Raw genomic sequence first — 72,089 nt, forward strand, 5'->3', positions numbered from 1 at the left:
CCGAGGAGGTGGTGTGGCGGAGACGCCATGAGGGCGGACTCGGCCGAGGGGAGGAGATTGATCGGTGGAACTTGTCGCCGAAGGTGTTCGATCTTAGGGTTTGATACCCGATTCTTACGTTCGAGACTACTTTGCGGGGAAGACCCCGCGCCGTGACGATTGATGGGAGGGAGACGGCTCCTCCTCCCCCGTATAGGCGAGCGGAGGGCTCGTCGTGGCTCTGTGGTTTCGTCTTCGATTTACCTCGGAGACAAGGGCGAGAGGTCACGACGAAGCTTCTTCCCTTCCTTTCTGACCTGAGTTCCCTGGGACATTGGGACTGGGTCACTGCTGGTTTTGCGGTCCTCATCCGTTTCATGAGGGCCATGGTTCGTCCGGAGTTGATGGAGAAGGGGACTTCTCCTGGTGCTGTCGGACCTGGACTACTGTTGGAGGTATGAACCTTCTTTTAGACCAAAGTAAATTCTTTTCTTTATCAAATCACGAAAGATCGTCATTGATTATTTTGTTTTTTGCAAGCGTGGGTGTATTCCTACTTCCCGAGTCTCGCGCCCAAGAGGACGGAGCCGCTGGAGAGGGCCTATCCCGTGGTGAGGGATTGGGTGATGTGCCGGACGAAGAGCAAGCGTTCTTCTCACAACGTCTACCGGCGGGACGTGAACGCTCTTCAGCTGAGTAGCGTGAGTATCCCACTTATATTTGCTTTTGCTTCTTATATTTGCTTTTAATTGATCGTAGAAATGATCCTTTTTATCTTGTCTCGGTGGGTGCCCCGACCTTGGGCGGAGTACGCTAGAGCGCCTCCTTTTGTGGCTGAGGTCCTTCGGCCTAGGAGCTCGGGCCGACTGCTGTTGAGGACGTCGATGGGTCCTGTGTGGTACTTGGGCGAGCGCTTGGCTCGTCAGTGCTCGCGGGGCATGTTGACGGTTCCCGTCAATCCTCCCAGGACGATGTTTAGGGAGCCTTCTGAGGCTGAGAGGGAGGCGGACTTGGCTGGTGCCAGTGGTGACGACCTTCTTCTTCCTAGCGAGGATTACTCGGCGTTCCTTTACGGGAGACTGGCGTACTGGCCAGTGGTGGTGAGTATCTTTTATTTTCCCTTTTGATTTGATTTTTGAGAATCATGATGAAAGATCATCGATTGATGAGAACCATTTGTCTTTGTAGGAGGTCGAGGCGGCGGGCATCGAGCCCCCAGAGTACCCCGAGACCCTCGAGTACACTGACGCGATCGGGAGGACGACGATCTCCGAGCTGCGTGACTTTGACGTAGCCGTGACGGATCTTGGCTCGGACGATTGGCGATCGATTCGGAGGGTGAGCCTCTAATCTGTATATCCTTTGTGTAAGAACACATTTGATTGAATTTGTTCAATTGTTGAGAATTTCTTTTTGAAAATGCAGGTTGCGCCGTCTCGGTTTGTGGCGTTGTGGAGGGTGGCCAACCGGCTGCGAGCTACTGCCGTCGAGGCACTTGTCGGTGGTCGAGGTCGTCAGGTATGAACCTTACACCTATTTCCTTTTTTATTTTTCTTTTTGTTTGATTTTCTGATTTTGCTTGAATTGATTGACATGAGCCAATTTTCTTGTTTACAGGGTGACCGCGAGTTGGATCGAGAGTTGACCCAGTCTCGGGAGGAGACAACTCGCGTGTTGAGGGAGCTCGAGGTTCGGGATGCCGAGATCGCCGCTCTCTTGGCGAGAGTTGCAGAGTTGGAGGGCGCCCAGCAGTAGTTTTGTGTAGCTTTTTTGTTTGTTGGCTGTGTCTTGTACATTTGTACATTGGGACTATCATTTTGAACATTTTTGGACTTTGTTTGGGGCTCGAGCCCCCAGTTTGTACATTTCCTCCGTTTGGTATATATACGATGGCCTGAGTGCCTTTGCTGCTGGGTTGTGTTGCTTGTGTCTGCAGGTTAGTTTCGAACAGGTTTGGTAGATGACGGTTTACGCCGTCATGCTGCCGAAATTTACATAGAAAAAAACACGCAAAGCATACATTTTTATATACATATGGCCTTAATTAGCGCAAAATGAGAGACTCAAAAGAACGGGAAAAATGAAAAAATGCAAAAATTTTGCCGGAAATGACCGGTCGGTAGGGAGGGTTACCCCCTAAAAAAAGAAAAAATAGAAATCTATAAGTTTAGAAATGAAATTAAAGAATAGAAATTAATATTTACAAGTTGAAATTAAAATGAAAATTATTTCCTAAAATGAAAATGAAATTTATTTCCTAAAATGAAAATATACAAGCGTAATATAATGGCAGAAATGTCGATGTCGCCTCGAAATACGTGCCCGCGAATTTAGGAAACCTGAAACATGGTAATTTCCCGTATTTACCAAAATAATAACCTGTAGGAATAGGAAATTATTAGTTATGGAATTAGGAAAGATCCACCGCGGAAAATCACAGAAGTGAAGCTCGGGAAGAGGCGCAGCATGAGCTGCGTCCCTTTGAAGAGGCGCAGCAGGTGCTGCGCCTGTTCCCAGGTTGTTCCGTTCTGACGGATTTTTGGAAACAGCAATTAGTATAAATAGAAACGTCGATGGAGCTTTTATTCACACAAATTTTCCGTCTCGTCTTCGTCTAAATACACAAAATTCTTCAAAATAAATTTTCTCATCATGAATGCTTTAGAGATCCGCTTGAAGGAATGGACCAATAAATTTTCAAATATGGAGAAGCATGACATGGGCTCTTATAATTTTGGATCGTTGTTGAGTTTGAAACTCATCAAGGTTGTGAAACCGTTCTTGGATGCTTGCCTTGACTATTGGGACCCAAATTACCATGTTTTTGCGTTCCCTGGAGGTGATATTTGCCCCTTTCCTGAAGAGATTGCTGCTATTGGTGGGTGGGACCCCGAACATTTGCCTGCCATTCCTTCCACTTCTCAAGGGTACAAAAGCAAATTTAGAGATTTGCTCGGATTGACTAGACTTGAGGTGGACCGACTAGTTACCTCAAAAGGTGTGAGAATGTTGGACTTCATAGATCGATTTATCAACAGGGCCGACCCCACCGTTTCTCATGTTGCTAGGCGGAGGGCATTTGGCTTTTGTTTGTTGCATGTGTACGTCTTCCAAGGGCATGTTGATGAAGACTTGAGAGGTGATCCCCGTCTTTTGGGCCTTGTTGAGCGGATGGAGCTGCGCGCAGAGCCCACTTGCTTATGCTTAGGAGAGATCATATTGGGCTTGGATAATAGGAAATCCAACCGTGATCTGCCGTTCTTGGGGAGTCCCGTCATCTTACAGGTAAAAGACACCTCTTTTTTTTTTTTTTTTTTTTTTTTTTTTTTTTTTTGATGTCTAATACCTGCTTTTGGTAGGTTTGGCTTATGGAACGGCTCCGATTGATCGAGCCCCCAGTTCATGCACTTTCCTATCATGCCCGCTCGATCGCGATGAGGACAAGGTTGTATATGGTGGACTTCACCCGGGTCTGTGACTATTGGAAGAACAAGCTGAGGAGTGATGATGGCCCGTTGATCAGGTGGGTCGTTCCATGGTGGCACCTCAAGTCCGTCACTGGAGTGTCTTCTTTGGATTCCACTAGGTCGGTGCGCATTCCTGGATTGGAGTTTATGGTGTGCATCTTCCCGGAAAGGCTGATGAGGCAAGTTGGGTTGAAACAGACGATCCCGAGGCTTGATACCGTCCCGCAGATTGCTATGGCGCTTACTACAGAGAGCCGAAGAGAGTGGGCTATCAAATGGGCCCAAAGAAACATGTGGTTCTTGAATTTCTCCGCCAATGCTTTATGGGTGTCGGATTCTTATCTGAGGTGGAGAAAGGCTACAACTCCGGAAGAGCGCGAGAAGCTGAGGAAGCGCGAGCCCATCGACTACAAGGTGCGCGTGGGAGAGAAAGAGAAGGAGAAGCATCTGACAGAGGGAGAAGAAGAAGCCGGGTTTCAAGTTGTTCATCCTTCGAAGAAACCGAGGACTACTCCTGTTGCAGAGATGGTGATTGGCAAGAATGGAAAAGCTAGGCCTCGAGAAAGACCATTGGTGATCAGGTCTGAAGTGGCGCAAGAGCGTCCGGCTCGAGGTCGTGACAAGAAATATGACAAGAATGACAAGGGCAAGGGGAAGATGGAGGAATAGCCCAAGTCTCTTTATTTATTATTTGATTATTATTATTATTATTATTATTATTATTGTAATAAAAAAGAGGGGTTTTTAGAATCCTAGCCTATTCTATTTTTATTATTTAGCGTATTATTATTATTAGAAAATGAATGAATGAAATAAAAAGGTTAAGTGGTTATGAAACCTTTGTGATTTTCTATTTATTATTCTTGTCGAATTTCAAATGTGATGCAAATGTCCTTCTATTTACATTTTAGATATAATGGGTTGAATCCCGTGAAGGATTGCCTACGTATTCACTTAAAAAAGCGAAATCAAACCCTTGCGCTTAGTTCAAGTAAATGTAAAAGAATAATTGTTCGAAGCAAGAGCTTGTAATGAACGTAGAAAATAAGCATGAGCTTTTGCTTACTCTGAAGGTGCGAATTTAGTTTATTTAATGATATGAGTATGACAAATTTGTCAAAATGCAAGAGCACAGTGACATTCAGCTTGGCCAGGGGCCGTTTATTTAGTGCCACAAGAGCGACACGTGGGTTTACGCGAGGCGCGTTTTCATTCCTATTCTAGGCATAGTATCGTTTCAGTTGGTCAAGGTTTGTTGGGTTTGAAAACTCATTCCCATCTAGGTCTGTGATCCTAACCGCACCCCCTGGGAGTATGGATTTGACTAGAAATGGTCCAGCCCAATTAGGTTTGAATTTTCCTCGTGGGTCGACAGGTAAAAGAGCTCTAACCGATTTGAGCACTAAGTCTCCTTCTTTGATGTTTCTTGGCCTAACCCTTTTGTTGAAAGCTCGTTTGATACGTGCTTGGTATGTTTGGACATTATGTAAGGCGCGTAGCCTACGTTCATCCAGGAGGATGAGTTCTTCATATCTATCCCTCTTCCAATCGGCTTCCGGGATTTGACTTTCTAGTAAAATACGCAGGGATGGTATTTCTAGCTCGACTGGTTGTACAGCTTTCATGCCGTAGGTCAAATAGAAAGGAGTAGCCCCAGTGGGCGTCCTGACAGATGTACGATACCCCCATGAAGGAAAGGGTATCTTGCTTGGCCAATCTCTATAGTTGTCAATCATTTTCTTGAGGATTGTGACAACATTCTTGTTTGCCGCCTCTACCGCGCCGTTAGTCTGTGGTCTATAGGGCGAAGAGTGGTGATGCTTAATCTTGTATTTGGCTAGCAATTGCTCGGTTTCAGCTTGGAAATGTGATCCGTTATCGCTAATGATCTCATGTGGGCAACCATATCGACAGATGATGTTGTTTTGTATGAATTTTGCCACATTTTTAGCCGTAAGACCAGTGTAGGAAGCCGCTTCTACCCATTTGGTGAAATAGTCAATCGCTACTAGAATGAAACAAAGACCTCCTGTTCCTACCGGGGTTATCTTCCGATTATGTCAATTCCCCATGCGAAAAATGGCCAAGGGGATGTCATTGTATAGAGCAATGAAGGAGGGACGTGTTGTACATTCCCGAAGATTTGGCAGTTGTGGCAATGTCTTACGTATTTAATGCAATCGGATTCCATTGTGGTCCAATAATATCCCAAACGTGTGATTTTCTTTGCCATCATGGGCCCACTCATGTGAGGACCGCAAGCTAGTAGGCGTATAGCACGTTGTCCCCTCTTATCCATATCTGGTGGATATGTGCCATTAAGTTTAAAATTCAGGATTACTTGGAACCAAGGTTCCTGCGCGATTTCCTCTTCATCGGTGATTTGGTGGACGTAAGCCGGCTCTGACCGTCGTTCGATGCACAAAGGCATTTCCACCATGTGATCTGGCATATTAATCAATGATGTAAGTTTTGCAAGAGCGTCTGCAAATTGATTTTCCTCCCGAGGTAGGTGTAGGTAGGTTACGTGATCAAAGAATTGAGCGACTTGGTCTATCCTAGCCTGATAAGGTGCGAGGCTTTCGCTTCGGATTTTCCAAGATCCTGTAACTTGGTTAATGATTAGTGATGAATCTCCATGTACTCGGAGGTTTTTAATGCCTAAGCTTACTGCCGCTTGTAGTCCAATGAGACAAGCTTCGTGATTCTGCAAAGATTGTTTGTCACCTCGAAGTTGAGTTTGACATAAATTGGTGTATGCTCGCCTTCAGGAGAAATGAGCAACACTCCTATTCCGAATCCTCTTAAGTTTGATGCTCCATCAAAGTACAGGTCCCAGGAGTCTACATCAGTTTGGAGTATATCCTCGTCTGGAAATGACCAAGTATCTATTGTTTGTGCGTCATCGATAGGATTTTCTGCGAAGAATTCGGCGACGGCGCGACCTTTTATAACTTTCAGTGGCACGTATTTGAGGTCGAATTCTGAGAGCATCAAGGTCCATCTTGCTAGACGTCCGTTGAGGACAGGTTTCTCGAAGAGGTATTTGACTAGATCCATTTTGGAATATATTTTGACGGAGTAGCTAAGCATGTAATGGCGTAGCTTCTTCGTTGCCCACACAAGAGCGAGGCATGTCTTTTCGAGTTATGAGTATTTGCACTCGTATTCCAAGAACTTTTTACTAAGGTAGTAGATAGCTCTTTCTTCACTTCCTACAGTTTGAGCTAGCATGGCACCCATGGCCGTTTCGGTTACTGTGAGATATAAACCAAGAGGTTGATCTCGTTATGGTGGCATGAGCACTGGTGGTTTAGCCAATATCTCCTTGATCCGGTCGAATGCCTTTTGACAATCGTCATCCCACATGGTGTGGTCTGTTTTCTTGAGTTTCTTGAAGATAGGCTCACAAATCATCGTAAGTTTCGATATGAATCGACTTATGTCTTCGTACCTTTCCCAGAATCCTCGACTTCTTTTTCTGTTTGAGGTTGTGGCATTTCAATCAGAGCTTTGATTTTGGAAGGATTTATTTCTATACCTCGTTGGCTAACAACGTATCCCAGGAGTTTGCCAGATGTTACCCCGAATGTGCATTTCTGAGGATTGAGCCTCATGTTGTACTTTCGTAGTCTTGCGAAGAACTTGCGAAGGTTCGCGATATGTCCCTCTCTTTCCTTAGATTTGACAATCATGTCGTCTAATACCTCAACCTCTTTGTGCATCATGTCATGTAGGAGTGTAGTTGCGGTGCGTTGATATGTAGCTCCGGCGTTGATTAATCCAAACGGCATTACCGTATAGCAATAGGTTCCCCATTGGGTGACAAACGCGGTCTTATGCATATCTTCCATGGCCATCTTGATTTGGTTATAACCCGCATATCCATCCATGAAGGATAGTAATGCGTGGTCAGCAGTATTGTCTACCAATATGTCGATGTGAGGTAGAGGGAAGTCATCTTTTGGACTTGCTTTGTTTAAGTCCCTAAAATCAACACAAACACGGATTCTCCCATCCTTTTTGGGTACGGGTACTATGTTAGCTACCCAGTCAGAATACTCGGAAACTTTGATGAACCCGGCTTTGAATTGCTTGTCAACTTCTTCCTTAATCTTTAGAGCCCATTCTGTTCTCATTCGTCGAAGCTTCTGTTTCACAGGTTTGAAACCTGGCTTAATCGGAATCCTATGTTCAGCGATATCCCTGTCGATCCCTGGCATGTCTTTGTAGAACCAAGCGAAAACGTCTTTGAATTCATTTAGGAGATCTATGAAACGGCCCTTTCGGTAGAGCTCAAGGTAGTCCCTATCCTAAGTTCTTGGGGTTCTAGTTCGGTTCCTACGTTGATGGGTTCGGTGTCCTCTATTACTGGTCCCCCTTCCCTTTCCTGTAGTATTTCTTTGGCTACGTAGGGAGGTATTTCGATTGAGTCTGGGTCTTGGTCATCCTCAGTATCATCATAAACAGAATTGCACTCAAGATAACACAAAGAGTAAGCAGAACCTGATTTATTCATATTAAAATTTGAGTAAAGTTGAAACAAAGAAGCCAACTGATCCATGGTCAGTGGCGGCAAAGGGACAGTGGTTGGGGCATTTCCCGAACTACTGTGACTACTCGAGACTAAGCTAGGAGAAACGAAGGGAGTGGGGATGACGACAGGAGTAGACTCTCTAATGACTTCTCTAGACTCCGACTCTGACTCCGACTCCGACTCGAACTCATCGTCTTCTGGTTCTCCTTTGAACATCTCTCCTTCTCCAGTGGTGAGCTTGAAGAGTCTTCCTTGATTGTTGGTCTATTTGATAGATTTTCTCCACCCTTTATGCTGTCTTGCGTCAGTTTATGTGATCAACGCGGTGGGGTTGAAGCGATCGTCTTGAAGTATCATAGTAATGATCTCATCCTGCGCGGCCCTAACGAATCGATCTTCTCCAAACAAAGAGGCTAACACTTGTTCGTCTAAGCAAGGTGCTTGACGGGTTTTGACGGTAGGAACCGTTTCTGTAGGGATGAAGTAGCAATCGTGAAAGATCTCGATTCCGGCTAACTTCCTCTCGAGATAATGCCAAGGTTTAGGAAATCCGTGAAAGAGTTCTAGATTTCCTTCTTGAACAAAGTATCCATTTAAAGTAGGGAGATATGGCCTCATTTGGACTCCTACGTGCTTGCGGTTTTGGACTTGGGCAAGCATTTCGAGAACCTCCTCTTTTGTGGGTTTGTACCCTAGTCCCAGTGGTATCCTCGTTGAGTTGCCTTCCTTGTATGGTGCGAAGGTATTCTTCCGAATAGGGTTCAAAGGCATTCCAGGGAAGTATCCCTGGGATTTGAGTATGTGGTTGACCACCAAGTTAGAGTAGGGATTATAGTATAAGGGTGCCAACTCACTTTCTATGACGCTTACACTTTGGAAGCCCCCAAGTTCGTATACGGGATCCGCAAGGACTTGATTGTTCGACTGTTTTTCGATTATTGCCTTGATGGGTGACAAAGTGATCGTCACTACTTTGCCGTTTAGTGGGATCTTGATCTTTTGATGAAGGGTGGATGTTACCGCTTCGGAAGCATGAATCCAAGGCCTTCCCAGAAGTATGTTGAATGAAGCTTCAATGTCCACTATTTGGAAGCTAACCTTTCGTTCGATTGGTCCCGTGGCTATGGTTAAGTTAGCAAGTCCTACTACCTTTCGTCGTGTACCATCATATGCACGCACACCTTGATTGGTAGGGGTCCAATCCGACTCTTTCATGCCCAGTTTGTATGCCGTTTTGAGGGGTATGACGTTGACCGCGGAGCCATCATCCACCAAGGTCATTGGCACATTCTTCTTTAGACAAATGACAGTGATGTATAGAGCAAGGTTGTGACTAGCGCCAAAAGGTGGCAAGTCTTTGTCTGAGAAAGTAATAGGATTACTTAGCTTAGGTGATTCTTGGAAGACCAAGTTGACTACATCTTCAGGAGTGGAGTTATGTGCTACATTTAGCTTGGCCAAAGCTTGCAGTAAAGCTTGGCGATGTGGGAATGAGCTTGCTACTAGTTGCCGACCGAAAGATCGCCTTTGTTTTCTGTAATTGCTTGAGCAAATGATCAGTGGGGTCATCTTCGTTGTCATTTGGTGTGATGACGTTGGTTGGACCGTTTTGAGTAGTGCTTTGATATGGGCGACCCGAATGAGTTAGGTGGTCCACATCTTGGTCTTCACCATATTGGACTATTTCCTTGACTAAAGAGTTTTCAATGAGATATTCGTCCTCATCATCATCGGCCCAAACCCCATTGACTGCAGCTAGTTCCCTCATTCTCACGATATCATCTTCTAGTCGTATGATTTGATCGACTAGTTTATCAACCACGGTGATTATTTCTTGCATAGTGGCATTTTGAGAGAAGATTAGTGGCACACGCTCTTCGGGTATTGCGTTGGGATTGCGTAAGGTTGTTACCATGTTTTCTGGTTCCCAAACTTGTCTATCTACACTCCTTGCCCATGTGATGAAGTCGGAAATGGTAGGGGGGATGGTAGAGTAGAGCCCTTCATTCTCGATTGCATGAATTTCATTTTCGATGGGAGAAATGAGGTGTGAGCAATCTAAGGTAGATTCATCACTTGTGATCACTAGAACTCCAAGAGGATTCTGAGTGTTGTTGGGCTTACCTCCCGGTGGTATTGGGAGTCGACCATCTTCAATCATGTCTTGAAGCACGTTTTTCAACTTGTAGCATTTTTCTGTGTCGTGCCCCTTACCCCTATGGTATTCACAGTATGAGTTCTCGTCCCAAAACTTGGACTTCCTTTCGGGTTCGGGAGTAGGTCCAATGGGTTGGAGCTTACCTTGCTTCATTAACCTCTTTAGAGCGTTGGAGTAAGTGTCCCCAAGGTTTGTGAATTTCCTTGGTGGGGTAGTTTTCTTGGATGGCTCGAGAAGGTTAACTTCATCGGTCTTACTAGTAGAGCCGTATGAACGACTTATGGACCCTTGGTATCCTCGACCTACCGTTTTGGACAAGAGTCCTTTACGGATGTCATCTTCAATTCTTGTCCCTAGTACGGTTAAGTCTTTGAAAGTCTTGATGTTTTGGTATCTCAAATGATTGGCATAGATGGGCTTGAGATTATCCACAAACTTCTCCACAAGAGTGGCCTCGTCCGGGCGTTCTACTAGTTGAGTGCTAGTCTTCCTCCACCTACTTAGGAAGTCGGTGAATCCTTCTTTGTCATTTTGGGTAAGAACCTCTAGAGTACGCATGTTGACTTGGATCTCGGCATTATCCGCATATTGCTTGGAGAACTCGATTGCGGCATTTTCCCAAGTAGCGACCTTCTTGTGATCTAAAGAGTAGAACCATTGCCTTGGGATGGTATCGAGAGATGAAGGAAAGATCCTTAAGAACATCTCGGGTTTGATGTCTTTGATAGACATGTAATCCTTGAAGGCACGGATGTGGTTCAAAGGGTTCTCGTGTCCCTTGAACTTAGGGATGTCCGTCATACTAAAGTTAGTTGGAAATTTGGAATTGACGGCCTCATACTTGCGATTGTTTTCCCTATAAATGTCATCACCCTTAAGGTACATCAATTGCTCCTCTAGGTATTGGAGCCTTTTCTCAGCTACAGTCATCCCCATGAGAGGATTTTCATCCCTGGATTCGTTGTCGGAGTCGCGTAGTACTTCACTTTCATGAGGAGGCAACCTTCCCTCTACGACAAAGATACGGCCTTCGATGAGCTCAAGGCGGTCATAGGTTTGTTCTTGAGTAGATTGCATTTGGGCTAGCGCGGCTAGGATTCGATCATTACTATTCTGAAGTTGGTTGAAGTTTGCTTCATCACTTGATCCGGGCATCTTGGAAACTGGATAAGAGATCGGCGACGAATCAAAACACGATCGACCATTCTAACACACTTGCTAAAAGAGGAAAAGTTTTGACTCGTGAAGTGTGTGTGTGTGCCACTTGTGTTGAGTGAGTTTTGAAGAAAGACAAGGTCTTTGAAAATGGGTGTCCTAGTCAACTGTAGTGTAGTTGTAGGAGTGGACTCGAAGTGGGGTTTTGAAATGGGTTTGTGGCCCGAATTTTGACACGACAAACGGACAGAGTTTTGACCGGATTTTGCGCTAATTGAAAGCCTATTTCGAAATTTTGCTTGAAAATGGGTTTTGATTTTTGAAAAATCGTCATGGTTTTGTTTAGAAATAGTGATCATGTAAGGTATACACATTTATACAAGCATTATAACGGGATGCTGAGTGCATTTAAGAGAGTTTTTGGTTTAAAGGGTGGGTTGCCATACCGAACCATCAAACCCGAAGTCTGTGGAGAGGCCCGTGCCAAACAAGAGTAAGGCCGATTCCTAGTCCATTTCCTCAAGTAGTGAAGGCCATTAATACAAACAAGAGTAAGCATCATGGTATGGATGACGTCAATCGCTATCCATCCTTAGGCCCAAATAAGAATTAGGACCGTTTAGACGGGACGATTGGTCGAATGGGTTGGGTTGGGCCTAGGAAGGCCGAGTAAAACGGTCTAGAAAGACCGAGTTATGAAAACCGACAATTGTCTTGTACAAACTATTCCCTAACCTTGTTCAAGTTTCACCCTTTTGGCTACACGTAAGTGTATTATCCCCAGCGGAGTCGCCAAACTGTGGACAGCGGGGGCCACGGGGGCGCTTGGGAAACAAGCGTTTGCATTTTTGTATGGAGTCGCCACCAATTTTTATGGGAGATTGGAACCGTTCGAGTAACTCGCGTCATGTCAAGACACAAAGTAGAGACATGAACACTAAGCAATCGTTACCCTTAGCATTCTATGTCTAGAATGACTCTCGTGGATGCCAATGAACACGGGTGCTCACGGAGATCGGAGTAAGGGGTGAGGGTACGTATTAGGAAGCTCTTTTGATCGAACACCTAATCCCGCCCGCCTCGATAGCGGCCTCTACTAATGATTAGGGAAGTTATTTATACTTGATATATCGTCGATTATATGCATGCAATGCAACATCCAAGTTTTAATCCTAGCATGTGAGAATTAATACTAAGTCGGTTGACAATTAGTTATCATACAATTGGGTCGAAGTAGGATTTAATGCTCATTTACATGTGAAAACATACAAGCAATAAAAGAAATACAATAATTATAAATTACAATAATGAAAATTACATTAATTACAATGGAATAGGCGATTTATGTCGAAAATACCTTTAAAACGGATAATTTGAGAAAAAGAATAAAAGAAAGAAAGAATTAAATAAATTAACGAACAAGGATTAGCGTGATATTACGGTTAATAGTCGATTAATACGTAAACTAAATAAACTATGTCAGGCAGAAACGGAGCTCAGGGACAGAACTCAGCCAGGAACAGGCGCAGCAGAGCTGCGTACTTTGGAATAGGCGCAGCAGACGCTGCGTTTGTTCCTTGGCTCAGTTCTGGTTGTGAAGCCGTAATTGCAAGCCGTTAATGTTGATTGGTGATTTTAAGGATCGATTGGTATTATTTACTCGGACGAAAGTGATTAGCATGTTATTTAACATATGAATGGGTCATGAAAACAGCAAAACATGAATGAGACGGATGCAAACGAATTAATACATGATGGAATAATGACAGAAGTGAAAAATATTAATGAGTCAAACAAATTAATTGAATTAATTAGGTTAGATACGATGGATTGATGACGAATACGCGATGAACATGACAAATAACAGATGAAAACTATATCAAAGACGAATTCCAGAAACTCAATATTGATGAATTGAATCTCTATAACCCGGAATTGAATTTAATGACGAAAACCCGCAAATATTGGATTATTAGGGATTTAAGTCGGATTTGTGATGATTAAAACATGTATTAAAGTTGATGATTATAATATACATGTGAATTATATGCTACGATGAAGAATTAACGAACAAACGAAACAAATAAAAGGATTTTGGGACGAATAACAGAGGACGAACGAAGAAGAAAGGAAGCGAGAATCTCTGCGCAACCTCACGAAGAGGCGCACTGAACTAACGCTCCTTCGAAGAGGCGCAACAGTTGCTGCGTTCTTTCTCGACGGTTATCTACTGGAAATCCGTAAAAATAGGTTTTAAACGAGGTTTTAGAAATCGGTTTTAATGGTATTTTCGACATAAACCTTACAATGGATGATACAATAAATAAAATACAATAAATAAATAAAAGAGAGATTTACACCCTCTGACTTACATGTTGACGAAACGAGAAGGACTAAGATATCGATTAGTGATGCTCGACGCGAATGCAAAGAAAGTGCCCTCGTAAGAGGAAAACGATTAAATTAATTAAGTTGATTATTGTGTAGTTGGTCAAATTGGTCGGTCATGCAAACGGGGAGGCTGGTACTCAGAAGGATCCGAGCTTACGTGGTCGAAAGTTCAAGCACGTAGACGCCAAAAAGTAAGAACAAAGTCTAGAATGCAAAGGGAGAAGAGAAGGGCGGACACTCGCGTGAGAAATATGAGGAACGAAGGCTCCAATTTATACTAATCATGTGAAGGATTTAGGGTTTCGGAGACTCTTTGGAAGTGAATCTCGAAAAGATATGAAAAAGATACGAGAAACATGCGGAAAAGGACCTGGGAAGAGGCGCAGCAGCCACTGCGTCTCTTGGAAGTGGCGCAGCACCTGCTGCGTCTGTTCCCAAGTGGTTTCCTCCTGTTGAAGAAAGATTTCCGTGTTTGAGTTATGGTAGGACGGAAATAATCCGGTTTTCCTTAATATCTTATGTGAATATTACGGGAAATTGCTTACTAAAAGATAAAATTTATGAAATATGGAATAGAAATATCCGGAACATTCCAGAACATTCTGACTCGGGTTTTAACGGTTATCAGAAAATGGAGACGGTTTTAGGCCCGGACTCCGAATGTACTCTAATTACTGTCAAAACGACCGTATCGGCACGTAGATGACAACTAAGAGGTAGACATTAATATTTGAGCAATCACTTGACGATAATCTTACGAATTGTCACAAATCGTTCCGCGTATCAAACAGGCGGCCCAATCATCACTGGGTGGTTTGCGGGAGGTGCAGAAATGAGGTATCTACAACCACAAAACAAATCCCTCCTTTACGCTACGCTAATACTCTACTTCCAATTATATTACAACATGCACAACCATGAAACTCTCTTTTATCGCATCCTACTCTTCTTAAGACAAATGTTACGTCCTCGTAACTCACTAATACTAAATCCTTAGCTATATCATCTCATTATCTTCATCACCACCACATGTCAAAGATAACCGCCTATACCCTCACACTTATAACCATTCCTATTTCCAAGGCTCTCTTACTTAAACAGTTCTCATACCTCAACTCATTCTGTATGCCATCTAACCAATCCCACAAAATCCTGATCATAAGAGATACTCTAACTCTTCCACATTACCGCAACACGACATACCTCTCTATATAAACTATATAAAACTCCTATCACCAAAAGCATAACTCACGATCCACATTCGTTACGTACACGCACACTAGATCCTCAAGTTCTTGCTTCCATTACCGCAAAACTCATACATAACTCAACATGGCACTAATTCCCCAACACTCTACACTCACTATCTCAACAAAGGATTATGAACCACCTGCATCTTTCGGGTCATTACTACACATGTTCTACGACTCACTTGCCATTACCATGTCTACTGACGCCTTATCTAGAACAAGATCAAAATTACTGTAACAACCTCTCACAACTGTGTCCCATCAACAGGAAAATCATTATACCATGACAACAACGAAAACATATACAACTCTATTTCATATCATACTCTACCCTCATTCTCAAACTGAAACTGGTAAGAAACCTCAGCAAACAAAACAATAGCCTACCTGTTCAACCAAAACTTACAAGGAACAGCAGCAAACAAAACAACAATCTATGTGTCCAAACTGAAACTCAAAGGGAACAACAACAAACAAAACAACAACTATGTATAACTGATATGTACTTTTGAGAACTCGTATCATAATCATCTCGCCTACTCCACCACAACCGGTGACGGCATCACAACACCGCCACCAACAACCACACCGCAGTGTGAAAATGCCCGCATCACAACACTAAGTACCGTGCCCGGATCACCACCCGAGGCACAACAACCACATCGATAGACATCACAACTACATACAATTCCCAGAAACACTGACTCGGTATAACTTTCCGGACAGGAAAATTTACTCAAAACGGCTTTACTAGATCATAACGCAACATATTATATGAATTAAACAGATAATAACCTCATGAATATCATCCCCTTACCATATCACGGAATAACATATAACATGAATGCATACAAGTATAACCAGTCACGCCAGATCACTCAAATTATTACCTTTTTGAATATCATTCAATTAGATTAGCGTACTCAACATGCATTACAGAACATTCAAATAACAACTTTATAATAATCACACCATACCACTTCTTGTGAGGTCAAAACCTCACACAAACATTTATATATATCACAGACCCGTAATCACATCCAACCAGTCAATCCTGATCACGTAAGTTACCACCTGATAAAAGTTACCTTTCACCCGAGCTTAACTCGTATACACCTCATAACATATTCTCCCATTCGCATATCCATCACCCTCTGCCAAATGTAGCCACACCATTAATACTCAACTACTAACAACCGCCTCATATAACCACATCTTATACTCTTTCATAACCATACTTATCAATCTGGTCCCTACAAAATCAACCTCTTTAGAATTGCTACCTTTCTAATATTCCATCACTCTTAACCACTAGTCACAAACCATAACACTACCACTGTCCGGACATCAAACCCCTTACACTCATCTCTAAACATCACGTTTTCTTTCCTATCTTTAGTTAACATCCCAAATAACGAACATCAAATCCATCAACAAAATTACCTCAACATTCTTCCTAATACTATCCCGAACTGTATCGTCATCTAACTCTCCACCAAAATCTCATAGAGTGCAGATACTAAATCAACCTCTTACTCCCTTAATTCCTCGAAACTCATGATTAATCATGTTGTCCTGAAACTTCTGTATAACCATTAACTCACTTACTCTTGGTAGTATCATACATCCCGATGATTCCTTACTTTTATATCACATAACTCCGGTGAACATTTTTCTCAGCTTACTTTTATCTTTCTTTTCTCTTTATACTTAACAATTCCATTTAATATCTCAACTCCTTATTACTTCTACCTAACCCTTTAGTGCTCCAATTACCTTCTCATCGCTCCAAAACTCAAATCTCATTATTTTATATCGATATCACCTTACTCTTTCTTACCATGGGTCTTCTCTTATTATGCTATTACTCACACTTGCCACTAATCTATCCATAAAATCAACGTTCACTGTATACCACTCTTCTCAACCCCTTTAAAACGAACTTTCACTACATATATCCTTAACCCACACGACTCCTAACCATATCCCTCCATAATTCTTTATACATCTCAAGCTGCCACTATCCACATCCTTACTTTGAATCTTTTTATTCTCACGTTCCTTAGACTCACATCATCCCTTGCCCATATTCACTTGCTTTTACGTTACTCAACGCACAATCATATCACTCATCTCATCTCAGAAAACATGCTCTATGTCTCAATTAAGCCATAACGATCTTCCTTTTCTTTTTCCACTATCTATCACAACCACATATAACTCATGTCCTCCCACCGAACTCATACTCACCTCAAAGCCACTCCTTACATCATAAGATTGGGTAACTTACGCATCAGGATCAACATACATATAAATCAATGCATAAAGAAGCAAGATAACACCTTTGAATTAAACATGATATGCAACGAAGTCAAAAGATAAGCATATGACCCAAAACAGGGGTCACTAGATCGAGTACAGGCCACTCGATCGAGTAAGGGACTTACTCGATCGAGTAGGTGAAGGTCAGAATAACGTAAAAAAAATCACCAGGGCTACTCGATCGAGTAACTAACGTACTCGATCGAGTGCCGCCTACTCGATCGAGTACCAAGGCTACTCGATCGAGTACCCTACGCAATTCTCAGCATTGTCCAGTTTTCGTAAAACAGTCATAACTCACTCATTTATTGGTCGTTTTGGGCGTGTGACCTATCGTTAGAATCGTAAAAGAACAAGCTATCACCTCCAATTGGAATCACATTAAAATAATTTATGCATCTCAAGTTATAACAGTTTAAAGACAACTTTGCTTTAATCAGACGACATAGCTATTTAATTTTCTCTTTCAAACAACTTAAACATCAACGAGGTGAACAAAAGCGACTCGATATTTATAAAACCACCATCCATAACCACATGCTACTACCTACCAAAACTAAACAATAATATCTATCATGCTCATATAACATTCAACTTATCAAACATATACTACCCGCATGCTTTAACTTTATAACTTTCATAACACAAATCATACCCATACATTACAAATCCTATTTCCATGTTACTAACACAACAATATTACAAATCCACTTCATCACATAAACATGTTCATAATCAAGGAATTCATATTCTCATGTAATTGCCACTTCATCTTTTCCAATCAATTCATCTAGTTCAATCACATTCTTTATCTAACAAGCGCATATGATACAACAGTAGACAAGTATAAGAAATCATTATATAAAATTACACAAACAAAATTATGTATAATCATATCACATATGAACTACTTCCTTTTTCCACCACATTACTCATCATTCTCATATACTTTTCCAACGATTCCAAATGTAAACCAACTATCATGCAACATGCTTTCAACCAACAACATAACAAAAATCACATCATCACCATCTTTCTTACATATTCCCCATTCTCCACACACATACATCCACCGATTTATACCACACTTTGCTACAAAGATACACAATTCATAAGATAAACACATAGCGATCCCAACTCATATCCCATGGTGACCGGTTCAAAATTATAGGGCGAGTTCGCGACTTTAGGACGTCTCCCAAGTCTTTGCATTAGCTCCTACAACTTCTACCCCGGGTTTATTTTATTTTGACTCCCTATGTTCATTAGGTTCATTGGTTACAGGTTTCAGGATCGTCGCTCTGATACCATTTTGTAACACCCCCGTACTCCAAGTGCCTTACCAGGACCACTTAAGGCATGGAAGTGCTACCATCTCAGTTACCCGGGGCAATGATAATCAAATGACAATGAAGAAACATAATTTAAATAACAAAATAGTTTAAAGTGATTACATGATCAAAACCAAAACCAAAACCAAAATCGAAATATAAGATTCTCGGACGGTCTCTTTGCTAAAACTATCAAAGCTATAAAACATCGTCGACACAAAGAAGACTTCTAACGCCACGTGATGACTCATCCCGCTATCCCATACGCGTTATATCATACCTGCTCAATAATCGCTCACCACCCCGAATGGATCACCACGTTTTAAAACATTAAACGGGTCGATACTAATCACACAATTTATATAATCAACGAAGACGATAAACAACACAAACTCAAACAAATCACACACAATCACCCACTCCAATCAATCTCCGACACCGATCGTCCGGTGGACCGACCACTGCCATGGGGGACCGCGAGCGTACCCACCAAATCCCCGCTCATCATACCGAGCGATAACCCTGTCCCATTAATGTGCACATCCCCTTCCGTGGCGGGTTCCACGAAGGGCGAAACTAGGGCGTGAAGCCACTCCCGCAGGTGACTCCACTCAGCCGAGAACGCATCTCGAGAACCAGAGACAAACAATCAGCAATCACAATACAACATCAACAACCGTCTGAATCAATCAACAATCACTAACTACAGCACAATCACCACACATTATGTAATTAATACTGAGTAGGGAAACCCTACCTGGAAAGCACAACACAATCAGACGATCTCACAGCTGATATCAAAACGCTTCCTCTACGAATCCTCCTCCTAACATACAAGCATATAATCACTACCAATCATACAAAACAACAAAACCCCCAAATCCCAAATTAGGGTTTAACTAACTTTAAGGAAACATTATAAAAACGGTACGTAAGTCTTACCCTCGACGCAAGGATCACAAAGGTATCAAGAAAGATAAAATCCGACCTTCCAAGCTCCGGTATTTGCCAACAATGAGATTAAAGCGAATGACGTAGTTTTATTTCTCTTCTCACAGTGACTAGGTTTTAAAAAGTGTTTAAAGAACAATGACGGAAGTATTATATACTCTAATCGCATTATTAACAAAACTCGAGAAATCATCCCCCGTAAACCGGCTACTCGATCGAGTAGCTAAGGTACTCGATCGAGTGCCCCCTTACTCGATCGAGTATCTACGTTACTCGATCGAGTACCCAACAGGTCAGAAACTATTTTAAATTGCAAAACACCCCTACTCGACAGAGTAAGGCCACTCGATAGAGTAACCAGAGACTCATAAAACCGTAGTATTACACCCACACCCTTGTATCTCGTCCATCACCTATCCTCCGTCTCAGGCCTCGCTCCAACACCGCGCGGGCACCAAGAATGCTTCTCCACGTGTAGCTCGGTCTATATCCCACCTCCGCAGACATGAAATCACTCGTTCTGTAGTAACGAGCCTTCATGACCTGAGCCCATAAACACTCAGGTTTAGTCACGACGCGCCAAGCCTGTTTACCTAGAAGTGCATCATTAAAGAGCTCGAAGTCTCGGAAGCCTGTAACACTTACATGTTAGAAACCTTCTTACTGAATTTTTTTCCGTCATAGAAGTTCTCAAGGCGGCAGGGATGCCACAACGACATTTGTGAAGCGGAGTTGATGAAGATATTGAACTGTCACGGGACATTGTGAAGAGAGAGAGAGAGAGAGAGAGAGAGAGAGAGAGAGAGGGGGGGCAAAGAAGTAGGGAAGGGGATGCTAATGAGATGAAGAGGGAAAGGGGTTTTTGTTGGGGGAATTAAATATAAAGGGTTTGTTGGATAAATAGAGGGAAAATTAAGAAAGAGGGGGTGAATTGGACAGTTAATGTATTATACAACATGTTTTATATACAAATTATTCAGTGTTGTCGAACTTTGTTACAAAGTTGTCGAGCTCTATTAACAAAATTATCGAGTTATGATACAAAGTTGTTGAGCTTAACAGAATAACTATTAAGCTCAATAACTTCGTAAAATAACTCAATAACTTGAAAAATAACTCAACAACTTTTGTGTGAAAGCTTGATAACTTTGACACGGTTGTACATAGCTCTTATACAACCAGTTATAAGATAGTAATGAGGGAGAACAAAAAAAAAGTCAAACATACTTGGCACGTGCAAACTATCATGACACCGGAAATGAATTAAGCTAACGGAGTCCGGCAAAAAAGTAGTGTTTTCCAACTTTTTGGTTTTTAAAGGTCGTGTTTTCCAAATAATTTTTTTAAAGGTAGTGTTCCGCAAAAAAAAAAAAATTTAAGGTTGTGTTTGACAAAAAAATCCTTGAATTAATTTTGATTGTTGGATTTTGATTTTCCAAATATAATTTTAACTGGGATTGTATTTTTGGGTTTGAGAAGTTTGATTTTGTTTGTCTTTTAATTAAATGGTAATGAGTGTTTGGAGTGAATACAATTAAGGGCATTATGGTCACTACTCACTCCATAGTTTATATTCACTTAACAAGTCGGAAATTATGCTAAATGATGATCGAGAATGAGATACGGTGGGAGAGCGGATATATTTAGTGTAATGTAGGTGGTTATTTGTAATAAACGAAATACAAGGTGATAATTTGTAAAATACGGTAAATACTAAGTGCTAAGTAACAATTTTCACTCAAATCTGTTTTTGAGTTTGGGGATAAAGATAGCCTTACGTCACATAAAAGTCCCTCGGAACAATGTACCACCTAAGAGCTCCACTGCCTACACATATTGAAACCCTCAACACTTTCAACATGTAATTTACATAATGAATACAGTACATTGACTAAACTATACAGAGGAACTAACACCTTAATAACAAAACAATAGAAAAACAGTATACATCAAAATTATGATACACCCTCTCACCAAAGGTCCAGAAGAGCAATAAGCTATAAGCAGAACAAAAGACCCCCATGAGCTAAAACAAAAACAAAAACAAAAACAAAAACAAAAAAAGCTACTACTAATCAAGAGGCTCCTGAAAGACCAGCAACAGTATCTCTTAAGCCCTGAAGGCACAAATGCAAAGCTCTTTGAACATTATCAGCAACTAATTTTAACCTGCCTTGAGAAATATCGGCGGGTGGACATCCATGTACTTCGACCGAACGAGCCACCCTTTGTTTGCATTTTTCCCAATCGTCAACTCTCAACCAACAAGCTCGGCCGCCATGGCTTCCTTCCATTCCCAAAAAGGAAACATTTGAGTTTTCCCCAAATGAGTATCTTAACCTAACCGACACGCAATATGGTAACCAAGCAGCACCACCAGCTGTATTAATGTGAGGGATGTGGGCCGGATCAAGAACAACAGTAAGTGCAAAATCGACCAAGTTGTGAGGCCGATCATAATGGATATTGCTTTTGGTGCCCGACAAATTTCCCGAGTTTCCATCCACTAAACCAGCATGATTTTCAAGGCATAATTCTATACGCGGTTTCTGGGCAGGTGCTACATCTCCACCTTGTGCTTGGGACATGACTTTTTTCCAGGCTATTAGTTTCAAAAATTCTCTTAAAACTGAGATTGGCAAAGTGAGAAGAGTGATAAATGATGCCACACGTGAAGCGTCGTATGGCTCAGATGCAACACGTCTGCTGAAGTAATCACATATCTCGCTTATTTCAGATTGGGTTAGTTCTTCAGGGGCATTAGAGGCATTTTGCTGCTGCTGCTGCTGTTGATGATGGAAACGTTTCACACTTAAAACTTGCAAGATAAGCTGAACTCTATGGACACTTACTGCAAACACGTAGCCCCTGTCACAGCGGCAGAACTCAAATTAATATCCTCAAAATTTGCTTTTTTTCTTACATCTAAAATGCAGTATCACAAAAAACAAATGCCAATAAACAAGTCTATATATGATTTCTGGAACAGCTTGATAATAATAATAATAATAATAATAATAATAAAAAAAAAACATTAGTCTAACAAATAATAAAATTTAAGTAGAATTCGTTAAAAGACAAAGAATGCAAAGCCTTTGAAAAAGAAACTCAAAGATCTTACCCCACAAAAAAGCGCAAAGCTGGCTGTTCCTGATCTAAATTCAACAATGCACCCTCATTTTCTTTAAGAATAGAACCAAGGATCTCCTTCAAAAGATCAGGTAGCTGTGCAAAAAGCCACAAAACTCCTAGATATTTCAAGATACCTCGTAGCACCTTTTTAAGCGCAACAAGTGGGACCCATCCTCCACCATACCCACCATCATCGCCTAGGCCAATTATAGCTGTATTTAGTTCTCCTCTTACATGAGCCGGGACACCTCCAACTGGAGATCTCCTTAAAGCTAACCCTGGGCCAGCAGCCATGTTAGGTGGGGAAGAAAGGGAATTTCCAGCACGGTTCAAGCCAGAAACCTGGCTTCCTGGCCTAGACATTGCAGAACTGCTTGAGATATTAACTCTGCTTCCATTCGGACCAGAACTGGAAGCCGGAGTGTTTGAAATTGGCCCTCCGACAGTTTGCTGCCCGCCAACAAAATTAGGCTCTAAACCATTCAGTTCCTGAGCAACATGCTCCATGATGAAAGGTCTGAACTGTGGACAGGGTAATGACCCTCCAACTGAAGGACCGCCTTTTGGTGGTGTGGCCGGCTGAAGCCATACTTGATCTCCTGCAAAACACCGCATATCCACTGCAAAATGCTTACGGTAAATAACTCTTATCCAATAAGGGCCTCTTAGCACGACAGAAACATCAATTGGCAATAACGAACTGGGTACTATGCCCGAACTCCCGCGTCCTGCAGCTGCTAGCATAGCACCAGCATGATTACCAAGAGTAGCTGGTGCTGCAGCTGACGTGGATGGTGCAGTGACGGGACCCATATTTGGTGCAATACCATTGGGAAGAACTCCATGGCCTGAAACATGGGTTCCTTGTCTAGACAAAGCTGGCAATGTAGACCCGACACCTGGAACAATTGCAGTCTGACCGGCCCGAGCTGGTCTGGTAGCTGCAGCTAGAGCATGTAGAGGTCCGGCTGTAAGGCGGATGCAGTCCAATAGAGATTCCACTTCACCTCCATTTATGAAGTCCTCAAGAAACTGCAAAATGAAATAGTACCTGTCATTTTAGGAGCTCAAGGGAAATTTCAGAAAGCAAGAACACTATACATAGTACTCCGTATATAATTGCGATTTTTAATTATATGCACAAGAGATATATGGCGTCCACCGTTAAGTAAATACAGAAACCACATACATCCCCTCTGTGCCACAACCCCAACAGCTTCAGACTCCACTCAAATTGACAACTGTTCGAATGGTTGATTACACCTATAATTGTTATCTATTTGTAAAAAAAATGTTTCTTCAACGACTTACAAAACTAAGACCTTAAATATGTTTAAGCAATGCTATCTTTTTCCTTCTTCCGGATAAATACCAAATAGATATAGCTAACATCAAAAATTTATGTTACATTAACTAGTTTCATCAGATCAACAAACAGGGCGCAAACCCACAACAGTGTATACATGGTACACAATAACCTCCTCGGTTCAATAGCTAGAAACTAAATATAGGCTTCGTCAATATTATCAGAAATAAAATATCATAATCACTACACACTGATTTCATGTCATCAGCGCATCCTAAAATTGTGATTACGAACCCCCTCTTTGTATAATCCTATCTCCCACTAAGGTTCACACCCCTGTTGGCACAAGAATTAGAGAGAGAAAAAAGGGTACACAAGTGGGGACAAGTTAGAGGGGAGAGAGGAGCAAAATGAATTGCATTTCATGTAACATAACAACAAGGGTATACAAGTGGGCACAAACGAGTTTTTTTTCCTTGTAAATATCACGTTTTCGAAAGGATGAAACTGTCCAAAGGTTGCCAGAAAAGGAACAAAGCAAAGAACAAACCTTATTGTGAGACGGCCTAAATATAAAATGTGAACCTTATTAAGAAAGAGTACATAAGAAGAAAAGAACTAAACAGTCACGATGACTTGAGCTACAGTTTTCTAAAGCTATCATAAATACATCCTTGTAAGATCCCCCAAAACATGAAAAGATGCATTCTCTCAAGCTAGACGGAGAAAAAGTAATGAACCACCACAATATGATCACTTAACATCCAATGCCATATAAATTTAACAACCTACCTTAGTATGAGGCCAAAGCTGATCGGGTGTAACATGCATGGTGCATCCATCTCTATCAAATTCCCACTCAACAACAAAACGAGCTAGAACACCAGAACCAAAGCTAAACCATACGCTCGTGAGTCCAACAGCTTCAATTCGAAATGCCTTCCTCATTTGCTCTGATAATCTGTGAGGTCCATCAACAGGTTTACCCTCAGAATTTACACTTTCTTCAATTTTATCTTTGGTCTTAACACCTAGAAGTTTCCGCATTCCAAGAGCAAACATTCTAGCGTTATAAAGTCTATGAATGTCTGCCACAAGCTTCTTGATACTATCAGCTTCAACTGACTGATAACTTAAGGTAACGCCTTCACAATCATAGCGGATGTGAGAATCTACGTCAGAAGTGTTAGCAATGCGAACACCACTTCCCCATGACGTATCGCTCTCTCCCTTCTGCAGATCCCACAAATCTCTAAAATGTTTGTCAGTAATCTTCACATCCCAACACAACTTTCCTGGTTTACCTAGACGCAAGCAAATGTACGGCCAAGAATCTCCTTGAATAGAAGGGATTTTGACCCAAATGTGTAAAAATGAAGCTCTAGGACCTGTTTCTTCAAAATAGGGAATGTCCATGGCATCCATCTGAGTAGTTAGCCTAGCATGTTTGATACAAAGCGAACAATGCCTGATAACATGAAGTAGTGCTGATATATATACACCTGAAGGTGCATTTCCCCTGTTTGCTTCAGCCAAAAGATCACCATAGCTGAGTCTTTCCGCATTACGCATACTATTAGATGAAGCAGCTGAAAGTGCTAACGGTTGGCCAACTAATAACTTTCTTTTTTTAGAAACCTCTACATCCGCTAACAGACCTCGAAGTGATGGTAATGAATTCAGCATATCTGAAACTTTCCGCTTTCTAGGATTCCTATCATCATCAGACATAGTTACTGGACCTGCAGCAATACAAAATACGGGAAGCGTTTATAGCCGTCGCCTTAACAACAAAACAAATCTTTCACCAAAAATAAGGAATTAAGAGCAACAAGGATGATATTCTTACATGGAGTGGCAGACAATGAATCAGATCTATTAACGCCAGTAGCTCCAACACGGCCATTAGAGAAATTTCTAGATGCACTAATGTTACCACCTGACATCAATGAATGAGGACCAGTAGAACGAGTGGGAGATAGAAACTGGGACGATCTACCAGGTAAACCTAGATTAGATTCATTCATAAACCTCAAATGATCTTCATCCATTGACTTAAAAGGAGTAACTTCGACTGATTGTGGTGACCTGAGTGAGGCAAGGTCCTGCTCGGACTTAGAAACAGACATTTTATGGGCACCACTATTCGTTTGCACAGCAGAAAGAGAACTCACAGACGTTGACTGACTTAACCCTTTAATGATGGTAGCGGAATATAAAGAATCATTATAATGAGTAGGCAATTTGAGGGCTTGGTTGAAATGTGGCATCTGGAAACTTCCCTCATGCTTTGGTGTCAGACTTCCTTTCTCAACCTCAAATACTTCATCAATAAGAGAGGAAAAACATGACGGAGGAACAGTAACAGATACCAACCCCTTTTGAGTAAGCTCAGAAAGCAAGCTTGAGGCCTGATTAGGACTCCTAACTATAGGTAAAAAGGCAGCCATCTTCCGCAAATCAAGGATACTCAGATTCATTTCATCTTCAAGCATTAGCATGTTGTCAACGTCAATTTTCTTGCAGCGCACAATGTCAAAGGTCTTAGACGTTTCTGATTGCTCAGGCTGAGTCTCGAGTAATTGGAAGACAAATTTAAAGCTCTTGTCTAATTGCATAAGCAAAAAGTAGGAGCTGCCACAGTCTGGGAATCCCATTAACAAAAAGTTTGATCCAGTTAAGATGTTTTTGGGCAATTTGACTGAAGAGAAGCCATTCTCATAAACCTGTAGCACAAACCACAAAAAATTTGAGAATTCTTATATTCTACGATACACCAGACCAAAAATGTAGGACTTACAGAAAATAACAAATCGGCAGAACTAATTGTTAAATTCAAAACCACGGCAGAAGAGGACAGGAGAACATCATCCAGACCTAGACAAGTAGGAAGCAATTGTACTCATGTACACTAGCTCATTCCCGACACTCATATGGAAAGCCACATAAATCAAGACCAGGCCTTGGGAAAAAAAGTTTCCAAATAGTTATTAAAAAAACAATATATGACTACCCAGAGTCCCAGATACACCTAAATGACCTAATAGTACTTCAGGTACACTTATAAATACTCCAGATGCACATATCGATATGTATATCTGAAGTACTCATAAGTGTATCAAGAGATATTATATGTATCCACCCTCCAACCTGAACTACATCTGCTCACCCCCACCCTCACCAAGAATCCACTGCTTTCATACCCACCACATCAACCCAACCCCTACATCGTAGGGGTACTTGTGGGGTCGCTGTGTGACAGCGGCAGTGGGAACGGTGACAGGCAAAGACTCAAGCATGGGAGTTATGTAGTGGCAGAAGCCACCGCCGCTTGTTGACCGGAGAAATCGTTGGCGTGAGGTGGCAGTGATATGGGGTAGTGGTGGCGGGAAGTCGGAGTTTGTGTTTGGGTGGTGGATCCATAAAAACATAAAATATGACTCTAGATACACATATTAGGAGTCCAGAAACACAATTTGATTTGTGTATATCGGGTAGCCATACGTGTCTCTGAGGTAGTAATATGTGTATTTGTATATTTTGTACGGTTCGTACCATAAGTTAGTTCGATCTGAGTATATACGCCTATACGGTACCCATATGAGTCTCTCGTCTCTGAGGTACCCATATACATATTGACTATAGAAAGCAGAAGCAGCAGACCATCTTTACAAAGATTAGAAGTAGAACTTAAAATCTAACCGTACAAAATCAACTAGGATTACCTGAAGGCCCAAAAAGGTGCCGATAGATGCAAACAAGTGCAAAATAGATTTGATTCTCAAATTAGCAAAAACTTCGGATGCAGATAGAGTTCCCTGATTAAGAGCATCTTCAGATTCTGACATTGCTGCCAGAGGAATAATAGTTCTGGATGACTGTAGTTGATAATGTCCATTCCTGTGAGGGAAAAATAACTCAAAAAATTTTAATTGCTAAACAGAAAGTAGTCAAATTTTCGAAACATGTATATCTACTGCTTCGGAATTACTTACCATACGAGATTAAAGGAATCATACTGACAGCACCCAACTCAGTGAAATAACAAAGTTTATGAAAAAAAAATGACAAGGATAACCCCAAATATGCTTGCTCATTCAAGAAAGAGAACACACTTCAGAGAAAAACAAAAGGGAAAGTATAAACAGTCTACTTTCCCCTACTTTCAAAGAAAAGGATTTTATTATTTAACTAAACCACTGAGGTCAACCAAATTTGAACACATAACCAAAACATCACCCCACTGCTTGAAAGGCGCCAACATATGAAAGGGTAAGGGGAAATGGTCATTTTACCCTCATGTCTAAAACACATATTCTATTTCCACATGACCCAAAGTAAAATTGTGCCCAAAAGTTGTATCAAATTCAAACACATTGGTGTACAAAGTCCAGCAAATTTTGAACATTAGTTATATGCTTCAAATCAAGAGCAGAAATGTAGTGTCATTAACTAGTATAAAAAAAAAGTGAGTGGGTAGTCAGCTCCTGGTCAAAGATGCCAAAAATTTTAACCTCTTAGTCTCGCACAACCTAGAGCATTCTAGTACAACCTAGACTGGCACCCCACGCAAATTTCATCGCCTTGAACAAATGGCTATTCATACAAAACTAGACTACTATCGAGAACTCTCAAAGCAAGTGACATATCCATTTCAAGACACAGTAAGTAATGTTGACCAGGATGAAGATTCTCAGTGATATTACAACAACAACAACAACATCAAAACCTTAATCCCAAAATGATTTGGGGTCGGCTGACATGAATCATCCTTTAGAACCGTCCATGGGTGAACGCACACCTCAAAATGCGAATAGAAAAGGGAAAATGAAAAACAAAAGGGAGAGCGAAAATGTAATGGAAAGTCAAGGTAAACTTGAGGTTTTAAAATCGAATTCCGGATTTCTTTTATAAAAACTTAAAATTTAAATCGAGAGAAAAGATTAAAACGATTTTGAAAACCGAAATAGAATTAAGGATCCCGAATGCCTTAAAAGTAAACCAAGTATTTTGCCAAAAATATACATAGGCAGGGTAAGTCTTAACACTATCATTCTTCAACAATTCTCATCAAGGCTAATGTCTTAACAGCCAAGAAAACAGGCCAACCTCTATTCCTAACAAATCTTCCATACCTTCCGCACAACTCTCAAATATAGGCTGCACTAGAGACTAGCAAGTTTTTAAAACGATTCATAGATAACTGAAATTCAAACAGCCATAAACAATGCATTGTAATTCAGGAAGCATCTAGAACAAATTCCAAAAGGCTCAAGCTATAAAAAGTAGTCGAGATCCCACTCTTAATGACAACAGCATAATTCAATGCATCCACCATTTGCATAGAGAAAATCAGAAAGAAACCTTATATTTATTCCAAGAATAAAGAATGCCGAACCGTATGCTCGCACATAAAGTACTTCTTGTCCATCAGATTTTCTTGAAACCTCCCTGGCGTCTTTCTGTAGAAAAAGAAAGTCCATAAATAGATGTTACAGTGTATTCAATACCTGCATTTCTGGACCACCCCACAGCAGATAAATAAACACAAAAAGAACTTAGGATAACATTGGAAAGTATGCAATGATGTATCAGTGAAGCATTCAATCATAAAAATGGCTTCCCCCAGAAGACAGCATTAATTGAAGGTTAGGATTCAAAGAGACAGGCCTCTAAAGAATGCTGAGTATGTACTAAGAATACACACACGCATACACAACAATGAACAAACAGAGCCACAATCAAGACTCAAGAGCGATGGACAATACCACAAGCATGTTTAGTAATATACACGGCTAAAAAAAGGTTCAACAACTATATAAAATCAGTCGTTCCTATGTACAGGGCCCTATTCAATAAGAATTCCTGGACTTTTATGCTTTGAGATGCAAATAAATCTAAGGCCAGGTCTGAGAGATGGAGTTTTAAAATAACAGTCACCATCGCCAGTGAAGCTCATAATTACCCAAATCGTCAACAAGATGCCATGGAAGTATGAAACGTACAAACCAGAAAAATGGAGGTGAACTAAGAGGAAAAATATAAATCATACATCTTATGTTCGTCGGCTAAAAAACGAATTTGCAGTCACATATAGAAACCCCAAAGCTCTGGTTACATTCTACAAAGTCTATAATGACAGAATACTTGTATAGACGAGCAATAAATCCCACAAAGACAGAAGAGATATAACACAGTGCACTAACCTTTTTAAACTCCATAACAGTTTCATACATGTCACAGCTAAGGTGAACATCACCAGCATCTGGAGAGAACTGCCCATTTTCAGTAAGTTCTTTATTAATTTCCAGTAAACGAGTGTATCTAATGCAACGTATGGCTTTCAAAAGCAACTTCTCTACATCAATAGAACTCTGATCCAGGTCAAACTCTGCTTCTTTCCCTGTTGATGGGTCGATCACAAAGGTGCTATGAACACACTTGATTTGCAGGTTAGCCCCAGGTTCAATCTTGATGAATGGACATGATCCTGCTTCAGATCCACCTGGGTTCTTATCATTGTCCAACCAGTAAACAATTTTCACTCCTGGCGTACGGTGACCAGATGTTTCATATTCTCCATCTTGGTTTATTTGCATGGAAGAAGCACTTCCTCCTTGTGCTCCATCAGAAATCAGTTCAAATTTAATGGCGTCTTTCCATCTTCCTAGCCGAAGTTCATGAACCTGTCTAATAACAGTATCCATGATAAGCGCAACACACAACTCATGTAAAACTGAGTACAAAGTCAAAAATGGATTATTTTGTTGTTCAACTGCCGCAGCCATCCTACGCTCCAAGTCATCTCCCAAGGCAAATCGTCTTGACTCTTCGAGCTTAACGGCCCCACTTCTCTCACCAACAAGAAGCTCCATGTGCAATATTCTCCATAAGTGGAGGTGACCTCTATAACCAAGGGTAACCAGCACCTGAAACTCCCCATCCACACGTAGAAGAGCTGTGCCATCTGAAACTTTAACTTCAGATATCTCCTTTGGTAGAAAAATCTCAAGTAATTTTGATCTTACAAGAATTTCTAACTTTCTCAAAGCAGGCTTCTGTTTATTTTCATTCAAGGAACTCTGCATGCCCACATTTTCTACACATTTGGGTAAACGCTCATAAGATCCTGTTAGAAGGACTTCAATTGCAGATGGCACATCATAAATAGGTGCACGTGCTTGCTGCAAACCCTCATGCATAAAAAACAGTGAATCTGCTGTCTGTGTGAAGCATGTATCATGACTTGATAGAGTGGATGTAAGCTGTTGACAATATTGTATCAATGGAACCTACACAACCAAAGCACACAAAAGTAGATCCGATAAGAAGCAATAAATTTAAAAAAAAAAAAAAAAAAAAAAAAACACATTGGACTGTGACCATCTCATCTCCTATATACAATCCGTCACAAAAGACAAAAACGCAAAATGTTATTAGATTTTATTGCATTAAAAGACACCTCAGATCATAGCTTAAATGTTTTTGCTGTGAATCAAAAGACAAGGACATAAGCTTTTGTTTGACTTAAGCTTGAGAATTTAAGCAATTGACGGATCAATTAATTTGACAAACACATTGTATCTATCAGGGTTTGGCAAAAAGAACCTACACGGTTACACTCTGAGACCAAAGAGTACGTACAGCCAGAAAACAAAGAATTAGAAGAGTCGGGCTCGCTCTTATCAGAACTAAGATTTCCAAGAATTCATAGTTGAAACATTTACCAATTCAAAAATATATAGTTTTCTGTATTCTGTATTAGGTTTTATCGCTTTTTAACCGGTTTTCTTACAAATATATGTCATGTTCGATATACATGACTTCGCGGTTGGGAAGAAACAACTAATTCAACTAGATTACACCCAACCAAATTCGAAAAATCCGCGATAAACCACAAGGGCTCCTTTCTCGCTAATACATCTGCCCTAAGTCACTTCCAAGTTCCAACTAGTAAGTCAACAAAACTTTGCCCCGTTTATAAAGAATCTCTAAAACTAACCCAACCATATGCTGGCTAAAACTACAGTTCCAGCTGAACATACCCACCACATCATCATCAATTGAATGCATAAATTCCGTCAAAATAAAAGTTACTAAAATTAAACCGTTGAACCTAATGTCCACACTAACTATAATAACCTTAGCATTGAATTGAATATAATTGATCGAAACAGAAGTCGAACCGAATTGAATTGAATTGAATTGGATGCAAAAGAGTAAGAACCTGTTTACACCACTTAGCGAGGACATTAAGGCGAAGCATACGCTGCTGAGTCTTAACAATATACTTAAGAAGATGAATCTTCTTCTCAGAATCAGACAAATCCGACGACTTTGATTTATCAACCAATTCTTTAAGAGATAGAAAGGATTCCTCCGCCGTACGGCTCACCAGCGTCGATAAAGCCACCGTCTGCTGCCCTAATTCCGCCTCCATTTTCTCCGGAATTCAAAGATAGACGCGATTTCAGTTCCAATTACCTGAGATGCATTTGAAATTAGGGTTTGCGAAACATTCCGGCGGAAACAAGGAGGGGGGGTCGGGGTTGTGATATACAGTAATTACGTGGAATTCAGGTTTCGGTTAATGGATGCGAGCGACAGAGAGACAGACAGGCTGAGGAAGAGGGATTTTCGGTCTGATTTCCGGTGTTCAACACACACGGCTTTGATTTCACACTTATGCTATTATCATCTTTTGCTCTACTAGTTTTTTAAGGCCCGGCATCCGGACATAGTTTTTACAAATTAATTCTACCGAATTACTTTTACACTAGCTAGTATTTCGCGCGGCCTGATTAAAACTTTTATTATTATAATTAAAAAAAATAATAGTCCCTCATATTTTCTATGTTCTTCAACATTTGTTAATTTAGTGGTATGATGATATGTGGATGTAAATGAAAGTAAGAGAGAGAATGTGGGGCTGATAAGTTGTTATAACCATAAATAATAGACAAATAAGGAAAGTGGAAGATCTTTGTGAATTTGCCGTTTTAGGAAATGTGAAAGATCTTAGAAAATAGGAGGGAGTATAATTTATATATGACATTTAATATTTTTGTTTATAAATAAAATAAATTAATCTTTCTTAAATCTTATTTTTTTTATGTATTAAAATAAATACATACAATTTTAATTAGGAAAAATTACAAATAATCATCATGTATTTGCGTTTTTTTACAAATTACCATCACGTATTTGCATTTTTACAAATAACCCCCGAACTTCAACGTATACTCCCCAATCACCACCGTATTTTAACCCCGAGCATTATTTTTCTTAATTTCCGACTTGTTAAGTGACGATTTACACAAAATACCAAAATAACTTGTGGATTCATTCAATTACAACAATGAACAACCTAATCCTAAATCCCAAATTTGTTCTCTCTTTTCCTCAATCCAATTCATTCATTCTATTTCCAAATTCTCCCTCAGAAGCTCATCCATTCTCATCCTCCATTCACATCCTCCAACCACCATTAATACAAGCTTCACACCGAATTCGAGTTCGGGACTCCAATCTCAAGCTCACCTTGTACCACAATTGCATCTCATCTATTTACCCATCGTTTTACATCACCATTCACGCCACCATGCGGCCCGAAACTGAGCACATGAATATTAATTAAGAGCAAGAACTTAAGTGAAGAAGTGAAGCAGGACCCGCTTGGGTTGGATCTAAACAGGTATTAAAAGGAAAGCAAGGTCCCTAATGAAGCATTTCTTATCAATTTGAACTCTTTTATCAGTTACACTTAAGGCAACAACTCCCACAACAATAAACACAGTCCCACCCAAAACACCATTCAATCCAACATCATCTTGATTGAGCTAATCTCTCAAGGACGGTTTCACTTGGTAAAAAGAGAGAGAGACAAACTCATCTACCCATCAGTTAAAACCAAATTTATTTATAATCTGAGGATTAATGGACATGTTTTGCAAAAGCAGTTTTGCGAGGCCGTAAACAGCGGAAAGTTGAAATTGACAGGTTTAATGTTGTTATGTTAACCATGAGATGCAGTTGAGTCAAAGAGAGGCACATGGCAATTAACATCTTGTGAAATACTTCTATTCCACCACGAAGACATTGGTATTCCCGGGAATTAATGGTGGTTGGAGGATGAAAATGGAGGGTGAGAATATATGAGCTTGTGAGGGAGAATCTGGAAATGGAATGAATGGATTGAATTGGGGAGAAGAGAGAACAAGTTTGGGATTTAGAATTAGGTTGTTCATTGTTGTAATTAGTTATTTGGTTAATGAATTGGTTAGTATAAGTTAATTAGGGTAATCTTGGTATTTCGCGTAAATCGTCACTTAACAAATCGGAAATTAAGAAAAATAATGCTCGGGGTTAAAATACGGTGGTGATTGGGAGTATACGTTGAAGTTCGGGGGTTATTTGTAAAAATGTAAATACGTGGTGGTAATTTGTAAAAAAACGCAAATACATGGTGGTTATTTTTAATATTTCCTTTTACTTATACAGAGTAACTCTTAAGTGATAATTAGTTATGCATGATCAACTTTTTATAAATAATTTTGTAACTAATCAAATATCATATTAATTAAAATAAAATGTATTCGAATAATGTAACAATCAACATTGAGTTCTTAAATTAGATTTATCTCCAAATTAGTTAATATATGTTCAAAATAATATGAATATAATTTTAGGCATCTTTCAATTTTTTATGTATACCGCGTGATATTATGGATCAAACATAAATTTAGAATCAAACCACGTAATTATTTGATGTAATTTTATGATAACATTTATTAAATTTTAATTAATACTTTGCTGAGATTTATGCTGCATTTATTACGTTCGTATTTAATGATCAGCTGTAGTTAATGATTGTAAGTAAGGTTGAAACTCCACACCGGCGCATTCGCAACGTTTCAACCCAGTTTTATATATATACTAGGTAGTATCCCGCGCTTCGCACGACCTGTTTTAAAATTTTATTATTATAATTGAAGAAAAATAACATAATTTATGTATGAACTTTAATATTTTTACTTATAGAAAAAATCTCAATTTTTTTTAAGATTTAACTTCAATGTTTTAAAATAAAATACATACAATTTAATTAAAACTATTAAGTGATAATTAATTAATGACCAACGTTTTATAAATTATTTTGTGACTGATCAAATATCATACTCCCTCCTATTCTAAATAATTTCCCCTCTTTCCTTTTTTATAAATTCACAATATCTTCCCTCTTTCACCCCGTAATAATACCTACAATACACATACTTTATCTTATTTTAATCACCTCATCACACAAAACTACTTATTTATTCAAATAATGTAACAATTAACATTAAGTTCTCAAATTATATCATTTCACGATATGTTATGTTTCAAATCAATTAATATTTGTTCAAAATGATGTGAATATTATGTTATGTAATTTTTAAATTTTTATGTATAACGTGTGTTATTTATGTATCAAACGTATAGAGTTCAAACTCAACTTATTCAAATGTTTTGATTGTGTATTGCATGTGTTATCTGTCAAAAATCTATTAGAACTGCACCTTTTGTATTTTTAAACAACTATATATAAATGATGTTTAAGAGTTTAAATATAAATAAAAATAAAATAGGTTGAACTTTCACAAATAATATGTTTTGAGATTTAACTTCAAAGTATTTAAAAGATAACATATAAAATAAAATATTTAACTAAAAGTAATATTAAGCTAGTTATAATCAATATTTATACTTGATGTATGCATATTTTAATTGAAGATATTAAAAAAAATGTAACGTTTTTTGTCTACTTTTTCATGTCGTTTATAATATTATATTATTTAATAATTATTACTTTTGTTTTGATTATTCAAATGCACTCGCGAGTCGTGATCACTATGTACATACATACTCGTACACATACTCGTTATCACATTATTTAAACCTATCAAAATCTCATATCTATTCAGTTTTTCGCAATATAATTTTTTTTCATTCCCACATAAAAAACTTATCTCTTAGTAGTTTTTTTAAATTGTGTTTTTAAGAAATATAATAATTTTTTCAAATATATTTTTCTTAGAATTTAATGGTCTAAGTTTTATAACTTTCTCAAAATGTCTTTTTACACAAATATAAAGCATTATGAGACACTTACTTCAATCATCTCTACAAAACAAAATATTTTAATAAATATAATGAAAATTATATCAATTTGAAGCATTTTTCGCAATGAGCGTAATTATTTACATTTTAGAATTTTTATCAAAATAAGTTTTTTATAAATTTAGAATCAAATCACCGTAATTATTTAATGTAATTTTATAATAAAATTTATTAACTATAATTAATATTTTGCTAAAATTTATACAACATTTATTATGTTTAGCTGTAATTAATATTTGTATTTAAGGCGGTGTTGATACGTGCCATATATATATATATATATATATATATATATATATATATATATATATATAGAGAGAGAGAGAGAGAGAGAGAGAGAGAGAGTGTTACCCCCGCGTATAAACAATTGACCTCACAAACCAATACTTCATTTACTCGCGTCAAACCAAAACTAATCTCTCTCTCTCTCTCTCTCTCTCTCTCTCTCTCTCTCTCTCTCTCTCTCTCTCTCTCTCCCCCACACCTTTTGAACAAATATACCACTACTCTGTTACGATCAAAATCGCACAAAAATCTTCTATTTTGATCAACAAATTCACCGATTCTTCATTTTGTTTTTTTGTAAAATCCATAATTTTACACAAAATTCATTCACAATTTTGATTAATTCAATTGAAACTATCATTTTTTTTCTTCAATTAATACCCAAATTTCCGAAAACCCTCTCTTCAAATCAGAACGAAGGTATGAATATCAATACTATATATTAATTCCAGAAACCAAGGGACTTTCATGTAATTAAATAAATCTATACACATTAATTATACTATATAGTTTTAAATCGCTAGCGCCGTGTGATGGACCTGAACAAGGGACTTCAATGTAAATATTATATAGTTTTGGTTAAAAGTATAAATTTAGAGAATATTAGATTATGGCGAGTTTCCTTAAATAAACGGGTCCCACTTATGGTATTAATTAGTATAAATATGTTAATTATTTAACATACATAAATATAATATAAGTATATGTTATATTTTGGAAACTATTTAAAGGTAAGTAAATCAATTCAGATTTCCAAAAAATATAATATTCCATAATTCATTAGATTTATAATTTAATTAGTAAATAATAATGATTGCTCTTACATAATATTCTAATTTAATATTTCAGATTTATTTAAATATATAACTCTAATAAAATTAGATAATCAACTATTATGATAGTAACCTTCCTTGTGAGTAGTAAAAGCAACAATAATATATAGCAACGGGAGTAGTTAAAGTCATACTAGCAGCAACGGGAGTAGTGAAATTAACAATAATAAATGCGGGAGTAGTGATAGAAAAAATAATGACGGCGGGAGAAGTGAAAGTAATAGTAGTCACAACACATTTAATGAAAGTAACAGTAGGAACAACGGAAAGAGTATGAAAAATTAACTAACAATTCTATTTTAAGAAAATATTAATTTATTTAAATATACGAGCTTTACAAAACTAACGGGTTAACCGTAAAAATAGCAGGAATGGTAAAACAAACAACAGTAACCGAAGAAGTAGTGAACGTAATAGTATTGACAGGGGATGTAGTGAAAGTAATAATATTAACAGCGGGAGAGGTGAACGTGTCTCATAATTTGTTGATTAATTTTGCCTCTCATCATAATTTTAATATATAAATTGTAAATGTATGTGTTAACCAAATTTAGAGAAATCATATTTCATAGAAAATAAAATTTAAATGTTAAATAAAGGTAGCCCGGGCGTAGCCGGGCACCAAACCTAGTCATTTATGATTTCGTAACTGATAATCAAATAACTTCAGTGATTTTGTAGCTATTCGAGACAAAAATACAAATACTAATCCGATTTTTGTGTTTTTTTTCCATGATTTTGAGCAAAAGCATGATGAGAATAACAAATACTCATTAGTTTATGTCTTTTTACGATTTCATGATTAATAACATTAGTAAAGAACAAAATCAACAGAAAATTTGTTGATTACAGCAAATTCTGATAAGATTTCATTATATTTTGGTAATTTGTAGGTGAATGACGTTGAACAAGGATATTGCTGCTCAATGGAATAATTGAAGTGTCGTATAATAGAATAGCTGATGTTGTATGATAGAAATAACTACGTTACTGTAATAAAATAACTTGTTTATTGAGAATAATGTTCTCTGGTATGTATAATTATTTTGATGTAGAAACTCAGTTATTTTAATGAATAACTTCTGTTATTGTATTGAGCTGAAACTCAAATATAGCCAACTTTTTATCTTTTATTTGTTTTCATCTTGTTTACTTAAATAACTGCCAATTTTCAATATAATTGATTTCTTTAATGACATGATTGAGATTGGTTAATATAATAGCCAAATTAATATACTCCCTTCCCGATTTGTTGAGCGTGCTTTAGAAGAAGAAGGCGACGAAGATGAATAAGAAGCTGGATTATAAAAAGCCGATGAAGATGAATTGTAATCTGAATCTGAATTGGAATCTAAAGTCTCATCTTGTTTAATTATTTTCTATAACTTATTATAAAAGAGGATGGTACTCTGACACTTATTTGAGTGTGCTTTAGTCCTTGTGTGACGTCATAATTTACATGTTTGCCATTCTTCATTTTTTTATATGCTTTCTACTGGCGAATATAATTTCACCGCATTATTCGACAACGACACCGCAATTGTCGACCAATCGTCTGTTCACATCCAAAACAACACACAAATTCAATAAATCAACTTACTGAACATAAATAAATAATTACAAAACCCTAATTAGTATTTAGGGGGATTATTTGGGGGTGATTTGGGAGATATAATCGTCGTCGAAGTTATTTTTAATGGTTTTTTTTAGAGCATAACGCTTGGATGATGACGTTAATGAAGAGGTTGTGGTTGGTTTAGAGTGTTCTACTTCCCTTTACGAAGCTTCAATTTTCAATAAAAAGGTGTTTGTTGTGTTACCATATTATTTAATTGAGACCATATTATTTAATTTATCTATTCCAATTATTTGTACTTCCCATTTCATTACTTTTATTTTTTTTCGTTTTCTATGTTTCTATCATTTTAGTTGATAGTTTACTTTGTCTGTTTATTTTCAATATTATTCAAATTCAATAGCTATACAATCCGGATTGCTTATTTGGTTTCTTTTAGTTTTGACGGCTTGCCGATATTCATTTAGCTGCTGAATCGAACAAAAAAAGATAAACATTAGGTGAGGTGATCAAAATTTATTTCCTTAATTTTTTTTTCAGGTAGAGTTTTTTTCGTATTAGAGAACATCGTGCTTATAAGTTTGTATGAGTTTTAGTGTTTTAGTACTTATTGTTTTTTTTTTCGTTATTTGTTTTACAAATATGTTTAACTAGTGTTTGATGATTTGCCACAACGAAAAATTAAATGCCATTTCTTTCTTTTTTTGGGTCCATTTTACATATAGTTTGAGATTACTCAAAATTTTACATATACAAAGTACTCAAGATTGCATCGAAGATAAAATGGTATAATTGCTTTATGAGTATAGGTTTGGTCTAGAGACCATGAATTTGGAATTGGTAATGGTACACAAGAAATCACTCAAAGGAGATTAGTTTGGGTTGTCAATTTGATTTTATGCTACAAAGATTTTGTCGTGCCACTGGAGTGCTCACAAGGCAACGTTGACAAATTCAATATGGCAACTTCGCAAATGATAGGTTTACTTGCATTCGCTTTAACACATGGATTAGGACGATAATAATCATTGTTATATGTTTAATGCTATACTTCATTTTCTTTACTACATCTAAATCTTCATACAAAAAATTTTGTTTTCTTGTAGGACATATCTGTCGAAATTTTGCGATGTGTAGTACTTCACCCGTCACAAACTTGTGACTGATATATCTGTCACAATAGAGACTTATTGAAGAAATAAATAACACTAAATCTATCAAATAAAATGTGTGTGCTTCGTTTAAATTATTCTTTGTACTTACTTTGAGTATAAAGATTTATGGACCCTAACCCTAAAAATTAAATCAGTTCATTAGTAATTAACGTACAGAAATGATAAACCCATAAAGAAAAGGTAAAGAAATTTGCAAATTGTAATTTAATACGGACTGTTTTCCCGTCTGAAATAAGACGGATACAAATATTGTCCTTTTTTTAAAAAAAATGTAACCATTGAATCTAGAGAATGTTTTAACTAGAGATGTCAATTTTTAACCTGAAAATGAAGTGAAAAAGACTGTAAATATGTTGCCATAGAATATTTTTTTTTTATTCTAGAATGCCAACATGTTATCCATCTTATTTAAGACGGAAAACAACCGTCTGAAGCAAGACGCACTGAAAGAAATTATCAAAACGGAGTACACAAACACAAGCTCCATAGTTGACACACTTAAAAATAACTACTACTATGCACATCATCTTGCATAAAAAAAAAAAAGACTACTAGCAACACTCCATTTATTATTCAGATATTTTTTACTAATTTATGAATTGTGAGTGTCTTACAACTAATTTATGAATTGTGAGTGGCCTACAACTATTGTCTTTTTCTGCAATGTTTGCTTCTTGCATTGATAAGGTGATAAGTTTGCATTGAAGTTTTCTGATTTTTAAGCTGCACATACATATCTTTTGGACAGTTGTACTACCATGCATGTTTTCCTTTCTTATACTCTTCATGCATTTCGGCCATTATTCAGAAAGATATGCGTATGCCATTATTTTTAAGGTAGTCACAAAATAAATATTTTTATTTGAAGAATGCACCTATGTTTTCTATAAATACATGAGTAACTACACTTCATTTTTCTTTATCAAGAAAGCACATGAAAAGGAAAAAAATTCTGCTTATACATTCTTTTTCTACGCTTTACATCAAGCTTAAATCGCAATACGTTTATCTAATTTTCAAGTGCAGTTTGCAGGTAATTGCATTTAATCATTTAGCGTGTATGTAATTTTAGATTAATATATTAACTGTTGAGAATTGAATCGTTTTATTTTAACGTGTACATCTGTTTGTATTGTAAGATATTAACAAATACATATTACTTTTAAAATTGCAGCTGAAATTTTCAAATCAGAAACGGAGCAGAGTTTAGTTTGAAATCTCTAAAGACTTTTTAAGGTCAGTATGTGCTGAGAAATGTTATTTAATATTATTTACTTATAGTTTTTAACGCTAATATCATATTGGTTAGATGTTAAATTTTTTTTATGTAAAAAAAAATTGTTTGTTACAGTGCAACTATTTAAGCGCCTCAAAATTTGTATCTACGATTTGTTAAATTCATATTTTAAAAATAACCAAAAAAATTAAGATTATTCGACTGCTCTACTTTTTTTTTAATAATTTTTTAAAACTTTTTAAGATTTAGTTAAATTTTTACAAATTGAAGTCAATAAAAATATTAGTTAGATAAAACAATAAAAAAAATTTAAATAATAGTCGTGAAACAACCTAAATGAATTGTAGAAGTACACTTCTCATAACGTTTATCGCCGACTAAAAGCAACTTCAAATCCACAAATGATGTTGTTTGCATTGAAATATAGTTATTTAAAGACGAAAAGTATTATTGTTGTATTACTTCAGTAAAAGTTTATAACTAATTTTACGTACTAGCATAAGTCAGTTTAGAGTGTGGATTTAAAACGGGAAAAATACGCATTTCATTTTTATTCTTGCCACTGGTCTTCTGCCCACCTCCCTGGACAATACTAGCTGAGGTAGTCGGCTTAGCACCCGATCCCTGGTTGTTGTTGGTGTTCGTAGCTGGTTTCTGATAAGAATTACCGCCATTGCGGTTACCTCCACCGTTGTTGTTCTGACCTCCCCTGTTGTTCCATGACCCAGCCGATCTGTTGCTCGCATAACTCTGTGCAGGACCCTGTGAAAAGCTTCCCTGCACCGGCCTTTGGAAACCCCTACTCACCGCACTGGTGCACTCATGTCTCTTGTGGCCCACACCGCCACAGTTAAAACAGGTTATCCCCCAGCTACTGCTACCACTCCCACGGTCACGCCCATAGGAAGCCCCATCACTAAACCCCGAGCCAGATGAATATGCTCTCGCCTGACTGTGGTTACCCTTCTTATAGTTGGATTGACCACCACCCGCGCTCTCAGCCTTCCTCTTCTCAGCACCGCTCTCCCTGGTCATCTCCACCAACCTCTCAGCCCTCCCAACTCTCTCATAGACTTCCTTAACATCTGTAAGAACTCTCTTCGGTAGCTTCTCCATAATCTTGGGCTTTTCAAACCTCAAAGCTAGGTTCTCCTCACTCAGCCCCATATCCTCAGCGTATTTGGACTTCTCATTAAACTTACGGTAGTACTCAGCCATCGTCATATCATATGCCATCTTAAACTCATCGAACTCCTCCCTCAGCTTACTCCTCACATGTTCCGGCACAAACGCACGTCTCATGGCTCTCCTGAACTCATCCCAAGATATTGCAGGTAGTCCCTGCTTCATATACATCTCCCTAGCACTCACCTTGACCTTATCCCACCACTCACCTGCCGCTTCCCTCAAGTAGAACGCAGCTTGTTCCACTTTCAACCCATTCGGGAAGTGCACCAACTCCAGGATATTATCCATTTCCCTGTGCCAATTATCCAGAAGAATTGGCTCCCCAGTTCCCTTATACTCTTTCGGGTCGAACCTTGCTATATGGATGCTGATCTTGGAGTGATCAACCTCCTTATCCTTTCCCACTCTCTTCAACGCTTTCGTAAGAGCATCTTGGTGCTCCAACATCTTTACTATATCATCAATGTTCATGCTCTCAGCTCTAGCATACAAGGCGGCTTTCTTTGGTGGCATCTTGTAACTATATAAGAAAAGGTAGACATAAACACGCATACTATAACCCAAAACACGCATACGACCTGTACAGAACCCACTCGATCGAGTACCAACAGTCCAACACCCACTCGATCGAGTGCCCAACCTACTCGATCAAGTGCCTCGACTCCAGAACCTGATCAGACCTCTGCTCAAAAACACACTCGACCGAGCTGACAAGCCACTCGATCGAGCGGACCCTACTCGATCGAGTGCCCCTACTTACTCGATCGAGTACCCAAAAACACGTTTCTGCCCAGAAAAACACTAAACTCCCTACTCGATCGAGTCAGACCCACTCGATCGAGCACCTCACCTACTCGATCGAGTGCCCCCCACTTGATCGAGTAATGCAGACTCGTATAACTACCCGCATGCTCATTTTACTTTCCCAACATTATATACAACTTCTATACTCTCAACATAACAACAACAACTATGCATGCATATATACACAACTCTTTATATACTCAATAAACAATTTACTTCATATCACTAATACGCCACATTATAAACAAACAACATGCTTTTCATCCAATTCAACATATACATCACATATCTTTCAACCTCTATTCCATACCTCCAATCCTCCACATTCAACATCCATCAATTCACAACACATGCTACTATACACATACACAAACTAGAAGACAACACATACGATCCCGACACGTACCCCATGTGACCGGTTCAAAATTGCAGGGCAAGTTCGCGACTTTAGGACGACTCCCAAGCCTTTGCATTAGCTCCTACAAGTTCTACCCCGGGTTCATTTTAATTTGACTCCCTATGTTCATTAGATTCATTGTTTACAGGTTTCAGGATCGTCACTCTGATACCACTTTGTGACACCTCCATACTCCAAGTGCCTTACCAGGACCACTCAGGTATAGGAACATCACCATCTCGGTTACCCGAGGCAATGAATATCATAAGACAATAACGAAACGTACTTTAAAAGTAAATATAATTTAAATGTTTACATGTTCAAAGCCAAACTAATAAATCAAATACAAGTTCCAAAACCAAATGTCTACTAGCCAAAACTGAATACTAAGGACATCGTCTGACATAGCGGAAGACTCTTCTAATTCCAAGTGATAACTCATCCCGGCTAGCCCAAAAGCGTCATATCAAACCTGCTCAACAACTGCTCACCATCCCCGAATGGATCACCATAGTTTTACAAAACAAACAACGAGGTCAGTACTAGTTACACAATACAATCACAATAAGACAAATGCCAAACAACTCAATCGTCACATCAAACCCCAAGCTCCATAATCAATCTCCTCATAACTGACTATACACTAAAGTGTGTAGTCCTGCCAGAGTCCCCATCGCAACAGATACTCCACGCCGCCAGTGGGGGACCGCAGCCGTTCCCACCTAAGCCCCGCTCATCTCCATTGAGCGATAAACCCATGTTCATTAATGTGCACATCCCTTATGTGGAGGGTTCTACCGAAGGCGAATCAAGGGCGTGAAGCCACTCCCGCAAGTGACTTCACTTAGCCAGGGACGCACCCCAAAGATCACAGACAGATACAACAACAACAACAATCAACGATAATAGACAACAACCATCACAACCACCAACAATATACTTTAACAACAATCACAATGAAACCACCAATCACATCATGTAATTAATACTGAGTAGGGAAACCCTACCTGGAATGCAATCACAAATCAGACGATCTAGCAGCTGTCTCAAAATCTCTCCTCTACAAATCCTCCTCCTATACATATATTCATACAATTACGACTTAGCCATATAAAACATAAAAACTCCCAAATCCCTAAATTAGGGTTTAACCAACATCAACTAAATGCTATAAAAACGGTACGTAGAACTTACCCTTGACGCAAGGATCACAATGATATCAAGAACAAATGAATCCGACTCGTCTAGCTCCGGGATTTGTCAATAAAGCGGAAGAACAAAGCAACGTACTTGAAATCTCTCTTAATCAGTGAATTAGGTTTTGTAAAAGTGTTAAAGGAACATGAAGAAAGTTATTATATATTAATCCGCCTTATTAACAAAACCCGTCAAATAACACCCGTAACCTGACTTACTCGATCGAGTAAGTCACGTACTCGATCGAGTGCCAAGGCTACTCGATCGAGTACTCTACAGGCAGACTACTGTTTGGTATACCAAACATACTTACTCGACAGAGTAAGCCCCACTCGATAGAGTACTCAGAGACTCATAAGACCGTAGTATTACAGGCGCAGAGAAATTGTGGCGTTTATACGTTTAGAGTTCAAGGCCAAGTTTATCATTTCATTAACGACATTTTGCCGACTGAAGAACAACCTAGATATATACAACTATATTTTTTCGATACAGATCGAGAATTTTGGCATAGACTTCAGATTTCTGACGAAATTGAGCAGAATGTGATTCGTATTCTGATGCGTGTTATGGAAATGAACCCATACACTCAATTCTTCAGATCTCTAATAGAAGTGGGTATATACGAGGAAAGTCGTATTTTAATAAAATCAGATCCAATCCAGGATCAAAGAACGCACAACGCTCCAACGGCGTCGCAGGTTGCAGCGATTTGGGTCGATGATGAAAACTTATCACATCCTCCTTGGCATGATATCGTCATATATGCTATTTCTGGAACAAGTCACCGAATATTACATTATTACGGTTGCTATGATCCTTTGCAGTATCTTCTTTTGTTTCCTTTTGGCGAAAGTGGATGGCATAGACGTATTTATCGAGTCAGCATCCATCCTAGACGTCGTCCTGAACCCCAAACTTTTCCGATTAATGAAGTTCTTATACAAATAGCCGATGATTTACTTGAAAGCGAAGAACAAGGTTTGTGCTTTTAGATTTTTTTTAAACAACACAGTAGCTAAAGCTGCTGTTTATGTACAGTTGCCGGTACTTCTCCATCTGAGAAAAAAGTATCTTGTAGAGAGTACTACTGCTACCGATTGCAGATTCGTCCAAACGATTCATCGATTTTACTAAGAAGCGGTCGTCTTCTCCAACAATATACAGTAGATATGTATATTAAAATTGAGACAACGAGACTTGATTACATAAGAAACAATCAAAATATAATTCCCGCGGACCTGTATCAAGGAATCATTGACAGCTACAACTCTGGATACACACGAGGCGCAAATATTGGCCGAATTTTTATACTACCTACTAGCTTTATTGGGTGTGATCGTGACTTCCGACGTCGCTATCTTTGTTCTATGGCGGTCATGCAACGTTATGGAAAATCAGATATATTTCTGACTATGATGTGCAACCCTCGATGGCCAGAAATAGAACGAGAATTATTGCTTTGTGAAGAAGCACATAATAGACCAGATCTTGTTTCTCGTGTTTTTTGATCAAAACTTTTTGAGTTAAAAAAGGACATCTGTGTTCGAAAAATATTTGGTAATGTTGCCGGTTACGTTTACGTCATTGAGTTCCAAAAGCGAGGGCTCCCACATGCACATTTTCTAATCATTCTTGATTCTGAAAGCAAAATCAGAACGCCTGACCAATATGATGAATTTGTTTCTGCAGAATTACCTGATGCTACCGAGAACCCTCACCTTTTCTCTGCAGTTGTTCATCATATGATGCATGGTTCATGCGGTAGATAAAACCCTGATAATCCTTGTATGATAAATGGTACGTGTAAGAACCATTACCCTTGTGAATTTGCAGATACAACAAAAACGGCCGTGATTCATATCCAATTTATCGTAGAAGGCGTACGGGTGTTCAAGTGACTGTACGTAAATCGAGACTTAACAATCGATGGGGTGTTCCTTACAACCCATTCTTATTGGCCAAATATGACAGCCACCTAAACGTTGAGATATGTTGTACAATTAAAGCAGTCAAGTATATGTACAAGTATGTATATAAGGCCCATGACCGTATTTCTTTTGCTGTTACTGATCCAAGTGGCAGCGGTCAAGAATCATTTGATGAGATTACCGCATACCAATCAGCTAAATGGATTTCCCCACCGGAGGCAACGTGGAGAATTTTTGGATTTCATTTGAACGATATACATTCCAACATTGTTTCTTTACAAGTACACTTACCAAACATGCAGACAGTTAGTTTTGAGCCATGGGAAAACCTTGGAAATGTTTTGGATGACGAATCTCGCAACAAAACAATATTAACGGCTTTTTTCAAGCAAAACGAAACTGATACTTTCTCCCAGACCTTTTTATACAGTCAACTTCCCGAATATTATGTATGGCATAATAGAAGAAGGGACAGATTTTGGACTCCTAGGGAGAAAGGATTTGCTTTAGCGTGTTTGGTTTATGCGAACCCCTCAGAAGGAGAACGATATTATTTACGCCTTTTGTTCTCAAACATTAGGGGTCCGAAGTCTTTTGATGATCTAAAATCAATAAATGGCATAACATGTAGTTCTTTCAGAGAGTCGGCTTACATGCATAGATTGCTTGAAAGAGATAACTCAATTGAATAGTGCTTGGCAGAAGTAGTTCAATATCAAATGCCAGCAACGCTTCGCAGATTATTTGCAACTTTGCTCATTTACTGTCAGCCAAATAATCCAAGATTGTTGTGGGATAAATTATATACTTCATTGTCTGAAGACTATGCATACGATTTTCCTGCACAAAGGTATAAAGTGTTACAAATGACTGTTACAAATATTTATTGCATACTTGAATCAATGGGCAAGAGTTTTAGTAATTTCAACTTTGTCGATCTGAATTTTGATGCTGCTTATTTCAGTCATTCAATAACCAAAGAAATTGAAGAAGAGCTTAATATTCCAATAAGTTCTTGTGGACAAGGCCCTCGGGAACTGCGTCCGCGGGATCCACACTAGGCATAATCGACTCGAGGTTCTTTCGAATCGAATTAAGACATATTAGAGTCGCCACCAAGTTTTTTGGGAACTTGGAACCGTTCAAGTCAACTTTACACCTTTCATCGAAAAGCATAAAGCCCATCGACTACGAGTGATTAAAGATAAAGACTTGTACCCTATATCACTCGATTTGAATGACTCTCGTAATCTAATGGTATTTAGACGGATCCACAAACCATAGATCTTGAGTAAGGGGTGAGGGTACGTGTTGGGAAGCCCATAAGGACACCCAACCCCGCCCGTCAATAACGGCCTCTACTAAGTCAAGTGTCGGAGTTCAAACAAGGTCATAGCTACTACGATGTATGATATGCAAACGTTGTTTTAACCCTATCATGTGACAACAATTTCTATGTCGTTTTAGATGCAACTAAACTAACTTTGTCAAAGTTGTAATTTAACATGTGGGTTGATTGATCTAACAACATACAAAACAAAGCAAGCAAGGCTTAAGGGGGAATGGGGGAGCCGTTGGGATCTACCTATTACAAACCAGGCATTTCATGCCGACGCAACGATAAATTAAAGATACAACTCGATCTAAATACAACGCTATACACACGACGCAAAACACGGCCATTCGGCCTAGAAAACCGTGCACAAAGGGGTGACTCACGGCCTACATGACACACGGCCTTGGGTCACTCCTCGTAATGCGTGCTTTCACTTAATCTCATCGAATTAGGCATAAGGCTACGCACCAAAGCATGCATTAGCATAAACCGGGCCATGTTGCTTTAAACAACATGCGGTTTACTACGCTCCTACAAGCATTGGGGAACAACCGTCTAACCAAACAAGACTAAGGTTTTTTGAAGAGGTTTTGACTCAATAAAAATAAAACAAGCTCGAAAATTACAACTCGATAAACAAATTATAAATTACAAGCTACAAAACAACAAAGAACAAATGATAAACAAGGAAAGAAAAACGAAATAAGAAAGACAAGAGACACGGCCAACTCACGGCCCAAACCAACGGCCACCCTCACGGCCAAGACAAGGCCAACCTAGTTCCTAAGTTAGGTTCATTGGTTAGATCGAACGATTGCGAAACGGATTAGAAAACGAGTTAGAAAACAAGTTATAAAACAGGTTGATCGATTGAGAAGAAACGCGCGAGTGTGTTATTCTACGCGGCCTAAAGGGTCCAATTAGGTCAGATATCATAAGATTAATGCTTACTCGTCGAGTGTTAATAGGAAGGTGCTAATCACGCACTCCTATGCTAGCGAGAAATCAAGTGATAAGAAAGATGTATTCAATTAGGTTATAGAATGGTTAATCGATTTTTAAAGCTATGTCGATGTACCCTAATGTGTCTAATTAGGTTATTAAATTGATCTAATGTCATCTAAACGAATTACATGTTAACAATCAGAGGTTAAACTAACATACAACGGATCCTAGGGTATGTCGAGTTGGCCGAAATAACAAAGGGGTCAAAAGCGAAGAGCGAAGTTAGAAATTCATTTTATTTATGCCCTACCTTGAACACGAGGATATGTAAATGAGACGGGGGTGTACGACCGACTGAAGTAGCGGTTTATTTTCCCATCTCAAGTCAACGCGGGTGTTCATGGTGGTACTTTAACTCATACTCGGACTAAACTAGTTTCATAGTTAATTAAACAATCGATAAACAAAAAAAAAACGATAAACGAACAAAAACGAACTATAAAAGAACAAACATAAAACGAAATAAAAAGGAAAAGAGGAGGATTTGATGCACCCTCAACCTACATGTATCGTTGACACCGTCTTGGGTCGTAATCGATGGTAGATTTTATCTTGAGAGGCCGTCGTCGACGAAGAAACAAGCAAACACGCGTTTTTTGACAAATCTGGACAGCAACTTTCAAACGATGATTTCTCCCTCGTTTCACGACGAAAATTCGATTTAAAAGATGTTTTGAAAACTAGAAAGAGAGGAGAACAGGGATATTAAAGCAACCCCTGCTCGTTTTGGGTTATTGGGCACGAAAAACGAGCACAAACAGAACTGGACAGACAAGAATAAATCACGAAAAACAGAGTGTATAACACTGCTTTTTTTTGAGGATTTCGTGTACTCTCAAGGGCAATTTGGCTCGTAAATCTTTGTCTAATGTGTAGATGGATGTTATGTGGTTAATTAGGAACAAGAAAATCGAGTTTTGATGGAGGTTTGATGGAGGAACGAGTTGCTTTTCGAGGAGGACACACAAACAGTTCAGTTTGTGTGTCGGTTTTGTTTAGGGTTTTTGGGAGGCAATTAGGGTTTGTTTCTGAGGTTTAAAGCTTGTGGGTGATGATAGGATGTATGGAGAACTTAGAGGAATGAATGTATGGTGAAGGGGTGGTATTTATAAGGAGTTAAAGTAGGTTAAAAGAGAGGGAGAGGCAGTCGGGCCTGCTCACGCATAGCTGCTGTCCAGCAGCTTTTGTGAGGGTTTGAGAGGGGTTTTCTTGGTGATTAAGCTAGGGTAATATGGGTAGGATACTAGGGTATGGGTTAGGGTTAATGGGTATGGGTCTTGGTAGTGTTTGGAGTGGGTTTTGGGCTCGGGATTGAGCTGCCAAAACAGGAGGTCGCTCGGTTTAGTGCGGGTCATTGGGGACGATTTGGGGATGGAATTTGGGCCGTGGGTAGGGGGTTCGAACAAGGGTGGATGGGTAGAGGCTTGGGTTGGTTAGTGTACTCGATATTCGTGCCAAGTCGTAAAGAAAACGGGCCCAAAAACCGAGCTAAAATCGAGCTCAAAAACATGCTTCTAAAACGAGTTTTCTTCGCTTTTAAAATCGATTTTTCAAATCAATTAACACATTAAAATAAATGATTTTTCAAATCAAATATATTCATAAAATGATTTTTCAAATCAATTATTTATTTTATTTTCAATAAAATAAACTTGGGAAAATAAATTCAAAATAAAATAAAATAAATTGAATTCACCTAAAAAATCATAATTTAAATATCATTTAAAATAATAAAATGAACTCACTAAAAAAACATTAATTTAAATATCATTTAAATTAATAAAATACTTCATCGACGACGCCCATTCTACATCGTAAAACGAACCCAAATAATGACAATGACAACTAAAGAATACATGTGTCCTATCATCATCGGGTGTTTGTCGGGTTCTCTATAAATTCCAATATCGACGGATACGGGTATCTACAGAGCCCCCACTTTGACCGAGGCTTGGACAAGGCGAAAGTCAAAGTATACCCCAGGTCCCTCTCGACCTGAGGATTCTTCGGGTCGTTTATAGTCCATTAGACTTGCGTATATAAGCTCGCCAGCCATAAGAAGAGATCATACCTGAAACTTCGTCGGGGATTAACTCTTGCTTCTGTTGCGTCAAATTGTCATCATTGGTCGTCGACCCAAAAAATTGCATATATGGTGAGTTGAGCCTTATCCTTAGGCGCCTACGTATCCGTTTCTGACGGAATCAAACCCGCGTCGTAGTTCGGCAAATCGCTGCGACACTTGCCCAAAGTTTATCATCTGCGGCGTTTGTCCAAAATTCATCATCTCACGACATTTGCCCAAAATTTATCATCTCACGGCACTTGTCCGAACGGGACGGGACTTTCCAAGGAGGTTGCCGCCGCTTTCCTCATTTGCTTTCAGCTACGGAATTCTTCCATCTCATACTCTTGTATTGAATTGAATTCTTGGTGGATATCATCCTTTACATCTTGATAATGGTCTCTGAAGCCAACGGCTTCGAGCCCCGATTTGAATGGCTCTAAAGTCGAAGACTTTAGAGCCCCCAGTTGAAGCATATCCTGCTATATTTGAAACACAAAAACGTACTAGTAATAATCATCACATAAGCACATTTGGATCATCGATCTTAAAATTGGATTATTTGAAAGGTTGGGTCATCGACCCGAAAATTGAATTTGAAAAGTTTGAATAATTGGGTCGTCGACCCGAATTTTGAATTTGACATCACTTGGAATGTTGGGTCATCGACCCGAAATTGAATTTGAAAGACTAGGTCATCGACCCGAAATTTGAACCTGTTGAAGATTTTGGATAATTGGGCCATCGCCCCAAATTTTGAATTTGACATCACTTATGATGTTGGGCCATCGACCCGAAATTTGAATTTGAAACGAATCATTTGAGTGTTGGGTCTTCGACCCAAAATTTGATTTTGAACTCTGAGGTTTGAACCTTGACTTGGATCATCTATCCATAATGCGCAAAAAGTTTTTGAAATTTTGAAATATTTGGCATTTTGAAATCGAACCTTGATGGGTGAGCATGAAATACGACTCAGACACTCTGTATGACCCGTAAACAACGTGGGCGTAGCCCGCTACCGTCAAACAAAAAGGAAAATAAAACCCTAAGTGTGCACGGGTTTTAATTCAAATATGGACTTGCTGGGGGTAGAAATGTAAATTGGCCATTCTGGCGCCAAAAGATGGCAAATGGGAATCACAAGGTCGTCGGACTTTGGACGGAGATATCGTATGACATGGGCGTGCTCCCGAGGGCACATGGGAATCAAGATCACTTGGCATTGACAAGGTGGATTAAACTCACGGAGCAATAACGTTAGCTTCGCCTAGACACTAAACACAGACTGATTTTATGAGAACAGTTGGACATCACACATCACTCTTGTTGGGAACATTTTGTCACTCTTCTCCTCGCCTCCTTTATTTTCAGCGAGTTTTCATCATTTCTTGCCACCGCCTTCTTTCTTTTCAGCGGGCTTTTACTATTTTTCTTCCACGCCTTCTTTCTTTTCAGCGGGTTTTTTCATATTTTTTGTTCCCAACACAAACCCACATCTATGTGACTCAGCATCTTTGCCTAAACCATTAGATAAAGCTCATTCTGAGACTTGATACTATTCATCCGAACCTATATCCTCATCCTAGCCTACATCGAGTGCTAAGACCGACTCAACCAAAGGTGGCTTCATTTGGACTTGGTTAAGACCCGTAAGAAACCGACAAGATGACAACTTGGTTGATGAGTGGATTGAATCCCTTGTTCTGAAGGACTGCCTACGTATTCGCGTGGAGCGAAATCAAATCCGACGCAGTTCGATCAATGTGCATTAAATTGACATTTTGATTGTGTGTACACACTCGAAGGTTTCATCTAAGGTATCATGTCGTATCCCATTCTAGCCTGTAAGGTACCATTAAATCCCGTGTTTGGGGTTAGGTGTAAAAGGCTTGGATCTTTTGGGATGTGGAGCTTGGTAATAAAAAGTTGAAATGGTTAACCATCATTCTGAAGGTTTGTTTTGTGTGCTAAGGCCAAGGGCTATGGCTTCTGATGTGGTTGGAAATGGTGTCTCGGGTTTGATGAAACCCGAGTGCAAATGGGTTGGAAAATGATGTGGGTTCAAATTTCCATGTCTGGACCCTAAAGGCTGGGTGTAACAACACAAGCAGAATGATTCTCAAAATTCCCGACTATCCCTTGTAACTGTCTCAGGAAGGACTTAGAGGGTAAAGAGGTTACTACTTACGCTTTTGGGCTTCGCCCATTGAACTTCAACTATGGGTACTTGACTTGACTTCTGGCTTCCGTAACTTCGACATCCAACCAAAAAGCATTCCGCAATAACTTCAACATCTTTTTTCTTTTTTCTTTTTCTTTCATCTTTTTTTCATTTTTTTTCTTTTGCTTTTTTTTTTTCGTCCTCCTTTTTTTTTTTTCATCTTTTCATTCTTTTTCACCTTTTTTTTTTCTTCTCTTCTTGAAAATGGTCTTCTATTCATTCCCTTAGTCACAAACGGATACACCTTAAAAACTGGGCTTCGCCAACTAAATTGGGTAGGAACTAACAATTCCTTGTTAGAACGGGTTGATATCTTCTCTCTTCGAGATGGGATGATTTTGTTGGGGAAAAGGCTTACCTTCCATCATCGATAGGGGAAACAAGGAGCTAGTCCGGGCTTGTCATAGAATCATCTAAAAGCTTGTCACAAACATTGGTTCAGATGGAGGTTTTCTACCACCAGACATGGAATAGGTAAAGGAATCAAACACGGGATGCTAGTGTACCTTCCATTTTGAAACGGGACTTATTTCTACCCCAGGGATACCTTTGAGTGTGTTGTGCATTTTATCATGCTTTCAGAATGATTGGGGATTGAAAACAAGACAAATTTGGAAACGAAACTACAACTTTTTTATTGGAATGAGAAAAGTTTAACAGACTCGAAAGAACGATTCCTAGGACACACCCTTGGTCATCGCGGAACAAATGACTCAACTTCAAGAAAAGAAAGTCCTAGACTCGACTCGACTAAGAAAGAAAACAGATCCCGACTCATAATTTTTCAAATCTGGTCTTGAGCTTTCCCTTGTTCAGCTGTCAGCTTAGATGCTCGGCTTTTGTCCTTGATCCCTTCGATGGTCTGCCTCCATCCCGAGGTAGTCCTCTGAGGATCTACGCCAATGATGAAGGTTGGTGAATCGAGTTGTCTTTTATTAACTTCGTTAATGAGAGGAGTACATTCTAGAGCAAGACTCCCGACTTGAATTTTATTCTTCGGGTTTGGCAAGAATTCAGAGCAATCCACAAATATTTTCCCGATAAACACTCCTTTCCAGTGACATGGGCGGATAAGATGGGAATAATCGACATTGTCTTCGACAGAAACAAAGTTGGCGTGATCGCCAAATGGATTGGTGATGTTATTAGGTTTAACACCGGGATCGGGAGCGTTAGTTCTCAATCATGTCTTGAATTTCGTGCTTCAGTCGATAGCACCTTTCAGTATCATGGCCTTTCCCTTGATGAAAGGCACAGTAGGCATTTGGTTTATACCATTTACCTTGTTGATCAGTAGGAGGGTCCGGAGTTGGACCAATAGGCTTCAACTTTCCTTGGGCTATGAGCCTTTGGAGAGCATATGTATAAGTGCATCCGATATCGGTGAATGCCCTAGGTGTTTGGCGTTGCGACTTCTTCGATTGCCCTTCTAAGAGATTGATGGCTTCATCAATATGGGTCGTTGCTGGGGCCTTGCCCTTAGACGATGAGGCCCCTTGGTACCCTTTCGGCTTTTCAGCCTCTGCCCTTATGACATCATCTTCTACCTTTATCCCGATTCTTATCAATTCTTTGAAAGAGCCAAAATTCTGGTATTTTAGAGCATTGCGGTAAATAGGTCGTAGATTCTTTACGAACTTATCTACCATTTCAACTTCATCAGGCTTCTTGGCTAGTTTCACGCTTTCAGCGCGCCATCTTGCAAGGAATTCAGTAAAGCCTTCTTTTTCCTTCTGTGTCATTACTTCCAAAGTCCTTATGTTGGTTTGAATCTCAACATTGTCAGCATAGTGCTTACAGAACTCCACCGTAATATCTTCGAAAGTGGGGAAGTTCTTAAGGTCAAGATTATAGAACCACGCCTTCGGTGTTCATCCCAGAGATTGAGCAAAAATTTCAGAGAGCATTTCAGCAGGTACTCCCTTCAGTGCTAAGTACCCTTTATAGGCCTTAACATGGTGGACTGGGTCTTCGGTGCCTTTGAACTTTGGGATGTCAGTGAGTACCATGTTCGTGGGCAACTTATCCTGAACTGGGGCATAGGCCCTAGCATTCTCATAGTGGATGTTCTTCCCCTGGGAGAGTTTCAGACGGTCTTCAATGAACTTGAACCGTTTCTCCGGATCGATCGAGGTGGGGTAGATAGAGGGGAATCTTCACCCAGCTTAGATTCGATTACATCCATTCGGGTCATCATGAGGTTCACGGCCTCAGTGAGCTTGTTGACAGCATCTTCCATTGCTTGACGTCGGGTTTTTGGCGGCCTTTCTACAAGAAAACCCCGTACTGAGTCAATATTTAAAGTAAGAGCCCCTGCACACTTAAGGACACGACCCCAACTTGACTCAAACAAAGACTCGACTTGAGACTGACTAACCACAGGTTCGACTCACGGTTGGATTTAGACCTTGGTTCATTTTAGACTCGGCAAAACGACATGACTCAAACTGTCATAAATCGGTTATAAACCGGACTCGGTGTGGCCAAACCCGTGATTGGACTAACATAGCCCATAGGTTCGGGTGAAACGCCCTAAATGGCCTAGCTTGGGCGTTTTTGTGGACTATCCTAGACCAAAAGGTCGACCAACATGACTCAAGGCCCAAGAGGTGAGCTTGGGTGACCCAACAAGGTCGTGTTCTAGACTCTTAGAACGAAACACACCCGGCCTAACACGGCCATGACCCGGACACGACTTGACGCATTTCATGCTTGGTTGAGGTTCGAGAGGCATTTTGGATTGATTTTGAAAAACGAATGATCGACTTGAAAAATGAGATTTGAAATGGGCAGCATGCCGGCTATAAAAGCTTGTTTTGGCCGAAATTTCTAGTCCTATTTGGCCAGCATTCCGCGTTTTTTTAAAACCATGCTAATTTTGAAAGTAAGTTGTTCAAAAGTTCGGTTTTGAAATGGACATGGAAAACTTTGAAAAAGACTCGGGAAAACACCTTGCACATTGTCATTCTCATGTTATAAGGATGTATGCTCCTAGACATTTCTAAGTCTCGACAAGTCTTCTACAAGAAGGTCTATGCCCTCCATCCTTTTGCGGTCTTATAGAGCAAGGTGTCTTAAGGTAGAGTACCTAGAAGATCGTCCCCACCATCAAGAACCACGCGAGGTGAAGTGGAAGCGAGCAATGTGCAGCTTCCTAGCATAGTGGGACGTCGCCCCCCACGCATCACGAAGAAACGCTGGGACGGCCCGGGCATATCCTTAAGGGTTTATGCATGAATCGTAGCACTATGAGTAATGTTTTACTTTCCAACACTTTCTTTTCAAGTTTCACCTCGGAGGAAAAGACCCTAGAAACAAAGTGTAACTAGTCCTCTTTTCCCAGTGAGTCGCCAAATCGTGGACAAGGCCCTCGGGAACTGCGTCCGCGGGATCCACACTAGGCATAATCGACTCGAGGTTCTTTCGAATCGAATTAAGACATATTAGAGTCGCCACCAAGTTTTTTGGGAACTTGGAACCGTTCAAGTCAACTTTACACCTTTCATCGAAAAGCATAAAGCCCATCGACTACGAGTGATTAAAGATAAAGACTTGTACCCTATATCACTCGATTTGAATGACTCTCGTAATCCAATGGTATTTAGACGGATCCACAAACAATAGATCTTGAGTAAGGGGTGAGGGTACGTGTTGGGAAGCCCATAAGGACACCCAACCCCGCCCGTCAATAACGGCCTCTACTAAGTCAAGTGTCGGAGTTCAAACAAGGTCATAGCTACTACGATGTATGATATGCAAACGTTGTTTTAACCCTATCATGTGACAACAATTTCTATGTCGTTTTAGATGCAACTAAACTAACTTTGTCAAAGTTGTAATTTAGCATGTGGGTTGATTGATCTAACAACATACAAAACAAAGCAAGCAAGGCTTAAGGGGGAATGGGGGAGCCGTTGGGATCTACCTATTACAAACCAGGCATTTCATGCCGACGCAATGATAAATTAAAGATACAACTCGATCTAAATACAACGCTATACACATGACGCAAAACACGGCCATTCGGCCTAGAAAACCGTGCACAAAGGGGTGACTCACGGCCTACATGACACACGGCCTTGGGTCACTCCTCGTAATGCGTGCTTTCACTTAATCTCATCGAATTAGGCATAAGGCTACGCACCAAAGCATGCATTAGCATAAACCGGGCCATGTTGCTTTAAATAACATGCGGTTTACTACGCTCCTACAAGCATTAGGGAACAACCGTCTAACCAAACAAGACTAAGGTTTTTTGAAGAGGTTTTGACTCAATAAAAGTAAAACAAGCTCGAAAATTACAACTCGATAAACAAATTATAAATTACAAGCTACAAAACAACAAAGAACAAATGATAAACAAGGAAAGAAAAACGAAATAAGAAAGACAAGAGACACGGCCAACTCACGGCCCAAACCAACGGCCACCCTCACGGCCAAGACAAGGCCAACCTAGTTCCTAAGTTAGGTTCATTGGTTAGATCGAACGATTGCGAAACGGATTAGAAAATGAGTTAGAAAACAAGTTATAAAACAGGTTGATCGATTGAGAAGAAACGCGCGAGTGTGTTATTCTACGCGGCCTAAAGGGTCCAATTAGGTCAGATATCATAAGATTAATGCTTACTCGTCGAGTGTTAATAGGAAGGTGCTAATCACGCACTCCTATGCTAGCGAGAAATCAAGTGATAAGAAAGATGTATTCAATTAGGTTATAGAATGGTTAATCGATTTTTAAAGCTATGTCGATGTACCCTAATGTGTCTAATTAGGTTATTAAATTGATCTAATGTCATCTTAACGAATTACATGTTAACAATCAGAGGTTAAACTAACATACAACGGATCCTAGGGTATGTCGAGTTGGCCGAAATAACAAAGGGGTCAAAAGCGAAGAGCGAAGTTAGAAATTCATTTTATTTATGCCCTACCTTGAACACGAGGATATGTAAATGAGACGGGGGTGTACGACCGACTGAAGTAGCGGTTTATTTTCCCATCTCAAGTCAACGCGGGTGTTCATGGTGGTACTTTAACTCATACTCGGACTAAACTAGTTTCATAGTTAATTAAACAATCGATAAACAAAAAAAAAACGATAAACGAACAAAAACGAACTATAAAAGAACAAACATAAAACGAAATAAAAAGGAAAAGAGGAGGATTTGATGCACCCTCAACCTACATGTATCGTTGACACCGTCTTGGGTCGTAATCGATGGTAGATTTTATCTCGAGAGGCCGTCGTCGACGAAGAAACAAGCAAACACGCGTTTTTTGACAAATCTGGACAGCAACTTTCAAACGATGATTTCTCCCTCGTTTCACGACGAAAATTCGATTTAAAAGATGTTTTGAAAACTAGAAAGAGAGGAGAACAGGGATCTTAAAGCAACCCCTGCTCGTTTTGGGTTATTGGGCACGAAAAACGAGCACAAACAGAACTGGACAGACAAGAATAAACCGCGAAAACAGAGTGTATAACACTCTGTTTTTCGAGGGATTTCGTGTACTCTCAAGGGCAATTTGGCTCGTAAATCTTTGTCTAATGTGTAGATGGATGTTATGTGGTTAATTAGGAACAAGAAAATCGAGTTTTGATGGAGGTTTGATGGAGGAACGAGTTGCTTTTCGAGGAGGACACACAAACAGTTCAGTTTGTGTGTCGGTTTTGTTTAGGGTTTTTGGGAGGCAATTAGGGTTTGTTTCTGAGGTTTAAAGCTTGTGGGTGATGATAGGATGTATGGAGAACTTAGAGGAATGAATGTATGGTGAAGGGGTGGTATTTATAAGGAGTTAAAGTAGGTTAAAAGAGAGGGAGAGGCAGTCGGGCCTGCTCACGCATAGCTGCTGTCCAGCAGCTTTTGTGAGGGTTTGAGAGGGGTTTTCTTGGTGATTAAGCTAGGGTAATATGGGTAGGATACTAGGGTATGGGTTAGAGTTAATGGGTACGGGTCTTGGTAGTGTTTGGAGTGGGTTTTGGGCTCGGGATTGAGCTGCCAAAACAGGGGGGCTGCTCGGTTTAGTGCGGGCTGTTGGGGACGATTTGGGGATGGAATTTGGGCCGTGGGTAGGGGGTTCGAACAAGGGTGGATGGGTAGAGGCTTGGGTTGGTTAGTGTACTCGATATTCGTGCCAAGTCGTAAAGAAAACGGGCCCAAAAACCGAGCTAAAATCGAGCTCAAAAACATGCTTCTAAAACGAGTTTTCTTCGCTTTTAAAATCGATTTTTCAAATCAATTAACACATTAAAATAAATGATTTTTCAAATCAAATATATTCATAAAATGATTTTTCAAATCAATTATTTATTTTATTTTCAATAAAATAAACTTGGGAAAATAAATTCAAAATAAAATAAAATAAATTGAATTCACCTAAAAAACCATAATTTAAATATCATTTAAAATAATAAAATGAACTCACTAAAAAAACATTAATTTAAATATCATTTAAATTAATAAAATACTTCATCGACGACGCCCATTCTACATCGTAAAACGAACCCAAATAATGACAATGACAACTAAAGAATACATGTGTCCTATCATCATCGGGTGTTTGTCGGGTTCTCTATAAATTCCAATATCGACGGATACGGGTATCTACAGTTCTAAAGACATAAATGCTGTAAACATGTTAAATGAAGAACAACTACTTGCCTATGATACAATTTACAGAAGGGTTACAGAGAATAGGACTGGTTCTTTTTTCTTAGATGACCCCGGAGGTACAGGAAAAACTTTTTTGTACACAACATTGCTTGCAAATCTAAGAGCAAGGGGACTTATTTGTCTTGCAGTTGCAAGTTCAGGTATTGCAACAGCCAATCTTCCGGGTGGTAGAACTTCAAATTCTCGATTCAAGATCCCTCTTGATATAGAAAATAACCAGAGTTCTCAAATCTCAAAACAAAGTCCTCTGGCGGAACTTATTCAATCATATAAGTTAATCATTTGGGATGAAGCTCCTATGGCAAAAAGACAGTCAATTGAATACTTTGAAAAAATATTGCGTGGCGTATGCTCAAGTACAGAAATGTTTGGTGGAAAAATTGTCGTTTTTGGAGGAGATTTTAGACAGGTATTGCCTATTATACCGAAAAGTACATTACAAAAGGCAATCAATTCCAGTTTTGTTATGTCTCCTTTGTGGCATGAACTTGAAAGACTTCATTTAACTGTTAATATGAGGGTTATGGGTGATCCTGCTTTTTGCGACTTTGTTCTAAGTGTTGGTAATGGTTCCCATCCTTATGAAAATGGGAAGGATTTCAAATTACCAAGGTCGATTTTCATATCTGGAAGAGAAGAAACTACACTAATTGAGCAACTCATTGATACAATTTATCCAGATATACAACAACTTAATATAAACCCGTCTTTGACAACCAAAAGAGCAATACTAATTCCCAAAAATGATGACACACAGATGATAAATTCTATATTAGTTTCTCGACAAGAAGGTGAACCATTTACCTACAGAAGTTTTGACGAAGCAACAGACGTCGCAATGCGAACAATATCCAAAGGGAGTTTCTTAATACACTTCAGCCAAGTGGTCTTCCGCCACATGAATTGGTCCTGAAAATAAATAGTCCTATTATTTTGCTGAGAAACTTAGATCCAACCTCGGGTCTTTTTAACGGTACATGACTCGTTTGCAAAGCCTTTGATAGAAATGTTATTGACGCAGAAATTGTTGTGGGACATCACAAGGGAAAAAGAGCCATCATACCAAGAATTACACTTCAGCCATCTCCTTCTGACAAATTTTCTTTTCAATTCAGGAGAAAACAATTTCCGATTCGATTGAGTTTCGCAATGACTATTAACAAAGCGCAGGGACAGATGCTTAGTAGAGTTGGAATATATTTGCCTAGACCAGTCTTCTCGCATGGTCAATTGTATGTAGCCTTGTCAAGAGCAAGACAAAGCTCTAACATAACGGTTGCAATCCTTCCGCATTGTACGTTATCTAACAGTTGGAGACGTACTAGAAATATTGTATGTTATGAAGTATTAAATAAAACGAAATAGAGGTTAATGTGTATGTAAGAAAAAAAACGTTTTCAATGTACATTAATGTTACTATACATAATTTTTTAAAGTTATCATCTTACTGTTTTATTTTTTATTTTGAATGCATGTTATCTGTTTCCGTTTTCCATTCTGGATCAATTAATAACGACATACAAAATACACTTTTATAAGCTATTGTTTGTTGTCTTTTACATGTTGTTTTCTGTTGTCTTCCTTGAATAACTACATAATTTTTTTTTCTAAAACAAAGACAATTTAATACGTTACATTAGCCTTATTCCCCAAAACCAAATTTATACAGTAACTTAGATATCAGGTTTTCGTATATTACTTATGTTTAAAGTTTAAACGATGATTTACTTTTTCTTTAAGACAAAATTGCTAATGTCCATCTCTGACATTTTTGATATAAAATTGCAGGTTGTAATGGCTCCTCCAACAATACCGCTTTCATCAGTAACGGAACGTAGTAGAAACTTTACTGTTGTTTTGACGCTTGAATCCATAAAGGCATCAAAAAAATCGACCCGACGAGATCAAACTCTTCAAAATTTACTGTTTACTGATACATAGGTACGACAATATATAATAATTAGAATTACTCACATGTTTTTATTTACTAATTTACATGTTTAACTTTACTTGTGTAATAGGGAACTGAAATGATTGCGACAATCTTTCAAGAGGATATTTCTTCTTTTAGAAATACTTTACATGAGGGCCATCAATATGAAATTCAGAATCCAATTGTAAACGTAATTCCTGAAAAATTCAGATACGAAAATCAGATGTACCAAATGGTTTTTGAGAAAAGTTTGCATATAATTGACCTTGGTCAGACCTGAGAGTACAAAGAAATTTTGGGTGCCAGTAAATTCTGTTGACGAGAATCTTCAACGCAGAGATAGAATAGGTATGGAAATTTTTTTGTTATATTTACATACTATTTTCTAAACTTTATTGACAAGTGTGATTTTTTTTCCGTCAATACAGATTTAGTTGGTGTAGCCATTTTTGTTCGGCCTCTAAGAAAAACTAGAAATAGAGCTACAGGTGATGAAAACAAAGCGAGAGATATAATAATTGCCGATCATCAGTAAGTGGTTTAACACATTGTGGACGCGGGCCCACGGGGGCGAAAAGCGAAGCAAGCTTTTCCTGTGCATTTGTTGAGTCGCCACCAATTTATTGTGGAAAATTGGAAACCGTTTGAATACCTCGTATCATGTCAAGACACAAAGTAGTGACATATACACCAAGAACTCGTTACCTTTAGCATTCTATGTCTAGAATGACTCTCGTGGATGCCAATGAACACGGATGTTCACAGAGATCTGGAGTAAGGGGTGAGGGTACGTATTAGGAAGCTCTTTTGATCGAACACCTAATCCCGCCTGCCTCGATAGCGGCCTCTACTAATGATTAGGGAAATCATCTATACTCGATATGTTGCCGATTTATATGCATGCAATGCAACATCCAACGTTTTAATCCTAACATGTGAGAATTAGACTAAGTCGGTTATCACGTAATTTAACATGCAATTGAGTCAAAGTAGGAATTTAAGTTGATTACATGTGACGGCATAAAAGCAATGCGATAAAAGAAATACAATAAATATACAATAATGAAAATTACAATAATTGCATCGGATTTATTGATTTATGTCGAAAATACATTTAAAACGGATGGTTTTAGAAAAGAAAGAATAAATAAATATACAAACAGATTAAGGGTGGTAATACGATTAATAGTTAATTAAATACGTAATTAATAAACTAGGTCAAGGCAGAAACGGGAGTTCAGAGACAGAACTCAACTAGGAACAGGCGCAGCAGGGCTGCGTCCCTTGGAAGAGGCGCAACAGTCGCTGCGTCTGTTCCTTGGCTCAGTTCTGGCTGTGAAGCCGGAATTGTAAATCATTAATGCTCGTTGGTGATTTTAATGCTTGATTAATATTATTTGACTCGGATGGAAGTGATTAACAGATTATTTACATGTGATTGAAGTCATAAAAACGATGAAACATGAACAAAATTAATTAAGACGAATTATATACAAGATCAATAGGTTAATATAAATTAATCAAATTATTAGTTTAAACAAGATGTTAATGACGAATTAATGATGATGATGATAATAAACAGATGAAAATATATAAAAGATGAATTTCAGAGACTCAATATGGATGAATCGAACCTCTAAAACCCGAATTTGATTTTAATGACGAAAACCCGTAAATATGAATTATAAGGGATTTAAGTCGGGGATTGAAAGATGAATTAAACATTAAGGATGATTAATGAATTACATGTTAAAATTTAGAATTATTGTATTGAAGGAAGTATGAACAATTAAAATGAAATAAGACAAACAGACGAACAAGAGACGAAGGAAGAAGAAAGGAAGCAGGAACTGCGGCAGCCTCACGAAGAGGCGTAGCAGGTGCTGCGTCCTTTCAAAGAGGCGCATCAGTTGCTGTGTCCTTTCTCGACGTCTGTCTCCTGATAATCCGTAAAAAGGGTTTTTAAACATGGTTTTATAAATCGGTTTTAAGTGTGTTTTCGACATAAATCTTACATTAATGATTACAATAATAAAGAACAATAATAAAAGAAGGATTTACACCCTCAGACTTACATGTTTGACGAAACGAGATGAACTAAGTTAACGTTTAGTGATTTCTGGACTTGAATGTACGACGAAAGTGCCCTCTAGGAGGAAAACGAACAAGATTGATTAAAGTTGATTAATTGTGGAGTTGGTCAAATTGGTCGGTCATGCAAAACGAGGCTGGTACTCAGAAAGATCCGAGCTTAAGTGGTTGAATGTTCAAGCACGTAGACGCCAAAAAGTAAGAACGTGGTCTAGAATGCAAAGGGAGAAGAAAAGGGCGAACACTCGCGTGAGAAATATGTGAGACCAAAGGTCTCTATTTATACTAATCACATGGAGGAAATTAGGGTTTTCGGAGAAACTTTGGAAGTGAATCTCGAAAAGATACAAAAAATACGCAGAAAAGGACTGAGGAAGAGGCGCAACAAGTACTGCGTCTCTTGGAAGAGGCGCAACACCTGCTGCGTCTTTTCCTCAGTGGTTTCCTCCTGCGGAAGAAATATTTCTGTGTTTCTATTATGGTATAGCGGATTAATCTTGTTTCCTTAATATTTTGTGTGATAATTTCGGGATATATTTAACCAAAGATTAATAGATTGGAAAAAATATGGAATAGAAATATCCAGAACATTCCAGAACATTCTGACTCGGCATTTTAAACGGTTATTAGAAAATGAAGATGGCTTTCGACCCGGACTCCAAATGTACTCTAATTACTGTCAAAATGACCGTATCGACGCGTAGATGACGACTATGAGGTAGACGCAAGTGTTTGAGCGATCACTTGACGATAAACTTACGAACTGTCACAAATAGTTCCGTGTACCAAACATACGGCCAATCATCACCGGGTGGTTTGCGGGAGGTGCAGAAATGAGGTATTTACAGAGCCCCCACTTTGACTGAGGCTTGGACAAGGCGAAAGTCAAAGTATAGCCATCAGGTCAATCGAAGATTACAACCTGAAGACTATGGCAACGCAAGGCGGCTCAAGGGGTCTGAACTAAGGACCTGTCGTCGGGAACATTTTAGAGTCTGTCGACTATCGAGGAGGGTCGTTTAAAGTCCATTAGACTACGTAAGGAGGCTCGCCAGCCATAAGAAGAGACCATACCTGAAATTCCTTGAAACTCATTATTCTGTCAGACTCCAAGGGGAAACAAAACGCGATATTGGAAGAGGCAGCATGACGTAGTCCAGAACTGCTGGGAGAAATCTACTTGGGTCGGCTTCAAACAAACTTCGGAAGAGCTTGGGGTCGATGTTTATCTCCACGTGTTGAGAGGGACAAATGTCTGTCCGTGTACCCTCGTTGAGGAACATAATCGGGAACTGATCTCCATGTCTCGAGAGGGACGATTGGCTGTCCGTGTACTCTTGCTGGAGGGAACAGAATAAAGGCGTGTCGAAACACCTGTCGAAAAATATCCGCTCGTTGTGACAAGCGAGGTCTTGGTAAAAATATGACGATAGTTTGCAGTCGGCTTGGAAATGCAAGTTCGGGCGAAGAATAAATGTCAAATGGACCAAACATACGATATGTGGTATTAAGGAAGAGGCGCACCAAAAAAGGGCCCACAAATAACGAACTTATAACGAATCTTCAAAAATTCATTTGGAGGGAAACTGAGGAAGAGGCGCAGCAAGAGTTGTGTCTCTTGGAAGAGGCGCAGCACCTGCTGCGTCTTTTCCTGAGTGTGGCTTTCCTAAGTAAAAACTCGAAGAAACACGAGATTATATTCATTATTTCGAAACACAAAATCATTAATTACTCTCTCAAATTCCAACTATTTCTCGCAAAAATTTGATCAAAAGCTTGCATTTGCCATGACTAATCGAGGTATGTGTATTATTTTTGCATTAATCTTCCGTATTTGATCAAATTGAATTGACAAATTAGGGTTTTTTAACCCTAAAAAGTCGAAAAATTGGGGCTTTTCCCCCAAATGATTTTGCCTTGCAAAATTGACTTTGCAAATGGATAAATGGTAGCATAAGGATCATAACCATGTATTTGTTTTGAATATTTGTTGAGTTTTGAGCATTTGAGTGAAATTGTGACGGTCTCACAACTGAACCGTATATTGCTTCGAAAATAGCCTTAGAATTGCCCATTTGTGATGAAACTTGATATTTAGAATCCTTGTATGATGGGTAAACTTCCTACCATTTCGGAATTTTGATTTGTGACGGCTTTTTCAGGACACTTTTCTAGGGCATAATCGCCGTTATAACGAAATGCTGTCGAAATTCCGACTCGAACCCATAACTAGGCTTCAACTTAGGCTTGACTTGACCCAAATTACCACATGAGCGAACGGGTTTGTGAAAAAAATTGCCAAAGATGGCGAAAAAAGAGCGATTTCGGAGCTTTGAAAACTCGAAAATCCCCTAACTAAGGCTTGTCGTCAGTTGACGCGGCCTAAATTCACTTTAATTTTGCAGGTGACGAGGCTCCTACGTCTGGGAGAGCTCCCATGGACGTGGATACCACTCTTGACCCTTCTCATATGCTTGAAGAGGCGTTAGAGCAGGCTTTTACCGCTGCGATGACGGCTGCTGAGGACGAGGTCGTCGATGAGGAGGTTGTTTAGGAGGAGGAGGCCCCGAGACGGGCCAATGTTGGACGAGGTGGTCGCCAGCTGAGGGGTAACCAGAGTGGGCTGAGACGTGGGACAATAGGCACCTCCTTTTCGCTGCAGAGGGCCACCTGTCCTACAGGACGGTGAAGAGCTTGGTAAGTTGAACTCTTCACTCTTTCATTTGTCTTGTTTCATTTATATTTGCTATTTCTTTTTCTCTTTCATTCGAGCTAAGGATAGCTCTTGCTTCAAATCAAAATAGGAGGTCGGGAACATCAGATCGTTCCCGGGCTACACGACGATGATGAGGGACTACGAGAGACTGTCAGCAGAGGAGCGAGCCATCATCGAGCAAGGAGCGTTCGGTGCCTTAGTACAGGCTTGGAGGGACATCACGAGGAGGAAGATTCGGGCTAACCTTAGCCTGGTTCGAGCTTTCCTGGACCGGTTCTGGGACACGACCTCCACTTTTCACATGACTTTTGGTGAGGTTGGGGTCACGTTAGAGGACTACGACATGATTTCTGGCTTGCCGTACGGGACTGAGGTGGTAGAGTGGCCGGAGACAGCCATGAGGGTAGACTCGGCTGAGGCTAGAAGATTGATCGGCTGGAACCTGATGCCGAAGGCCGCTGCGGTACCCGGGCTGGTGCCTAGTACCTATGTTCGGGATTACTTTGTTGGGAAGACACCGACGTCGGTGGTGATCGACGGGAGGGAGATGGCTCCTCCTCCCTGTACTGCTGAGCAGAGAGTCCGTTTGTGGCTCTGGTGGTTCTTGTCTTCGATCTACCTCGGAGATAAGGGAGAGAGGCTGTCGACGAAGCTTATTCCCTTTCTTTCTGACATGGGTGACCTAGGCCGTTGGGACTGGGTCACTGCTGGTTTTGCGGTCCTCATTTGCTATATGAGGGCCATGGTTCGTCCGGAGCTGATGGAGAAGGGGACTTCTCCTACTACTGTTGGTCCTGGACTGCTGCTGGAGGTACGAACCTCCATTTTATTTCATGAAAGATCATTTCTTTTCTTATTAAATCACGAAAGATCGTTATTGACCATCTTGTTTTACAGGCATGGGTGTACTCCTACTTTCCGAGTCTCGCGCCCAAGAGGACGGAGCCGGTGGAGAGGGCCTATCCCGTAGTGAGGGATTGGGTGATGTACCGCACGAAGAGCCAGCGTTCCTTTCATGACGCCTGTCGACGGGACGTGAACGCTCTACAGTTGGACAGCGTGAGCACCTTTGAGCCACTTTTCTTTGTTTACTTTTTTCATTGCTTTATTTCAGAACCGATCATAAGAATGACCTCTTGTTTGCTTTTCATAGTGGGTGCCCAGGCCTTGGGTAGACTATGCTGGCGCTCCTCCTTTTGTGGCTGAGGTCCTTCGACCTAGGAGCTCGAGCCGGTTGCTTTTGAGGACGTCGATGGGTCCTGTGTGGTACTTGGGCGAGCATTTGGCTCGTCAGTGCTCCGAGGATGTCTTGACGGTTCCCATCGATCCTCCTCGGACGATGTTCAGGGAGCCTTCCGATGCTGAGAGGGAGGCTGACTTGGCTGACGTTGGTGGTGACGCCCTCCTCCTTCCTGGTGAGGACTACTCGGCATTCCTCTATGGGAGGTTGGCGTACTGGCCGGTCGTAGTAAGTGTTTTTACTCTTCTTTTGATTATTTTAAAAACACGATGAATGATCATCGATTAATGGAAACTATTTGACTTTGCAGGAGGGCGAGGTGGCGGGCATCGAGCTGTGGACGCGGGCCCACGGGGGCGCTTGGGAGGAGAACAAGCGTTTGCATTTGTGGAGTCGCCATCAATTTATTGTGGAAAATTGGAAACCGTTCGAATACCTCGTGCCATGTCAAGACACAAAGTAGTGACATGAACACCAAGAACTCATTACCCTTAGCATTCTATGTCTAGAATGACTCTCGTGGATGCCAATGAACACGGATGTTCACAGAGATCTGGAGTAAGGGGTGAGGGTACGTATTAGGAAGCTCTTTTGATCGAACACCTAATCCCGCCCGCCTCGATAGCGGCCTCTACTAATGATTAGGAAATTTATTCGTACTTGATATATCATCGATTATATGCATACAATGCAACATCCAAGTTTTAATCCTAGCATGTGAAGAATTAACTAAGTCGGTGAACAATTAATTAGCAAACAATTAGGTCGAAGTAGGAATTTAAGTTCAATTACATGTGAAGGCATACAAATGGTACAATAAAAGAAATACAATAATAAATACAATAATGAAAATTACAATAATTACATCGAATTCAATGATTTATGTCGAAAATAGTTTCAAAACGGATAATTTGAGAAAGAAAAGAATAAAGGAATAAAAGAACAGGAATTAGGCGATAATACGATTAATAGTTAATTAAATACGTAAACTAATTAAAAGAGGTCAAAGCAGAACGGAAGTTCAGAGACAGAAGTCAACCTGGAACAGGCGCAGCAGAACTGCGCCCTCTGGAAGAGGCGCGCGATTCTTTCGCGTCTGTTCCAAGGTCGAGTTCGGGCTGTAAGTTTAACCGCAAATCGTTAATATTCTTGGGTGAATTTAATGATTGATTATGATATTCAACTCGGATGAAAGTGATTAATAGGTTAATTACATGCGAATGAGTCATAAAAACGATAAAACATGGATGAAACGAATGTGAACGAATTAATTACATGAATAAAAGATTGATTAGTGACATCGGTGAACTAAATAGGGTAAATATAACGAATTAATGACGAATTATATACGACAATAGACAGATGGAAATATACCAAAGATCGAATTCCAGAGACTCAATATGAAAGAATCGAATCTCTACAACCCAGATTGATTTTAATGACGAAAACCCGCAAATATTGGTTATAAGGGATTTAAGTCGGGAATTAATGATGAATTATATACTAACGGTGATAAATAATATGTTAAATTGTTATACTTAAAATTATCGTGTTAAAGAAACAATGAATAATTGAAAACGAAGCAAAACGATCGAATTATCAAAAGACGAAGGAAGAAGAAAGAAAGCAGGAACTGCGGCAGCCTCACGAAGAGGCGCAGCAGGTGCTGCGTCCCTTCAAAGAGGCGCAGCAGTTGCTGCGTCCTTTCTCGACGTCTGTCTCCTGATAATCCGTAAAAAGGGTTTTAAACATGGTTTTACAAATCGGTTTTAGAAGTACTTTCGACATAAATCTTACATTAATGATACAAAAAGTAAATAACAATAATAAAATAGGGATTTACACCCTCAGACTTACATGTTTGACGAAACGAGATGAACTAAGTTAACGTTTTAGTGATGCTCGACTCGAATGTAACGAAAGTTCCCTCGTAAGAAGAAAACGATTAAGATTAATTAAGTTAATTATGGCGGAGTTGGTCAAATTGGTAGGTCATGCAAAACGAGGCTGGTACTCAGAAAGATTCGAGCTTACGTGGTCGAAAGTTCAAGCACATAAACGCCAAAAAGTAAGAACATGGTCTAGAATGCAAAGGGAGAAGAGAAGGGCGGACACTCGCGTGAGAAATATGTGAGACTGAAGGTCTCTATTTATACTAATCACGTGGAGGAATTAGGGTTTTCGGAGAAACTTTGGAAGTGAATCTCGAAAAGATATGAAAAGATACGAAAAATACGCAGAAAAGGACCTGGGAAGAGGCGCAGTAGGCACTGTGTCTCTTGGAAGAGGCGCAGCACCTGCTGCGTCTCTTGGAAGAGGCGCAGCACCTGCTGCGTCCGTTCCCAGGTGGTTTCCTCCTGCGGAAGAAAGATTTCCGTGTTTAATTTATGGAATAACGGATTAATCTTATTTTCCTTAATATTTTGTGTGAATATTACGGGAAATTCTTTACCAAAGATTAAAAGATTGTGAAATATGGAATAGAAATATCCGAAACATTCCAGAACATTCTGACTCGGGATTTAGCGGTTATCAGAAAATGGAGACGGTTTTAGGTCCGGACTCCAAATGTACTCTAATTACTGTTAAAACGACCGTATCGGCGCGTAGATGACAATTAAGAGGTAGACATCAGTGTTTGAGCAATCACTTGACGATAAACTTACGAACTGTCACAAATCGTTCCGGGTACCAAACATGCGGCCCAATCATCACCGAGTGGTTTGCGGGAGGTGCAGATATGAGGTATCTACAGAGCCCCCACTTTGACTGAGGCTTGGACAAGGCGAAAGTCAAAGTATAGCCATCAGGTCAATCAAAGATTACAACCTGACGACTATGGCGACGCGAGGCGGCTCAAGGGGTCTGAACCAAGGACCTGTCGTCGGGAACATTTTAGAGTCTGTCGACTTCCGGGGAGGGTCGTTTAAAGTCCATTAGACTACGTAAGGAGGCTCGCCAGCCATAAAAAGAGACCATACCTGAGACTTCTTTCTCGAGACGCTTCCGGAGGTGCATAGGAGCTAAAGGTAAGCGTAAGAGCTAAGGGATAAGCGTAAGAGCTAAAGGATAAGCGTAAGAGCTAAAGGATAAGCGTAAGAGCTAAAGGATAAGACCTAAAAGACAAGTAAGGATTGTGCTAGGGTGTGGGATCCCAAAGAAAAGCATCAATGGGAAGGACGCCCAAATATAATTTCAACCTAAGGGGTAACTAAGGCTTGAGTGTAAGAACTCTACCGGTCTGGGGACCTCTGGAGAACGACACCTCTATCTCACTCCGCGGGGAAACAAGAAATATCGTGAGTAGGAGGACACAGGCGGGAACTGCTGGGAGAAATTTGCTTGGGTCGTCTTCAAACAAACTTCAGAAGAACTCGAGAAGGACGATTGTATGTCGTGAACTCTCGTTGGGGAAACCTTATCAGGAACTTATCTCCATGTCTCGAGAGGGATTGTCTATCGCTTACCCTCGCTGGGGGAAATATAATGAGGGCTTGTCAAAACACCTGTCGGGTAAGACTTGCTCGTTGTGACAAGCAAGGTCTTGGAAGCGATAAATAATGTATGATAGTCTGCAGTTGGCTTAGAAACGCTGGTCTGAGCGAAGAATAATCGTCAAACGGACCAAAAAAGATAAATGGCATCGGGGAAGAGGCGCACCAAAGATGGGCCCACAAATAACGAACTCATAACGAATTTATGAAAATTCGTATGAAGGAGAGCTGAGGAAGAGGCGCAGCAAGAGCTGCATCTCTTGGAAGAGGCGCAGCACCTGCTGCGTCTGTTCCCGAGGGTGTCTTTCCTGCGTAAAAACGCGATGAAACAGGGATTCAACACAATTCCTCAATTTCTCTCTCAAATTTCAACCATTTCCGCCAAAATTTGATCCAAAAGGTTGTATTCGCCATGACTAATCGAGGTATGTATATCATTCTTGCATTAATCTTCTATAATGGACGAATTGGATCGACAAAATTTAGGGTTTTCAACCCTAAAATGTCGAAAATTTGGGGCTTTTCCCCCAAATGATCTTGCCTTGTAAAA

At 39.6% G+C, this 72,089-nt stretch overlaps 2 protein-coding genes across 2 annotated transcripts; one reads left to right on the plus strand and one right to left on the minus strand.

Moving 5' to 3' along the window:
* Positions 1-21,262: 21,262 nt before the first annotated feature.
* LOC141605460 (mediator of RNA polymerase II transcription subunit 14) lies at positions 21,263-32,705 on the minus strand. The gene is made up of 9 exons (XM_074424236.1): positions 32,549-32,705; positions 32,207-32,463; positions 30,186-31,271; positions 29,344-29,441; positions 27,705-27,879; positions 25,829-26,705; positions 24,772-25,721; positions 22,663-23,705; positions 21,263-22,409 (listed from the first exon to the last, which is right to left on the minus strand). Exons 2-9 carry the CDS (start codon positions 32,417-32,419, stop codon positions 21,617-21,619), a joined length of 5,235 nt encoding a protein of 1,744 aa, XP_074280337.1. The 5' UTR covers positions 32,420-32,463; positions 32,549-32,705; the 3' UTR covers positions 21,263-21,616.
* Positions 32,706-60,027: 27,322 nt separating this feature from the next.
* Positions 60,028-62,533, plus strand: LOC141607394 (uncharacterized). Its single transcript, XM_074426746.1, has 4 exons — positions 60,028-60,951; positions 61,854-61,943; positions 62,087-62,267; positions 62,427-62,533. The coding sequence occupies exons 1-4, from the start codon at positions 60,028-60,030 to the stop codon at positions 62,531-62,533; spliced, it is 1,302 nt and encodes a 433-aa protein (XP_074282847.1).
* The last annotated feature ends 9,556 nt before the right edge of the window (positions 62,534-72,089 follow it).

This window comes from Silene latifolia, chromosome 10 (assembly GCF_048544455.1).
Source record: "Silene latifolia isolate original U9 population chromosome 10, ASM4854445v1, whole genome shotgun sequence".
NCBI lineage: Eukaryota > Viridiplantae > Streptophyta > Magnoliopsida > Caryophyllales > Caryophyllaceae > Silene > Silene latifolia.

Excerpts from the sequence above, each read along its gene's own strand:
- LOC141605460 (XM_074424236.1), bottom strand. The coding sequence starts at position 32,419 with ATGGAGGCGGAATTAGGGCAGCAGACGGTGGCTTTATCGACGCTGGTG. Across the intron at positions 31,272-32,206 it reads TCGCTAAGTGGTGTAAACAG|GTTCCATTGATACAATATTG; the intron begins GTTCTTACTCTT and ends TTGGTTGTGTAG. Across the intron at positions 29,442-30,185 it reads CTGTTATGGAGTTTAAAAAG|AAAGACGCCAGGGAGGTTTC; the intron begins GTTAGTGCACTG and ends CTTTTTCTACAG.
- LOC141607394 (XM_074426746.1), top strand. The coding sequence starts at position 60,028 with ATGTTAAATGAAGAACAACTACTTGCCTATGATACAATTTACAGAAGG. Across the intron at positions 61,944-62,086 it reads TGACGCTTGAATCCATAAAG|GGAACTGAAATGATTGCGAC; the intron begins GCATCAAAAAAA and ends CTTGTGTAATAG. Across the intron at positions 62,268-62,426 it reads TTTGCATATAATTGACCTTG|ATTTAGTTGGTGTAGCCATT; the intron begins GTCAGACCTGAG and ends CCGTCAATACAG.